The 61,236-nt window shown below is 41.3% G+C and overlaps 1 pseudogene; it reads left to right on the forward strand.

Annotated features, from left to right (window-relative positions):
• The first annotated feature begins 34,280 nt into the window (after positions 1-34,280).
• On the forward strand, positions 34,281-60,494 carry LOC122122120 (annotated as a pseudogene).
• Positions 60,495-61,236: the final 742 nt, after the last annotated feature.

Raw genomic sequence — 61,236 nt, forward strand, 5'->3', positions numbered from 1 at the left:
ACACATACTGGCATTTGACTAATATAGTTGTCTTCAAAGGATCCGGTTTTTTAGTGATATATATTCACCCAAGTGCTTCTCAAACTTTTAATAAGGCCCGTTTCATTTCCAACAAGTTCCCAAATGATGGTGATGATGGTGATAATGATGATAGCAGCAATCAAAGGACCACATTCTGAGAACTAGGGCTCTAGAACAAGATTTGTCAAACCTGTATTCACAATGGAATTATCTGGCAAATCTCAAAGAGTTAGATTTAGATTTTATTGATCATGGGTGGAGTCCAAGCATCAAAATAAAAAAAAATCTTCAATTTTCTCTAACAATTCTTGTGTGTAACAAGAGCCTTTGACTATTCCTCTTTCTACCATTTCCTCCTTAAAAAGCCTTTTGAAACCGTCTTTCTGCTTAGTACTCCCATAAACTTCTTATTTTGTAGAGATGGAATTGGGGCTTAGGGTTTTGAGCTTGCCAGACAAGTACCATTTGAGTTGTGCCTTCATCCCTTTTATTTTTTTAATTTTATTTTAATTTTATTGTCAAGGTGATGTACAGAGGGGTTAAAGTTATATAACTAAGGTAGTGAGTACATTTCTTGTTGAACTTGTTACCTGTTCCATTTTTCTTCCTCTTTCCTTCCCCCATACTACTCTTTTATTTTTTTTTAATTTTATTATTAACTAGCTTACAAAGAGGTTCTTCATCCCTTTTTATCTTTGGTTGATTTTTGAGATTTGATCTTGTAGTTATGTCTGGAGTAGCCTGGACCCTGGTCCTCATATTTATACTTCCCAAGGTAACTGGGATACTGTGAAATTATTGGTTAAGAAGGGATCTCAAACTTTTTGTCCAGATTGACCTTGAACTAAGATCCTCCCTATATCCACTTCCTGAGTATAGCTAGGATTACAGGTGTGAGCCACTGGAATTCAACTTCCTTTATGATATTTTTAAATATAGTATATATACCATATAAATGAGTATTAAGCATAACTGTGGTTTATACATGAAAAGAGAAACTTTTGCTTGACCAAGAAACATATTCATGTTTAGGGAAATAGCTCCCATGAGGAAAAATGAATGATTTAAATATGCACGAAGACCTGATTTTGTCCAAATTCCCCCATGTCAATCTTTTAACACAAAACCCTTCCTGTGCAAGCAGCCTCAGAAAGCCCTGATGGAGAAACACCCCAGGAAGGCAGGCAGGTAACCTTTGCATGATTGGCTGCATGATCTGAAATTCCTTTGTGCTTTCCACAAGCTCATTATCTGCAGTCACAAAAATAAAGGTTGTTATAGGAGCTCACAATTAAAACAAGTAAGCACTGGTTTTGCTCGTGTATCCCTACCTGAATTCACAAGCAAAGATTTCCTTGGTATTTTCCAACAGCAACATCTGCCTGGAGACAAGTGGGTACTCCATCATCATATAAAGGCACACGTCTACAGAAGACATTGTAATGCATGTGCTAGTTCCTAACATCTGCTCCAATTTCACCCTAATGTGTGTAAACTGTGTAGGAGGTGTTGGTCACAGCTACAGTGCAGAAAAAGCAAGACACTCTGAAGAGAGGAAGCCGACTCTAATCCTGGCCATGGGAAAGGCAGATGAAAATGTGATAACAAAAGGGAAAGAACAAGAGTGAGAAGAAAGGAAAGGAGAAAAATAAAATCTAACCTTACTGGCTGTCTTCTTTGTGTCTACTTTTGTACAAACATTTTATTTATCTTCACCATGAATCCAGGAGATGAATGTTACTCTGAGATCCTGAAACTACCCAAGACCCACTTCTAGTAAAGAAGGGGAGGAATTGGATGGAGGCGTCACTCAGGTGATAAGAGTATATATGTGACAGTGCCACATACAGAGTTAGAGCCACAGTCTCAGGAAAAAGAAAAAAAAGTAAAGAAGAGAAGGAACATATAAACCTTTATCTGTTTGCTTCCAGCTCTGTGTTCTTTCCATCCTGTCAATCCTTACAACTGCAGGACAAACTTACAAAAATGAGCCATTAGAACCCTATACCTGTAATATTAACTACTTCTTATGTCCTATACGCAGTTATTTCTTTTTTTCTGTTTTAGTTTTCTGTACCCTTTGTCTTGTACATAAGTTTATCTGATCTATGGAAGGGAATAACAGAAACAGCAAGACAAAGGAAGAACTACTGCAACAATGATACTCACTAGACACTATTTTGGCAATGAACTATACAACTAGAGTTGGGAGGAGTAGGAAGGGTGAGTAGGCAGAGCTAATTGAGAGAAAATGAGGGAGGGGTAACAGTGTTTAAAAAGAAATGTACTCATTACCTTTCTTATATAACTGTAATCCCTCTTACAATAAAGATAAAAAAGAAAAAAGATCCTGAGATCTGGAGGACTGAATTTCTAAGCCAGCCCTGGAAGAAAAGTCCACAAGAATCTTTCTCCAGTTAATCAGCAAAATTCCAAGCTGGAGGTGTGGCTTAAGTGGTAGAGCACATCCAAGAGCAAGAGAATCAAGCAAAAGCACAAGACCCTGAGTTCATACCCCAATACCATCACACACACACACACACACACACACACACACACACACACATCAAAAATGAACCAAAAGGCACAAATGCTAACACTACAAACTGATTCCCTGATTTAAATCAGGGAGAGGGAAACTTGGTGCCTTTGACATGCAAGCAGTGTCTCTGGGTCCTGCAGCAGCCCCAGAATCTAAACAAAGACTGGAATGGGTATTGAAATGAGCAAAAGACCCTCTTGCAGACAAGATGTCTGCTAAGCACAGTAAAGTAGTAGATAAGGTATAAAGAGAGAGAAAAGAAGTGGTGGAAGGGGCTGGCCCACATCTGACTTTACACAGTACAAAACTGGGGTGCTGAGTAATGGAGGACACATAGACACCAGAAACATGGGGGGGGGGGGGGAGAGATAAACAGGTGTGGTGATACCAGTAAGCCCCTACAGGAAGTGAGGAGAATACCGGAAAATGCATTGGCCCAAGAGAAAACTAACTGTGCTACTAGCTCTACCTTGCTCTGACAAGGTGGGGAGCCCCTGAGCCCACAATCTTTTACATTGCCAGAGCCCTTCTGATCTCCAGACCGGGAGGTACAGGAAAGAGAACAAAGAGTTGAGCTGAGCACACTGTGAGGGGAAGGGGGGCAGATTTCCCCTCAGGAAAAGCAGAAGTCAGATCTTCCCTTCCCCTAGCCCAGACCCTACTGCCTGATCTCACCAGAAAAGCCCCTTTCTCCTTTCTGCCCCAAGTATTTTAGGGAGGCCTGAGAGCCTGAGAGTTCTCACAAACACACAGGGATCCTTGATAGAGTTAATCATTAACATCTGTCTTCATCAGAGAAGTAATCTGTGTCTGTCTTTTACTAAACTGCACAGCCTGAAGCCCCAGCCCCACCATGACAGATGACCCATCCCTGGTGAGTTACAGGGCTGGCCCACCTCCACCTAGGTTTGCAGAGGAAACCCTAGGAGTAAGCCATTTGTCTTAACATCTCCAACTGTGCTACTGGCTCTCCCTGCCTCTACTTGCCAGTCCAAAATGAGGGACTTCCTGTGGAGGCCAACACACCATTATTTTTCAAAACAGCATTATCTGTGGAAGGGGAAAATATTCTTGAATGATGCATTGAAAGCCAAAGGCCACCAAGCCTTCTACTTTTACACATGAGGTTGAAAAAAATCACCAAAGTGGGAAGCATCTGGCTTTAGAACATGACCTAACAGGCCTGAGAGCTAAATCATGCTTTTGAGGCCTACAGCTAAATCTGGCCTTAGGAGGAAAAGAACAGTCTCATGATATAAAAGTGGTCTCCAAAGAATTTGTTCAGATTCTTGCAAGGCATTTTTAAATTGCTGGATAAGTCAAATTAGTTCCAATGTCCTCTTCTCCCTGGGGTCAGGGACTTAGCACACTCTGATCAGATGGAACTGATCCTTAACACATAGAGAAGGAAATTGTCCTAGACTACAGCAACAAGGGACAAGGTTCCAGTTTCCTTCCTTTGCTTCATTGATCATATCTCTAAACCTGTTTAGTCGTTTACCTTAAGCAATTGATTTCCACAACCTGTTCAGTAAAATTCTGAGTAGGACTGGACAATGTCAGATAAAATGCTATCCTTGACCGAAGAACCCCATAGGGTATTTGGACAAGAGCAGGTCAAAGGGCTCCTTCCAACTGGTAGCACCAAGGCTTGCCTTCCCAGTAGTGGAGCAGAAATGACTTCTTAGTTGCTGAGTATTTACCAAGCATAATTCCACTTGTGGAATAGACTAATTCAAAACAGGCAAAGTTTACTTTGAATCTCTCACGAAAGCTGATGGAAACTTCACTTGCTCATTTTAATTGAAGACCATCTGCTGGCAGAAACCCACTTCTGTTCAGCATAAGATCTGTGGTACGGTAAGTCTCAATTTGGGGAAATTGTTCATGGGGTGCTTTATGTCTCAGCAACACAGATCAAGGTTAGCAATGTCTAAGTGGATCAGTAGATAGCAAATACCCAGAGAAATTTACCTACCCAAAAAGAAAGGAAAAAAGGGAGAGAAGGAGGGAAGGAAGGAAGGAAGGAAAGCAAAGAGGAAGGAAAGATGGGAATAAGAGAAGGGAGGAAAAAATAGGGAAATGGGAGGGGAGGAGAGAAAGGAGAGATAGAAAGGAGTCCATCACATTCTTACCAGTCTGAACCAGATAGTCCCCCAGTTCACCACTCTGTAAATTCACTGAGTAAATGTGCAAATTCCCTGGATAGCTAACAGATATTCTTTATTTCTCCTTTCTTGCCCCTCCTCCCATGGAAAAGTTCACTAAATTGAAAATTCAGGATGGTCGGTAGAGAGTGCTACCATAATCTGTAAGAATTTTCCACAGAAAGCCGGGTGCTGGTGGCTCATGCCTGTAATCCTAGCTACTCGGGAGGCTGAGATCTGAGGATCATGGTTCAAAGCTAGCCCGGGCAGGAAAGTCCGGGAGACTCTTATCTCCAATAAATTACTAGAAAACCGGAAGTTGCACTGTGGCTCAAGCGGAGAGCGCTCACCTTCAGCTGAAGAACACAGGGACAGTGCCCAAGCCCAGAGTTCAAGCCCCACAACCGACAAAAAAAAAAAAAAAAAAGAGTTGGCCACAGAAGCACATATTGCTTGCTTATATGTTCCTAGATACCCAGGCAGCCCAATTGGATGCACACATAGTAACTGCAACACTTATTGTCTGAGAGAAGATGAGGACAATGGGTGAAGATACAGGGTGGAAGACAGGGTCATCCTTGTGTACCTCTTTACATACTTCATTATTTTAACTTGCTGCTTACCCAAAAAAATTAAATGAATAAATGGAAAAATAAAATATTACCTTAACTGAGAACTGGGGCCTGGCCACTGTCCCTGAGCTTTTATGTTTATGTTTAAGGCTAGCACTCTACCGCTTGAGCCACAGCTCCACCTCTGGCTTTTTGTGGTTAATTGGAGATAAGAGTCTCATGGACTTTTCCTGCCTGGGTTGGCTTCCAACTTCAATCCTTAGAACTCCGGCTCCTGAGTAGATGATTACATGTATGAGCCACTGGTACCTGGCTGGTTTTCTTGTTTTAAAAGTCTCTACAAACATATCCACATATCCACACCACCTTACCCATCCACTGATCAAACTCCATAGTTCTCAGTTCCTAACCTTACTACATAAAAAGCAAAGCACCACTGACAAAGCGATTCCTACAGGTCTCAGGACATGAAGCCTTGGGACTGATTTCTATATGATCTGAGATGTCTTTTTTTTTTTAACCTTTGCAGTCCTGAATATTCTTTTTTATATTATTATTAAGTAGTTGCACAAAAAGTTTACAGTTTCCTAAGTTGGTTATAAGTACAATGCATCTTGATCAATATCGCCCCTTCCATCATTCTACCCCATTTTCCCTCTCCCATCCCTAATCTCAAGTTACATAGCTCAATTTTCACACAATGTACATTGAATATAATGATTGCAATTTGCCTACCTTCCTCCTTCCATTCCTGTGTCTCCCCTTATCCCCCCTCCCAACATGTTGTTTCCTGGTGTTCATTTTGTCTTTGTCCCAACATGGAACAAACCAAAGGAAAACAAGCTGGCTGGCAGCTGCCAGAAAAGGGTCTCATGAGTTGATCACAGTTCAAGTCCGTTCCCTAGCCTTATGGGTCTAGAAACTAGGCTTTTCCACAACTTTCTAAAGAAGTCAGTTTCTTTTCTAGGACAATGATTCCAACCAATGAACGTAGTCCATCTTAAGTGATAGATTCCAACGTAGTATGAGAAAGCATGATTTCCCAGATTCCTTGCTACTAATGTGAATGCATGGAACCTAGTAAGTCAGATTCACTTGAATGTAGACCTAGTCCACACATAGTCACATGGGATTTTAGGGGATTTGGTTGAATTTAAACTCAAGGCCTTGTGTTTACTAGCCAACTGCTTTACCACTTGAACCACAGCCCCAGCACATTCACTTTTGCCTTTACTTGTTTTTCAGATAGCATCTCAAGTTTCTGCCCAGGATAGTCATACACTGGATTCTCCTGCTCATCTTCCCACACAGCAAGGGTTACAGTTGTGAATCACCACCCAGTTTGTTTGTTGAGCTGGAAGTCTTACTAAGTTTTTCTCAGGGTGACCTCAATCCATGATTCTCCTAGGCTCTGCTTCCCAAGAAACTACAGTTACAGGTCTGCGTCACTGTGCCTGGTAATGTTGGGTGTTTGGTTTTGCTTTTTTTTTTTTTTTTTAACAGAATTGAATTGAAAGTGCTTTTAACACAGCAGGGGGCAATGACTGAATGTCTGCTTTCCAGCATTAATAGTAAGCTTTACCGTAGCTTTAGTCAAATGTGACAATGTGAGATTGTCCTGGAATTATCCCATGGTAAGATCTGCTCTAGGCTGCGGAGTACCCCAGAACCCCCTGAACCAAGATCCTATAATTAACTTTGTTTCTGCTTAATTTAGGCAGAGTGTTGAGGGGTTTGTTTGGTTGGTTGGCTGGTTTGTCTTTTATGTGTGTAGTATTAGGATTAAACTCAGGCCTTCATGCTTGCTAAGCATGCCTTAGTCCCCCACCCTTTTTTTTGCATTGACTAGTTTGGAGGTAATTTCTCACTTATGCTAGGCTTGGCCTGGACTTCAATCCTCTTACTTGTGTTTCCTCCATACCTAGAATGACAGGCATGCTGTACTATGCCCAGCCATTAGTTAAGATGGAGTCCTACAGACTTCATTTTACCCAAGCTATCTGAGAACTCTGACCCCGAAATCTTTTCATTCCCAGTAGCTAGGATTACAGGCTTGCACTACCACACCCAGCTCTAGAGTAGGTTATATTATTTCAAGTCTCACAGGAAGGCAAGTTAATAATTAAAATTAAATTTTAATTAATAATTAAATTAAATTTTAAATTAATAATTAAAATAAAAAATAAAGTAATTAAAAGACTATATAATGTAAGTAGCTGGTATTGAGAAATATTTTATACAAGCCAAGGTAAGAACTACCCATTTGTACACTGTCCCCTCAGTATTCCCTCCCCGGCAATGAGATTCAGGCATTGGCAGAGTTCACTCAACCTAACCCCAATTTTCATGTTGTAATAAATATGATCTTTGTTGCATTATATTAATATCACTGATTAAATGGCAAGTCAAGGAATTAAATCCATGGGCTGACACCTCCCATCTAATTTTATTTAAGTAGTCTAATTTATTTCTACTTAATTCTGAAACCTTATTTTTAGACTCCCATGGGCCAACTCCTCCCATTTAATTGTACTTAATTCATCCAATTTATTTCTATTCAGTTAATCTGCCTTAGTTCTAGGTTATTTGTGGGCATCTCACTGCTACCTTTATATATCATTCTGAGTTGATGTAAGTTTTAGAGTCTGGTGATCCAGAATTTTTAAAGATAGGTGGTACAGTATGAACTAAGACCTCTTCTCAAAGCAATCAAGATTGAACCCTTTGAAGGCTTCTTTTTTATTTTAAAATAGCACAAATCAGCTGCTAATTGTTCACACCTATAATCCTAGCTATTCAAGAGGCTGAGATCAGGAAGAGTGTTGTTAGAAGCCAGTCCAGGAAGAAAAATCCAGGAGACTCTGTGCCCAAAATAACCATGAAAAAAGCTGGGCTGGACAAAGGCCTAATATCCAGAATATACAAGGAACTCAAGAAATCAACTTCACCCAAAGGTAATAAACCAATCACTAAGTGGGAAAAGCAGACTTCTCAGAAGAGGAAAGAATGGTAAAGAAGGAAGTAAAGGAATGGTCATGAAGGAAATGTAAATTAAAACAACTCTGGGATTCCAACTTACCAGTTGGATAGATTGGACAACATCATAAATTTGAAAAACAAACATTCCCACTGTTTACATTCCCACCAACAGTCTGGAAGTCCTCAAAAAACGAAATATAGATATTCCCTACAGTTCAGTCATTCCCGCCCCTGGGCATCTACCCACGTGATACTATAAAGACATTACAAGATTCTTGAAAGACACTTATACATACATGTTCACTCCTACACTGTTCACAATAGCCAAACTATGAAAAAATCCCAGATGTCCTGCAACAGATGAGTGGATCCAAAAAAATATGGTTTCTATGCACAATGGAATTTTATACAGCCATTAAAAAGAATGATATTACATAATTTGAAGGAAAATGGGCGGACCTAGAACAAATCATGTTAAATGAAGCTCAGAAAGACAAACATGTTTTCTCTTATATGTAGAAGCTAGGTCTAAAACGCATGAGGACAGGATAACTTATACATTCACACTCAGTGAGATGAAAGAATACTCTCAGAAAAGGAACACAAAAATGCAATGTCTATGTGCATCTAATCATATAAAATAATCTTTATCATCCAGGAAATGGAACAAGATGGCTTTTTGGTTGCTGTTTTTCTTTTCTTTTCTTTTCGTCCTGTTTGTTCAGTTATCTGTCTTTAGGAGGGTAAGGCAAAGCGCAGAAATGGAGGAATAAAGGGTAAATAAATGCAGCAGTGGGACTCACTAGACACTATGTTGAAAATGTTGTAGGTGGAGATTAGAGGGAAGAACTGGGAGAGTGCAAGGGACAAAGTGACATTGTCCAAGAAGAAATGCACTCTGCCTGACTTATGTACCTGTAACCCCTTTAATAACAAAACAAATTAAATTAAAAAATGAAAAAAGCTAGAGTCAAGTAGTAGAACACTGACCAAGAAATCTCAAAGGCCCAAGTTCAAATCACAGCGTGGGGAAAAAAGAAAGAAAATAGAGCAAATCACAAATCAAACGGAAGGTTATATTACAACACCAGGTAAAAATGACTCCACAATCCCTACAGACATGACACACACTTAAATATTAATTGACAAGATCTGCTGGGAGAAATTGGCCACACCTGGCCACCCAATTCTTTAAGCCCCAGGTGATTTTCAGAGTCCTGACAAATCCAAAGGGATAAACAAGGTTCCCAAATTCTTGTATTTTACATGGACGGACTCTTAGCCTTTAGATGCTCAGATATATTTCGACTATTTTTTAATTTTTAACAAAAGTGATGTCCGACCAAGGCAACAGTTGGCAGTATAGACCGCTAATTGTCTAACACAGCTTTCTGCCAATACAGTTATGTGTTGTGCTGATCCACTTTGTTCTGCTTGAGCATCACAGGGTGAGATGAAATTAACTTAAAAAGATGGTTTTAAGTGAGTTCACTAGGCTCAAGATTTGCCAGGGGGAAAAGGAGGGGTGTTGTATGGACCTTAGGCTTTGACTTAAAACTCAGAGTCCTACACCACCTGATTTGGTGAATTTTGCTTCTTATGATTAAAATCCAAGACAGAAAAATAACATCACTACTGGGTGGCAAGAAGGATAGTAAGATGATATCAATAAGAGAAATGAACTCCAATGGGGGAGAATGCATGGGGGCAGAAATTATCTTTGGGGAACCATAGAACAAGAGCTGCAAACCCAGCCTCCAAGTAAACTAGATATTCCAGAATGGGAGCCTGGCCCTTCACTTAAAATTTTCATTTCATCTGAAAGTAACCTTTCCTTCTGAGGGTCAATTCAATTACTTGAGACAAATACCAGTGGCTCTGCGAGCCTCCATCAATCCTCAGAGGAGCTCTGGAACAGGGTCTGAAAAGAGAAACAGCCTCCCTTTGAAGGGAGGCCCAAGTGGCTACTCCAGGTTGGAGGTTAGAGTTACAGCTCATTGGACCCTGGATGCATTTGTTCATGAAGACTCCAGGGAGATGCTTTGTCTTCTTCATTCCCTGTGAATAGAGAAATCCTTCTTGGCAAAGAACTATTTGGATTCTGCTCTCAACTGGTCCTTAAAGCTGTTTTCATTATTTAAGCAACAACTGTTTCTAAAGCTGGGCAATGACAACATCAGGGTTTTGTTTTATTTTGTCTTGTTTGAGCCTTAGCCTGCTCCATTGGAGAATTCCCTGAGAGGGACAAATGTAGACATACTTGGTCCTCAGAGATCATAATGTGACAGGCCAACAATTCTTAACCAAAAGCTCTGAAAGTAATAATGATAATAATAATTTAGAAAATTATTTTGCAACCCCAAATGGTACTGTCTGGGTTTCTTTCATTTATTCCATTTAGTCTGATTATTATTATGTTTCACTGTTAAAATATTCATGGGTTTGACAACAGGGTGCCTCTCCAGTCCCACTGGGAGTATTCAATAATATCTGAAAGATACATCTATGCCATTCTATACCTTACTGAATTTCAAAACCCATCTGGCTCCAAACCCTTTGCTTATGGAACTGTGGGGCTTGTGTAATTAACAAAGCAAGACCTTTGGATCAGACCAATCAATGTGAATTTGAGTCCCTTCTCTAGTTGTAAGGCTAATTACCAACCTCCTCTGAACATGTGGCTCCTCCATGAGATGGAGCAAAAAACAGTATCTTCCTCATGGGGGGTATGGAAGAGGTATATGACATTAAATGGGCAAATTAGAGAGGATTTTAAGATTCCCTCCAAGAGCCTAGTATGTTTGCACAGTGAGTACAATTTCCTTCATTGCCTAACTATTCCTCCCATCCCACAGAATCCAGGCACAGTACGCCACAATCTAAACACAGAAAATATAGGCAAGGAAAAACTCCCTTCCAATAAAACAAAAGCACAAAAGTAGAGACTGGTAGGCTACTTTATCAGAAATACCATCTGTGAGGCACTCAAACATGGTAGCCAATGAAAACCAGTAATAACCAAGTTCTCCTCTCAGGCAGCATCTCTCGAAGCTTCTCTTGAATTGATTGTTTTTTTTAATGGTCTATTAATGTGTTCTAGAAATTGGTACAATTATGTAAGTGGGTGGGTAATTTCCTTTCTCCACTGGTCCTGTCCTCGCAGTAAGTGATTGGTGGTAAATGCGGTCATTATTGACCATATTGACTCCAGAACCACTCCTGGCTTTATTGCCTGTTGATTTTTAAATAGACTGTACTCACAGACTTCCCCACACTCTAGCCAACTGCAAGGTCCAGAAAGGATTAAGATATATATTTTAAATCTATGCACATGAAAAACACAGTAACATTGGGGGTGTGGGGGGGGGAGGATGGGAAAGGATGGGAAGGGGAAACAAAGGAGGAGGCTACAATGCTTGATAAGAAATGTACTCATTATCTTGCCCATGTAATTGTAACCCCTCTGTACAGTATGTTCACAATAAAAAAAAGAAAAAAGAAAAATACAATAGCACATATATAGGCTTAATGATCATGTCTGCACCTACAGGAAAAAGAATAAATTTGTGTTAGGCAAGTGGCTCAAGTATGGAACTCCTGCCTAGCACTGAGACAGAGGCAGAGGTGGCAGGAGGGAAGAATGAAGTGATTATAGACAGAATTTGAACTTTTTAAACTATTTTGATCAATTGAATTGGCCAAAAAGACTACTTTCAAATACAAAATATGACAGCTTGCTAGTTTCCATTTATACTTCTGCATAAAATAAAACATAAAACAAGTATAAGGCAGCTTCTGTCCCCAAAAAGAGTGCTGGAATCTGTTGACCATGATTTTCACAAGCATGAGCACAAATGTGAAATTCCACTTCACAAGGTTGGGGATTTAGCTCAGTGGAAGAGTACTTGCCTGGCAAGTTCAAGACCCTGAGTTCAGTCCTCGTCTCTGAAAAAAAAAAAGGAAAGAAAGAAAAAGGAAAAAGAGGAGAAAAAAAATCCCACTTCACATTTTCTAAACGTTTCTCTCCAGTCATTGTCTTGTTGATCTATCTAGTCATCCTTCCACCCAGCTCTCTAAAGCAAGTTAACTACTGAGGAAAAAAAAAAAAAAAAACCCTGAAACCAACCCTTAGAAACACCTTTGAGTTCCTTTGCTTCCCTGGAACTCCCCAAAGCCCCTGCTCCTTATGGTTTATTGGTGGTCAGGAGATACTTAGGACTTGTCCCCAAGGTAGAAAAACTTAGGGCCAGTTCTAACCAGAGAAAGGCACTTGTGCTGTGAAACATGTGTATCCTGACCTTTTCAGGAAAAAAGAACACCTAAGGTTTCAGGCATATGAATTTCATCATATATATATATATATATATATATTATATACTTCATCATATATATATATATAAAGTATATATATATTTAAAGTATATATGTATATATATATACTTTAAATATATATATACTTTAAATATACTTTAAATTTATGGGATTGCAACCTTACCCATGTGCAGATTCCATCCAAACAAAATCTGCCAAGATCCCCATTTCCCTAAGCTCAACCCACTATCATCACCATGAACTCCTGCAACACTCTCTGAAGAAAGCTGAAATTTTGTGACTACATGCTTGGCCATCAGCTGCTTAGCTCTGGATGCCACTATTTTTCCTTAAGGGTGTACTGTTGCTTTCTCTACTGAACTTCTTGCCTTCCTCAATGCTTTTGTATATGTCTCCTTTAAATGTTAAATTCCCTTTGGGAAGAATCTAGGTACTTCACCGCTGAGTCCACCCCTAGTAACACATCCATTGATAGCTGGTACTGTCAAGCACTTACCCAAACTAGGGGTGCAAAGTTGAATAAGACCTAGCTCCCCAGTGGGTGAGACAGATAAGTTTTTCACTTAACAGTTCATAATTAACTAGAAAAAAATATTTTCTTGTTCTATTATACTCATGATTGCCAGTAGAGCACAAACCCTACTCTTAAGATCTGATGCCAGAGCTTCTTACCTTGCTGAACAGAGATAGTGTGGGGCTGTAAGCTTAGAACTAGGGTGTGGAGCACAATGAATTCTGCATAATGAGAAAAATAGAAATTCAGCAGCAAGCCTGAGCTGTGGATGGAGGTAACTGCTCTCTGAGAAGGGGAATCCAAGGATTCCCCAGGGGTAGTGGGGAGAGGGAGTGGCTACTTGGGCAAAGGCTTGAAGGGTTCCAATTATTTTGGTGCCTAATGAGAACCCTAAAACTTAGGATCTTTCTTTTTTTCCAGTCCTGGGACTTGAACTTAGGGCCTAAGCACTGTCCCTGGGATTCTTTTGCTCAAGGCTAGCATTCTACCACTTGTGCCACAGCATCATTTCTGGCTTTTTCTGTTTATGTGGTACTGAGGAATCAAATCCAGGGCTTCATGCATGCTAGGCAAGCACTCTACCACTAAGCCATCTTCCCAGCCCCAACTTAGGATCTTTCTAAGAACAATTACATTTTGCTGCTCACAATTTGTACACCTGGGGAATTCAGCCAGAACTTTGGTGAAGTGATTTGGGCTCAGGATCAGTTGTGGTTGGAGCTAGGGCTAGGCTTGCCTTCAATGGCCTGCAATCTCTTTCCTCCTGTGGTCTTGGAGCTCCTCAAAGTAATATTTTTACAAGAGCTAGTTTGAGTTTCTTTACAACATGGCAGTCCCAGATAGTTGGGAACCTAAGAAAGTCTAAGTGAGTCTAATCCCCAGAGTACAAAATGTAAGCAGCAATGTTTTTCATTGTTTGACCTTGAAATCATCCAGCATCTTTTAGTTAGTTCCAAGGACAACATAAGCTATCAAGATTCAAGAAGAGGGGAATTAGATCTGACCACATGCTGAGGCAGTAGCAAACCTTTAAAGAACAACAAGGATGGGAGCTGTTTGCAAAGCTACCTTTGGATGCCTACCTAAGTACTAACTGTTCTTGGAACCAGCCAAAAGTCCCCCTCCTGATGCTACAGAATACGGAATCCTTCTTCTCTCTTCAGCATCTTCTGTGGTAGTACACTGGGCATCCCTGTCTGAAGACTGCTGGACCCCCTCTACCCCTCTTCCCTCACAATTTGTCACCCCAAGTTCTGCTCTCACCTTCCCCTACTGCCCTGCTGCCAATGCTCAATGGCCTTTTAATGCTGCTTTAGTTTCCTGAGATTGCTAAACCAAAACCTATGAACTGAATGGTGTAAGCATTTTGAAATGTATAATGTATTCAAGTGTGAACAAAAAGACATGGCCAAGGGCCCTGCTGCCTTTGAACTTTCCAAGCCTCTTTCTGCTTTCTGCTGGTGGATGGCAATGCATGCCACCCTCCCTGCCTTCCCTACCTTGGCTCAGAGCAACATCATTTCTGGTTATACTCCATCATCAGTGCTCTTCCTCCCTCTTCTTATGACAACACTGGTATTAAATCACAGCCTACCTGTCCTAGTCCATTTGGGCTGTTATTAAAAAAAACATATATAAACTGGTTTATATGGGCAGAAATTATCCCTCAGAGTTTTGGAAAACAGGAAGCCCAACATCATAGCTCTGACTGATGACAGTGAACCCTACATTCACCATATCAGCCTTTTGACTGAAACTTCCTATGGTAGAATGTCAGTGAATTGCCTCAGACCTCCATGAAGGCGCTGATGACCAAGTCCCTTCTTAATGGTCCTACTTCCTGACACCACCACCTGGGAAGCTAAGATTTTCAACATGTGGATTTTGGAGGGACACAAACACCCAGTCCATAATACTACCCTAATCTAGAATGATCTCATCATACTTGATTGTATCTGCAAATATTTTGTTTCCAGAAGGTCACAAGCACAAGTGCAGGGAATAGGACTAGAAGATATGTTTGGGGGAGACCCCATTTAATATATAACCCTTGCGAGTGGGCCATTGGAGTTCCGTTACTGCCTCCAGGCCTCTTTTCTACTTCCTTTCAGAGCAAAACCACCACCTCATTCTCCTTAAAGGGAGGTTAGCTACACACAGTTTGGCATGAACTGAGTCAGTCTCTCTCCACCATTTCTGTCTATTCCAATCTCATCCTGCCGGTGATAGAGAGTTTATTCAGATACACACACACACACACACACACACACACACACACATACACACATAAAGCCACCTGACTCCCCAGCACAGAGAGGAGTGGTGTTTAGAGACATATACACATATGGGATTATTGATTTCCTCTTCTCTTGCCTTTTCATTATTGCCCACATTGTTATCCTAATGGTTTCCTCTGCCCAGCTTCCTTCACAATGAGATTTGTTAGCAGGACAACCCCAACTTTCTCCTTTGATGCTCACAGAATGTGGGCAGAGGTCTCCAGAGCCCCACTTATCTTTAGGAAGATCCATCCACAAGGTCTTTCAATGAGTCAGGATAGAGATATTAATGGCAATAAAGAGGAAGGGGTCTGCAGAAGAAAAGCTAAGCTGTACTTTACAGGTTGTGATCTGGCAGAGAAATAATGCTATACACTGAGTCTGTGGGAGATACCATGTAAGTGAATACGTGCAAGTCCCCCTACAAAAGAGAAATGGGTTTTCCAAGGAACACATCCTGATCTTTATTGAGGTTCTCTGTACATCTCTTGTCCTGTTCTGTTCTGAAACATGGGTAGTTGTTTTTTTAAACCCACATTTAAATTTACTTACACATATGATCAAAGCTGACAGGCCCACATGAAAGAATTTTACAATTCCTAATTAGATCTCATTATGTAAAATGTGCACTGTATAAATATGTGTTTATATTTACATACACAAAGGGTAACATCCAGAAATAAATTTATTATAGCACATTTTTTCCTGTAAATATAAAGACTGAATTTGTCATTTTCTTCATGCTTGAAACATTGTTTGCCTAGATAGAGGAAACAGTAAGAAGCCCCAGTCCGCTAACTAGGAAGTTGGATTCAAATCACAACAGAAATACAGAAAACCATCATGAAAATCAAACCCAGGCTGGGGACTGATGGCTGACATCTGCAATCCCAGCTACTCAGGAGGATAAGATGTGACCATGGCAGTTTGAAGCCAGACTGAGCAGAAAAGTCTTGTGGACTCTTATCTACAATTAACCACCCAAAAGGCAGAAATGAAGCTGTGGCTCAGTGGTAGAGAGCTAACTTTCAGTGAAAACTCAAGCAAGATTGTAAGGCCCTGGGTTGAAGCCCTAGTACTGGCACACAAAAGAAAGAAGAAAAATGGAGCAGGAAGAGGAGGGGAAAGGGGATGAGAGAGGAAGTGGGAGGGAAGAAGAAAAGAGGGGAGGGAAGAGGTAGAGTGGGGAAGAGAGAGTAGGAGAGGGAAGGGAAGAGGAGAGGTGCATCATAGAAATAGGATACCCATCACAGACACCTAGAAAGGAGTACTACTCACATGTATGAAGTTCCACTGCCCTTTGCACTAATCCTTGCCCAAACATGACTTCTACTAAACTTGCATATACTATGGAGAGAATATGTCACACCTAAGAGAATAGGCTTATCAATTTGGCTTTCTTTTTTCTTTTTTTAATTCTATTGTAAAGATGCTATACAAAGGGTTACAGTTACATGAGTATGGTACTGAGTACATTTCTTGTCCAACATTGTTACCCACTCCTTGTTTTTCTCCCACTATCTCTTCCCTCTGCCACTCTTCTGCTCCCCCCACCCCCCACCAATGTTGTAAAGTTCATTTCCAACATACTGTCCTGTGAGTATTGTTGTTGCAATGGGTCATCCTTTGTCCTTGTTTCAGCATTTTGTTATTCCCCTTCCCTTCCTCAAATTAGATAAATGTATATACAGGTGCAGGGTACCAGAAAGACAGTGGATGCCAGGGATAAACCAATGGGAAAAAAGATGAAATAAAATAAGAAGAAAAAACTAGATACAGTACATTGGTGACAACAAGGTGAACAATCAAAAAAAGGGACCTATTGTTTCCATGTCTTGGAGTTCATTTCAATTAGCATCATTTTATATGGTCATATGTACATAGCTATTGAGTTATTGTGATTTTCTGCCAGGACTATCCTAGTCATATACTAATTATTACAAATGAGAGAAACCACAGAGGCTATGTTTCTTTGGGTCTGGCTTACTTCACTTAGTATGGTTTTTTTTCCCGTTTTTCCATTTCCTTAAAAAAGGGGCGATGTCATTCTTTGTGATAGAAGCATAGAATTCCATTGTGCATATATACCACATTTTCCTGGCCCATTCATCTATTGAGGGGCAAAGGACATAGCTAGCAAGATAAATAGAAAGCCTGCAGATTGGGAGAAGATCTTCACTAGCTATACAACATATCAAAATATACCTAAAGCTCAAAAAATTAAACCCCTAGTGACAAATTCCCAAAGAGATGGCCACTCCATTAATTAGTGGAGTAAAGACTTAAAAAGAGAATTCTCTGGAGAGGAAATAAGAACGGCCAATAGACACATGAAGAAATGCTCAACATCTCTAGCCATAAAAGAAGTGCAAATCAAAACCATATTGAGATTCCACCTCACCCTAGTTAGAATGGCCATTATCAAGAAAACAAATAATAACAGATGCTGGTGGGGATGTGACCAAAATGGAATGCTACTACACTGTTAGTGGGAATGTAAGCTGGTTCAACCACTCTGGAAAGCAGTATGGAGGTTCCTCAAAAGACTAAACATAGAACTCCCCATTGATCCAGCAATCCCACTCCTGGGTATTTATCCAAAGCATCACAAGCTAAAGCTACCAGCACAACTATGTTCATTGCAGCATTATTTACCATAGTTAAGATATATAATCAACCCAGTTGCCCATCAATTTGGTTTTAAGAGTATCTGTTTTGTTTTTAGGAAAAAGACACTGAGATTTTCAAAAGTCCTCTATGGAGACAAATGAAATAGCTAACATTGTACCCAAGAGGGAACTTTTTCAATCCCCTGTTGAAACTTCATCTAACTCAAATTACCCTCAATTGGGATTTATTATTTAATTCATTGCACATGCTGACCCATCAAAAAAATCTTGATACCTACAAGTGTGGGTTTCTTCCCTCTAGATTGCTGACTTGACTTTGAAAGGATTTAAATTGGCCTCCCTTTTGTAATAAGCTTGTTTGAGCCTTTTTGAGTGAGCATGTTTTTTACCCATATGGACCAAAATGTAGTCAATAATGTAGCAAGAAGTTGGCAGGCTTAGATTTAAGAGCTCAGGCCATCAAATAAGCCAGCATCAGGTTGGTATTTTGGGTTCTTAGTAGCTAGGCAACTTTTAGAAAATTGTGATTACTCTATGAGTTCAGTTTCCACAATGATAAACTAGAATCATGATGATTATAAAGATTACATGCAATGAAAAGAGTAGCTTATATAAAAAGAGAGATTTGGTTATATAACAAACAACCCTGAAATCTCAGTGGCTGTAAACCACAAAGATAACATTCTGCTGGCTACTATTCAATGCCCAGCTCAAGTTGGTGGGTGAATCCCAGCCTTAGCCATCCTCCTTCAAGCAAGGCTGGCAAAGTCAACATTATCATGGCATTAGAAAGGAGCCTGTGAAATTGTACAGCAGCTCTGAAGGGCTGCCACCTGTAAATGATGCATACCATCATTCTCATTCCTCAGTGGCCAAATCCAATCCTACAGCCACACTTATCCTCAAGAGAGAAGGAGGACTGGACATCTAGCTCAGCAATAGAGTGATGCCCTGGCACACACAAGGTTCCGGATTTAATCCCCAAGATAATGCAATTCTACCATGTGACCAGAGGAAAATAAATTAGAACTGTGACCAGCACTGACATTGGCCACATTTGCTGACCATGGGTTCTAAAGACACAACATGTTTGAATATTGTCTGTGTTCTCCTAAAATTTCACCTCACTAGATATCCTGTAAGTCTGACCCAGAGAAAGCATTGGCTGTGTTAATGAATGCAAACATTCTGCTACTGTTGGATCTTCAGTGTCTTCCACAGGCCATGTCACTGATCTTTGAATTCAGGAGGTAGGCCCTCTCTTTTAGGATTTTTGTTTTATTGTTCTTGTTTGTTGTTGTTGTTGTTGTTGTTTTGCACAAGGCAAGTGATCTACCATTTGAGCCATAGTACCATTTCTGCCTTTTTAGTGGTAAATTTTTTTTTTACCTGACCTCTACCTATGATCTTTTTTACATCTGCCCCTTGAGTAGCTAGAACTGCCAACATGAACCTACATACCCAAAGCCAAAAATGAGGTTTTGTTATATGACTGTTTACTTGTACATTGTTTTCATATACCACTAATATTCAGTATTAATCAGATTTTAAATCTGAGTTTAACTGGCTTCAGGGAGCAATTTATGAAGATCTGGATGAACTACATGTCAAAATAATGGTCAAACTTTCTGAGCTGGGAGCTGGTGGCTCCACTCAATAGTTGTAATTCTAGCTAATCAGGAGCCTAAAATATGGAGGAACGTAGTTAAGAGCCAGCCTAGTTAGAAACATCCATTAAACTCCATCTCTAAAATAACAAGCAAAAATCTAGGCTGGAGGTAGGAGGGAAACAAACAGTGAAATTTTCTTGGCATATAAGTGCTCAATAAATTGTAAACACAATTGTCCCATTGTTATAAGTGGGACAATCTTGAAATACAAGACTACACTCTTAAATAAAAACAGGAATTACTAGTGTAAGTAGGATTCTGTGCCCTAATTTCAGACAGCAGTACAGAAAGTATCTCTAATCTGAAAAGCAAAATGTGAAAAAGCAAATTTGCTTGTGAAGTTTTTTTTCCTTTTACTCACAGGTACAAATGATTTGGTGCTACTCAAAGTTGATACTGCGAAGACAGCCCTCTCACCCACAGCCTTGCTTAAATGTCTTGGCATTCTTCAGGTTCATAGCCAAGCCTGTCTTTACTTTGGGACTATGGCTCTGTCCTTTAAGGAGTTGAAGGACAACTTGCATCAACACAGCTAGAAACCACTTTCTCCTTTCTCTCCAAAAGTACAAGTGAGAACTATCTAAGCTATTCAGCTCTTACCCAGGTCCATATCAAACCCTCTAACCTTTACAACATCCTTAGGAGACAAGGATTTCCTTACCATTTTACAGATCCAAAAGCTGAGGTTCTACAAAGTTAAGTCACTTTTTGTAGACATGGGATATATACATCCGCGGGCTAGAGAACCCAGAAGAGAACCACTTGCGATTTTGTCCTACCTAACCCAATTTCACCCATTGGGCTTGCCTTCCACAGCACTGGAATTTTCAAACAGTGGATGATTCTTTTTCTTCCAAGATGCTACTAAGCAAGGGGGCTGGCCTCAACCCCAGCCCCTACTCTACCCTCACCCCTACCACTTTTTACCCTCATTCTACCAGCTTCAAATTATTTAAGAAAAATCTATCCTAATTTCACTGATGGTGATATATGTAAAGAATCAAGCAACCCGAGGTTGCCTCTATCACCGGGCCTATTATACATTGCAACTCAAGTTCACTCACTTTGTCAAAATAACTCATTCCTTTGAAATGAACTGCAATAACTCTTTTTTAAAAAAGCAGAGTACATTATTTTTCCTGTCTCCTTATCCAACCAGGGCTATCTTTTTTAAGCAGCCACTCACATTGTATTAATAATAAAGGCTTTCTCTGATTTTATGACCTGAAAAGCTCCCAGTTAATAGCAGTCACTGATTCTCAGCCTTCCTCCCTGGTGGACGGACCAGAGTAGACGGGCCTGTCTGATTTATTGTTCCCATTGTGCATTGTCAGTTACTCATAAGCACTGCAAAAGCCAAACCCTTACATAGGTGGAGCACTAACCTACATTATAGATGGCCAGTGTTGAGAAGCATAATATATGAGATGCCATCAGCGCAAGGTAGAGAGCAACCCTTCATATCAAAGTCTTCATTGTAATAAGTATCAAAGGCCTGTCTACTTTAAGATTATGAACTCCAGAAAAAAGTAAATTCATGGATCACAACTTACCAACCGAAATAGGGGTGCATCACATTGGGAAGGAGCTTCATCAGTGAGTTACAAAGGCAAAAGCAACTCAATGTGTTAATAGCACAGAGTGTGACGTAGTACAAATTTAAGTATCCTTGAGAAGGCTCTGCACCCATTGCCAAGCCCAAAACCAGGAGCAGCTAGGAATGAGTAAGCTGAAGAGCGGTGCCTGGTGAATTCCCTAAGGCACAAGACGCAATTATTTCTCTAGCTAGATATGGGATGGGGGAAGGGGGCAGGGGTAAGGAAACAATCAGGAGTGCAATTCTGGGACCTCTTGGCTCTGGGAATATAAATCATTAAACAGCAGGCATGATTTAACACTAATACAAAGGTTCCCTGAGAATAAAATTTCTCTTCCCACAAATGACTCAGAATACTAGTGAATTAGGACACACCATCACTTCTCCAAATACCAGGAAATATGATGTTCATGTTCCTCTTAGCAGTTGATGAGGCTGTGCTATCTGCAAGCCCCCCGCCATGACCACCACCATATGCACCACCAGGCCTCTATGAAGTGCCTCACCGTACACATTGGGTCTTAAATACACTGATGAAGTCAGTTCTTGTCAAATACACAGGGCTGAATCCACCACCACCACTTGGGCTCAGCATGAGACCATCTTAAACATTGTAGAGCAACAGCAGGTGTGGAAGATTACCCACTACATAGCTCAAGGGCTCTTCTCTATTCTGAAATCATGCTCTTCTCAAGGACTGGTGTAGAAATTCTTCTTTTAATTTAAATTTCTTTTCTTTAATGATAATGAATAGTTAGTACTTGGTAAAATTAGGAATTCTGGGGTTACACTATTGGACAAGAAACGTTCTCATTACCTGACTTATGTAACTGTAACCCCTCTGTTCATCACCTTTACAATAAAATTAAATTTAAAAAAGCTTTAAAAAATTAGGAATTCTATGTGGACCGCCCCCCAAGAGTGTCTTTCTTGGTCCCAGTGCTCTCACCTCCCTCTACCTCATCTCAATAATTTTGGTAACTTGCCCTCATCCCTCCCTTTAGTGACAATCTTTCTCTCTCTCCTCTCCCCTCCATGTAATCACTATGCTCGGTGTAACCACAACATTGTAACTGTATCTCTCTTTCAGTAGAGAAGTCAGTCCATGACTTTGAAGATACTTGGCACACCCATGCAGGTGCTGGTCCAGACACAAACCTCAGTATTGTTATTCATTCACTCATTCAATAAGCATGATCTGTGAGCTTCTAAAAAAGAGCTAAAAAATCCTGGTTCTGTTTTCAAGCAAGTGCTAGGGTAAAAATTATGACTTTTAAGAGAAGAAAAAAGTTCTGATTGTTAAATTTCTCTCTACTCCGGGGCTGGGAAGGTGGCTCAGTGGTAGAGCGCTTGCCTTGCATGCATGAGGCCCTGGGTTCGATTCCCCAGGACCACATAAGCAAAAAGAAAAAAAAGCCGGAAGTGGCGCTGTGGCTCAAGTGGTAGAGTGCTAGCCTTGAGCTGAAGAGCTGAGGGCCAGCGCCCAGGCCCAGAGTTCAGGCCTACTCCATATAGTGTAGCCAAGACTGGGTTATAATTTGCCTGGCATGTGTAAGTCTTTTTTTTTTTTTTAATTTTAATTTTTAGATATATGTAGATTTTAATTTTTTTTCTTTTTGCTTATGTGGTGCTGGGGAATCGAACCCAGGGCCTCATGCATGCAAGGCAAGCGCTCTACCACTGAGCCACCTTCCCAGCCCATGTGTAAGTCTTTGATTGATGCTCTGCTTCTACAGGAAGTGGAACTGAGGTAGAGTAAGGTTAACTTGGCTTAAGCCTCAATTGGCAAAGAAGAACAAAGAGCAAGGATTGCCAAGAGTTAAATCCAAAGCATTGTTTTCTATTTATATCATTCTAAATATATACCATATAAATATATACCATTATAAGTTATATTAATTTATTCATATATGTGTGTATACACACACACACATGTGTGTGTGTGTATATATATATATATATATATATATATATATATATATATATATATATATATGAAGCAAAGTTCCAGTTTCCTTCTAGCTAGAGCCCTTGGTGATGGAGAGATACTCCTCTCCACCTTCACACCACTCCCTCATTTTCTCAACAGAGTTCCTGAAGGCTGGTCTATGCAGAATCTCCAGACCAGAACATACAAATTCTCCGTTGCTCATTTGCCTTGAAATTCAACATACTAATAGTCTTTTGATCACATATTATATGCCAGGAAAATACTACTGAACAAAAGCATTTTCTGTTAGCAAAGAGCAAAATAAAAATCATCTAATTTACTTGTTTTGGTTTTGTGCTGGTTATTGAGGCTTGAACTCAGGAACTCTGGCTTTTGCTTAACTTTTTTACTTAAGGCTGGTGGTGCTAACCACTTGAGTCACAGTTCCATTTCTGACTTGCTGATTAATTGGAGATAAGCATCTCACTGACTTTTCTTCCCAGGCTGTCTTAGAACACTGATCCTTAAATCTGTTTCCTGAGTAGAGTGAGAGGCATAAGCCACCAGTGCCTGGCCAATTTACTTGTAATACTCTATTTTTCATTTGATCTGTAAGTGGACCATTTCCTGCTCTGTGTTTCTGGGTAAGAGGAAGCAGGTCTGTGGCTCTTGATCAATACTGCCCACCTTGCACTTGGCACAGTGACCAGCATGCAGCAGAAGCCAAATAAATATATGATAACTACTGATCTACTGATATACACAAATTTACACCAGTAAAGAAGCTGTTATATAACCACATACACAATACCTCTTTCTCATGGAAAGATGATGCAACTTCCAAGGTGACACTCGAGATTTAGGAGAGCAGGGGGGACAGATAGAAGTTTTCTGTATCTCCATTTTCCCACAATTCTAATCCCAATATAACCTGGATGTTGGAAAACACTTCTCCCAGGATGAACAGCCTGTGCTAATGTGCTAATGTGTGATTAGCACATTTGTATGCACCTGCCACCTGTAAGAGACATTTAGTAACAGAGCCAATAGGAGTAGTCATACACTACCTAGCTTGGGATCCTTGAACACTGAGTAACTTGCGGACATCTGCCATACACATCACCATCCAGGAAGAGAGGCAAATACTACTGCAATGTCACCAAGAAGCTTTGAAAGTGCAAATGGTTGAGTCATAGGCTAGTTGGCTTGAAAGGAACAAAGATGAGAGACAAGCTCACGGCTGTTTGAAGCCAAGGCCCATGACCTTTCCACCACTCCACTACATGAGCTGTAAAGTGTTCAGTACTCCATTTATAATTCTGGATTTGGAGGGCAGCACTTTCCTTGGGTCGAGTATATAGTGTTCTTGCTCTAATGACAGCTCATTAGTCAGTTGAGCATCTAGTAAAATAATCCTCATGGAAGATTCCAGAAATCCAGGTTGTGGCATTCCATTCAGTGCACATATTTGCCTCATCTCTCCACCATTACTTTTAATCTCTAATTCCCCTTTATCTTTCTTCTGATGTCCTGTCCCTTTCTGACTATATCTTGAGTAGCCCTTGCAATGACAACTCTGTGACCCTTAAAGCTAAAATGTGCCAAACTCAAGCGCTCGATACCTTAATTTAATTAGGTGTTGAGTGGCCAAGTCCACAGATGAAATCATGTCTCAGAATCTAGCAGGGCATAGTCCCTGTTGGCTGCAACGCAGCAGGACATGGCGTGAGCGCCTGGGATGGGGGACAGACCTTGCTCCCTAGGGGATAGGCTCCAGGAACAGGCTTGTCAGATGAGCTAGAAGTCCTCTCTGAAAAACTAGGAGTGTGATGCAGGATGAACAGCAGGAGAGGGAGGATAAATCAGGCAGCACAACATAGTGCTCATAGTATAAAAGATGGGCATCCTAAGGATGTAGGCAGAGGGTAGGAAACGGATATGGACAATCCTTGAAGATTAGTGAGGTGTTAGGCTCACAGATGCCTGTCATCAGGAAACAGGAACACAGCCTCTGGGCTGAAGCATAAAGCCAAGAACCTGGGTCCTGGAAGACTCAGAAGTCCAAGTATCAGGCACTGGCAACTGGACAAGTTAACAAAACCTGGACTTAGGGAAAAACACAAGTCCAAGAGTACAACTCAAGACAGAGATCACATCCAGGAACAGAAGCTGAAGGGACTTTTGCTCATGCCAACCAATTCTTCCATTCTCTCATCACCAATGAGGTGCCCCATAACTCAACCCCATTCTTTCCCTAAATACCTAGAGCCAATACAGATCCCACTTCTTGGGTCTATACTTCAGTCTGGCTGGGCTATATAAGAATTTCCACAAACCTTCAATCCTCAATGTCAACAATTTGCTTCAATGACACAGAACTCAAGGAAATGTGGTACTTGCTATTACAGTTTATTTTTAAAGGATACAAATGAGCAATCAGGTGAAGGACAGAAGCTCAGAGCTAATAAGGACCAGTGCAAATGTCTCTGTCTCTGTAGAAGCTGAGTATGTATGCCCCTCATCCAGGACCTGATAGTCACTGCTCAGAAGCCTCCCAATTCTCATCAGGTGGGAATTGTGCATGGGTGCATGCATGTGTGAGTGTGTGTATGTGTGTGGGTGCACATGTGCGTGCGCACATGTGCCCCTGCATGCATGTACCAGCCTGCACATGGATACACCAAATCTGGGACTTGAACACCAGGCCTGGGTGCTGATCCTGAGCTTTTGCACTCAAAGTTACTGCTCTACCACCTGAGCACAGCTCTACTTTCAGCTTTTTGGTCATTAATTGAAGATAAGAATCTCATGGACTTCAAACTGTGATCCTCAAATCTAAGCCCCCTGAGTAGCTAGGATTACAAGCAGGAGCTACTGGTGCCTGGGTCATACAGAAATTTTGATGGAGGTTTTATTATACACACAAGATCTAGGCTGTCAGTGACTGATCCCTTCCCCAATGTCTTTCCGCTCCTGGAAGCTGCAAGGTAGAGCTGGAAGTTCTAGTCTTCTAACCATGGCTTGACTCCTCTGGCCACCTGTCCTCAGCCAGCAGTTTACTAGGAGCTCCTCAGCCAAGAGTCATATATTAGTATACCAAAGGCACTCCTATCATTCATTAGAAGATTCCCAAAGGTTCCAGAAACTGTGATAGGAACCACAGAGGAAATCATAAAGGCAAATGTCCAGTTCTCAGAATCAAAATCAGAAACCACACTAGTAACCAGGAAGACTCCAGACAACAATGCTCCACAGTGGGCCAGCACCTCAGCAGTCCCCCACCCCTCCCAGAAAGGGTCAGAACCCAGCTGCAGAGAAAAGAAAAGCCTCACTGAGAAGAATCACTAAGCATGTGATGCTGGATGACACGGGAAAGACAGATGCAAGAGCTTCACTAGTAATGTCATTCCTTCTGAGGTTCATATTGCTTCTGAGCTCCCACAAAGCCATGATAGTCCATGGCTTCTCTGTTTTCTCTTGATGCAAAAGAAAAGAGGAAAAAAAAGAAGAAGAAAGCATGAATGTACTAGAGTCTAGAAGGATACATTCCATTCCATATTTCCACTTTCCAAGTTGTCCATTCTGTTTAGAAACATGAAACAAATACACATAAAGAACTAAGCCACATGCTAGCAGCTCACACCTGTAATCCTAGCTACTCAGGAGGCTGAGATTTGAGGATCAAGATTTGAAGCCATCTTGGGCAGGAAAGTCTATAAGACTCTTTTTTTTTTTTTTTTTTTTGGCCAGTCGTGGGGCTTGAACTTTGGGCCTGGGCACTATTCCTCAGCTCTTCAGCTCAATGCTAGTGCCCTACCACTTGAGCCACAGTGCCACTTGCGGTTTTTTGGTGGTTTATTGGAGATAAGAGCCTCTCAGATTTTCCTGCCTGGGCTGACTTTGAACTAAGATCCTCATATCTCAGCTTCCTGAGTAACTAGGATTAGAGGCGTGAGCCACAGGCACCCGGCTTATGAGTCTCTTATCTCCAATTAATCAGCAAAAAGCTGGACATGGAACTGTAACTCAAGTACTAGAGCTCTTGGTTTGAGTTCAGGCATAAATACCCAGGCCCTGAGTTCAAGCCCAAGGAGGAATTTTTTAAACAGAAAGTGCTGTTCCATTCACTTCTAGAAGGGAACTTAGGACTTTCATAGCTTCCCATTACTGCTGGGATAAATTATGACCCACTCAATATGTTAAGATCATATAAATTTGTTATTTTATGGTCCTAAAGTTAGAGGTCTGAAATGGTTCATGGGCACTAAGGTGTCAGCAGAGCTGCCTTTCTTCTGGAGGCTCCAGGACTGAATCTGTTGCCTTGCTTTCTTCCAACTCAGGAACCACCTGCATTCTTTGGCTCATGGCTTCATTCTTTCTCTTCAAATAACATCATTTTAACCTCTGTCATCACATCTCCTACGTCTGACTCTGACCTTGACTCCCTCTTGTAAAGTCTCCTCTCTTGTAAAGACTCCTATGATTTCTCAGACTAACTAGACGACCCAAAATAATCTCCCCTTCTCAAAATTCCAAAGCCAATTGCATCAACAAAGGCCCCTTTCCCATGTAAGGTGATAGAGTCACCGGTTCAAGGGATTACAACAAGGAGAAAGGGGCAGCATTCTGCCTTCCGTACGCACCTCAGTTTTTTAGATGAGGAACCTGTGAGTGCAGAGTGACTGAATGATTTGCCTAGAGTCATGAGTTGACACTGGAAGCCAAGATGGTACAGTGTTATCATAGCTGATAGACAACTTTGCTTTTGGCTACAGTATGATGTCACAAAAAGTGAGTAGGTACAACTCCTTATAATGAGAAGTGTAAATTGCATAGCATGGGACATATATTTACAAAGACACAGACTAAGATCAGAGTTAGAAATTGTCAGAGGACCACAGAAATTGAACTAAGATTCTCAGGCGCCTGAGACAGCAGGTGTGAGCCATCAGCTCCCAGCAGCTCTATTTTGCAGTGGTAGAAATTCTAGGGCTTACATGAAGGAAGTGGGTCACTGTGGGAAATCTTTGAAAGGTGTTATCTTATCCTTGTCCCTTCGTTATCCCTCTCTGCTACAAGTCTTCCATGAGATGCAGAAGCTTCTCCACCATAGACTCCCACCATCTGAAATTATGAGCCAAAATAAAGCTTTCCTTTTTTGTGTGAAAATACTGTACAGAGGGGTTACAATTACATGGGCAAGATAATGAGTACATTCTTATCAAGCATTGTAGCCTTCTCCTTTGTTTCCCCTTCCCATCCCACCCTCCCCCCACCCCCCCATCCCACCCTCCTCCCCCCCCCACCACCAAAGTTGTAAAGTTCACTTTCGACATAACGACTTGTATGTCTCATTGTTGCAATGGGTCCACCTGTATCCCTACTTAAACGATTTGTTTTTTCCCTTCCCCTCCACAAATTATAACAATGTCAAATACAGTGAAAGCAGAGGTTATACCATGGGGGAGGGACATACAAAGCAACAAAGAAATAATCTTATAAATGTGCTAGAAACAATCGCATGAAAGAAAAAAACATTTGAATACATATCTTAGGGTTCATTTCCCTAACATCAACTTATCTGACCTTTTCAGCTTGACTCAGACATATAGTAGTTTAAAGCTTTCCTTATTTAGATTGTTCCCTGTGAGGACTTGGGTCACAGCTATCCAAAAGTAACTAACATAGCCTCCAATAGAATGACCTAGTCCCAGGGCCCAACCATAAGCAGGCCACTGGGTAGCTGTTTTAAGTTACGCCTTTCTGCATCCAGATAGCTGACTGAATTAGGAGGTGGTTTTTTTTTTTTTTTTTAAATTTTATTTTATTTTATTTGAGAACATACTGTACAGAGGGGTTACAATTACATGGGCAGGATAATGCATACATTTCTTACCAAGCATTGCAGCCTCCTCCTTTGTTTACCCTTCACCTCCCTTCCCAGCCTCCCCCCTCCCTCCCACCCAATCATACCCTCCCCCCCCCCCCCACCGACATTGTAAAGCTGGTTTTGACATGACATTTTGTACTTCTCATTGTTGCAACAGGTCCACCTGAATCCTTAAACGACTTGTTTGTCCCCATCTCCTCCACATGTTATACTGACATCAAATATAGTGAAAGCGGGGGTTACACTGTGGGGGAGGGACATACAAAGCAACAAAGAAATAATCTTATAAATGCGTTAGAAATACATGCATGAAAGAGACAAAAACATTAAAATACATATTTGAGGTTTCGTTTTCCTAACATCACATTATCTGACTTTTTCCGCTTGACTCATACCTATACTAGATATTGCAAATAAGGGAAGCCATGGGACCTATGTTTCTTTGGGCCTGGCTTACTTCACTTAATATAATTTTTTCCAAGCCTTTCCATTTCCTAACAAATGGGGAAATGTCATTCTTTCTGATGGAGGCATAGAATTCCATTGTGTATATATACCACATCTTCTTGATCCATTCATCTACTGAGGGGCATCTGGGTTGGTTCCATGTCTTAGCTATGGTAAATAATGCTGCAATAAACATAGTTGTGCTGGTAGCTTTAGTGTGGCCTTGTTTGTGATCATTTGGGTAAATGCCCAAAAGTGGGATTGCTGGGTCGTTGGGGAGCTCTATGTGGAGTCTTTTGAGGAACCTCCATACTGCTTTCCAAAGTGGTTGAACAAGTTTACATTCCCACCAACAATGAAGTAAGGTTCCTTTCTGTCCACATCCCCTCCAGCATCTGTTGTTGTTAGAGTTCTTGATTTTCGCTGTTCTAACTGGAGTGAGGTGATATCTCAATGTTGTTTTGATTTGCATTTCTTTTATGGCTAGGGATGTTGAACATTTCTTCATGTGTCTATTGGCCATCCTTCTTTCTTCTTCAGAGAAGCTTCTCTTTAAGTCTTTCGCCCACTTACTTATTGGGCAGTTGTTTCTTTGAGGATTTGTTGTTGGGTGGTTTAATTTTTTGAGTTCCAAGTATATTTTAGATATGAGACCCTTGTCCGTTGTATGGCTAGTAAAGATCTTCTCCCAGTCCGTGGGCTTTCTATTGATCTTGCTAGCTATGTCATTTGCCCTGCAGAAGCTCTGCAGCCTTATACAATCCCATTTGTCCAGCCTTTCTTTGATTTGTTGTGTTTCCGGGTTTCTATTCAGAAAATTTCGGCCTGAGCCAAGGAGACCCAGGGTTTCTCCTATTCCATCCTATAATGTTTTCAGAGTGTCTGCTTTGAGTTCAAGGTCTTTGATCCATTTGGAGTTGATTCTGGTGCAGGGTGATATATAAGGATCTAGCTTTAGTTTTCTACATGTAGTTAACCAGTTTTGCCAGCACCATTTACTGAAGAGGCTGTCTGTCTTCCATTCTATTGTTTTAGCTCCCTTATCGAAGATTAGATGGCTATAGGTCTGTAGGTTCATTTCTGGGTTTTCAATTCTATTCCATTGGTCCTGAGGTCTGTTCTTATGCCAATACCAAGCTGTTTTGATTACTATGGCTTTATAGTAGAGTTTGAAATTTGGTATTGATATTCCTAGGAGGTGGTTTTTAAGCTGGGTGCTAGTGGCTCATGCTTATAAGTCTAGCCATTCAGAAGGCTGAGATCTGAGGATCCCAATAAAATACCAGCCCAGGAACACAAATTCAAGGGACTCTTCTCTCCGATTAACCCACAGAATTAGAAGCAGAAATCTGGCTCAGGTTGTAGAATGCCAATCTTGAGTGAAAAAAGTTAAGCAAGAACACTAAGCTCTGACTTCAGGACTCCATTCCAACTTTCCTAGAATTCACTTCCTTTATTTCTTGTCTTCATGGAATTGTATGAAAGAGAATTTTTTTCTCTCTTATGTACTCTTTTTAACAAGATACACACACTTTACCTATTTTTCTCAAATCCTGGAATTTATCTAATGTTATTAATGTACTTTGAGAAAGAGAAAAAATTAGATGGATGATAGATAGATAGATACAGAGAGTGAGAAAGAGAGAGAGAGAGAGAGAGAGAGAGAGAGAGAGAGAGAGCTGGGTTCCAGTTGCTCATATCATAGCTACTCAGAAGGCTGAGACCTGTAGATTGCAGTTCAAAGCTAGACCAGGCAGAAAAGTCCATGAGACTCTTATTTCCAATTATCCAGCAAGAAAGTCAGAAGTGGAGGTATGGCTCCAAGTGGTCCAGTGTCAGCCTTGAGAGAAAAAGCTAACAGCGCCCAGGCTCTGAGTTTAAACCCCAGTACAGGCACACACAAAAATAAACAAAAACAAAAACAAAAAATCCCGAGATGAGTTCTTGAGTTTTTTCTCTCACAAGAGCTCCTGGGACTTTTCATCAAACTACTATTAACATCTCAGTGGTGTCCCTAGTGATCAGCAGTTTACTTTCAATTAAAATAGTATAATTTCCCATGACCAACCATGGTTCTGAGTTTACTTAAAGACAGAAGAGTCCTTGATAAATCTTCTTGGCTGTATAATTGACCATGGTGACTTTTTCTATTGAATATAATTTTTAGAGAATGAAGTACTCATTAGAAGCAAAATTTAAATTTGCTATTTATTCAGTATAATCTTACCCATATCCAGAAAGATATCTTTTCTGACATAACAGTGTTTTCCTACCAAAAAATTCCAAAAAAAAGTTAGTGAAGTATCTATTTCCAAAAAAAAAAAAAAAAAAAAAAACTGAGAAGATAACATATTTAAAAACCAAAAAAGTGAAAACAGATTCTGAGTTACTCAAGTATTTTCCTTTTCTATCCTTTTTTTTTCTTTTTCTTATTTTTTTCCTAGTGTTTTGTTTTATTTTTGTTTTGTTTCTTGTGTATGTGAACACTGATTCTTGAACTTAGGGACTTGTACCCTTGCTTAGCTTTTATGCTCAAGTTTGACACTCTACCACCTAAGCCTCACCTCCACTTCCAGCTTTTGTCTGGTTAATTGGAAGTAATAGACTCAAAGACTTTAATTCTCCAGGATGGCTTCAAACCTCCATCCTCAGATCTCAGCCTCTTGAGTAGCTAGTATTACAGGCATGAGCCCCCAGCACGTGGCAAAGTATTTTCTTTAGTTTTGGGAAATCAGAGGAAGTTTGGGCATACTTTTATATTACACTATACGTAAAATAAGATAAAATAGTTATGTACAGAAAAAAAACAATGGAAGCAATTTTATATAACAAAAGCATCCTAATAGGGAGGCAGCAGGGAGTGGAGCTGGTGGGGGGCAGTCCAGGCCAGCACCGTACTGATCCACGAGGGCGGCCATGGATTGTGCCTAAGGCTTGACAGAAGGAGAGCCATATGCTGGTTATGACAGACACAATGCAGAGGTTTCAGCTTTTTATTTGGACAGGATTCTGGGCCTCCACTGAGCCCCTTGGTGGTTGGCAGAATCATCAACAGAAATCAAACCTGTGGCTACAGAGCAGCTGCTGCTGAGCACTTTCCTAACTGTAGGTGGGAGTATGATGAGAGTTATGGTGATGCTGTGAAGAACCCACCCCCATTTTTTCTGATGGAATTCCATTGTGTTCCTGTGTGTGTGTGTGTGTGTGTGTGTCACATTTTCTTGATCCATTCATCTACTGAGGGGCATCTGGGTTGGTTCTAGATCTTAGCTATGGTAAATAATGCTGCAATAAACATAGTTGTGCTGGTAGCTTTTGTATGGTTTTGTTTGTGGTCATTTGGGTAAATACCTAAAAGTGGGATTGCTGGGTCATAGGGGAGCTCTATGTGGAGTCCTTTGAGGAACCTCCATACTACTTTCCAAAGTGGTTGAACAAGTTTACACTCCCACCAACAATGCAGTAAGTTTCCCTTCTGTTCACATCCCCTCGAGCATCTGTTGTTATTAGAGTTCTTGATTATAGCCATTCTACCTGGTGCAAGGTGGTATCTCAATGTTGTTTTGATTTGCATTTCTTTTATGGCTTAGAGAGGTTGAGCATTTCTTCATATGTCTATTGGCCATTCTTATTTCCTCTTCAGAGAAGTTTCTCTGTAAGTCTTTAGCCCACTTATTTATTGGGCAGTTGTTTCTTTGAGGATTTGTTGTTGGGGGATTTAATTTTTTGAGTTCCAAGTATATTTTAGATATGAGACCCTTGTCCATTTTATGGCTAGTGAAGATCTTCTCCCAATCTGTGGGCTTTCTATTGATCTTGCTAGCTATGTGCTTTGCCATTCAGAAGCTCTGCAGCTTCATGCAATTCTATTTGTCCAACTTTTTTCTGATTAGTTGTGTTTCTGGGTCTTTATTAAGAAAATTTCAGCCTGTGCCAAAGAGACCTAGGGTTTCTCCTATTCCTTCCTATAATGTTTTCAGGGTGTCTGCTTTGACTTTGATGCCCCATTTGTTAGGAAATGGAAAGATTTGGAAAAAATTATATTAAGTGAAGTAAACCAGGCCCAAAGAAACAGAGGTCCCATGGTTTTCCCTTATTTGCAATAACTAGTACATGTATAGGACAAGCAGAAAAGGCCAAAAGCTATGTGAATATGACCATATAAGATGATGTTAAGTGAAATGAACCCCAAGATAGGAACACAAATATCTTTTTTCTCTCTTGCTATTGTTTCTAATATATTTACAATGTACCGTGTGATTTTTTTTTTGTTTCTTTGTATGTTCTCCCCACAGTATAACTCCTGTTTTCACTGTATTTGATGTCAGTGCCCTGCATCTTGTATATACACTTCTCTAATTTGGGGAGAGAAGGGAAAAAAATGCTTAAGTAAGGATACAGGTTAACCCATTGTATCAATGAGATGTACAAAACACTATGTTGAAAATGAACTTTACAACTTCGGCCAGGCCCGGGGGGAGGGGGGGGGTGGCAAGGGAGAGCAAGGTAGTTGTAGAGGTGGGAGGGAAGAGAGGGTAGGGGAAAAACAAAGGAGGAGGCAACAAGTCTCAATAGGAAATGTACTCATTACCTTGCTCACCTAACTGTAACCCCTCTGTACAGCATTTTTACAATAAAAAATGTACAAAAAAAGAAAATATCCCCACATGACTCAGGCCCGTGCCTCTTAGACATAATTGACCCTGCAGTCTTTGATTACCTGATTGGTAATGCGGACAGTCATCCCTATGAGAGCTTTCCAGATAATGAAGGCAATAGTATGCTAATCCTTCTTGATAATGCCAAAAGCTTTGGGAACCCCTTGCTGGATGAGAGAAGCATTCTTATCCCTCTCTCTCAGTGTTGAATCATTTGGGTTTCTACCTGGAACAGACTGAACTACCTTAAGAATGGACTGCTAAAGTCTGCCTTAAAATCTGTCCTGGCCCATGATCCTATCTCCCCTGTGCTGTCTGACTTTCACCCAGAAGCAGTGGCACCAGCTGCTCTTGAATGTCTTGACCACCATAAAGCAGTGCACTGACCAGTTTGGGACGGACACTATGCGGGTAGAAGATAGGATGCCTCTCTCCCACTTGCGATTTTCTACACAAAGTAAGTGAAACATTTTTACAAAGATAGAGAAACAGCACAATCAACTCCAGATGGCAGGAGATGGCTTGGAGGCAGCCAATGGCAAGTTCTGTTGGTGAAGGACAGGGTAGCTTTGGGTGTTTCTGGGGTTTTCTGTAGTAAGTAAGGCTGAAAGCAAAGACTATGGCCATCAGAGCATGAGCTGTTTCTGCAGAATTAGCTGAATTCCTTAACAGTTGCCCTTTCTAACAATGGTCAGTCTTTATAAATCCCATGCCAGAGGACAAACAGGTGTGACATTCGATAGGTAAATGCTGGCACTGGCTTCAGGGTGGGGTTTGTTTGTTTGTTTGTTTTTTGCTTATGAGGTGCTGAGGAATCAAACACAAGGCCTCATGCATGCCAGGCAAGCACTCTACCACTGAGCCAATTTCCCAGTCTCAGAGTGTGTGTTTTGAGGCAAACTTTGCAGACTTTCTCCACACCTGTGGATTTTGTGGAACTATTTTACAGACTCTTGTCTGTAAATTGGAAAGCTTATTGCCTCCTTCCGCATGGCAGCAAATTAAACCTTCATTATGTTGAGCCAAAATAGCACACTGTGTTGAAGAGATACATCTTTAAAATAGAGTTGGAGGGAAGGACAAGGAGGAAGATGTTCAGGCTTTTAAACAATTGGGTATTGTAGTTTTACTAACTCAGGGAAGGAAAGAAGAGAGATTCATCTAGTAGAATCAGAATCAGTGATTGAAAACAAGTTCCCTACTATTTATTTCAGTCCTATATACAAAGCCAATATGACTTTGTGGGTAAGTAAAAGCTGCAGAGCTACAGTCATGTCCAAATTAACCAAAATACTGTTTCTGTAGAAAATACTGTTACAACTCAAGCACAATTCCTTTTATGGAGCTTTTTTCTTTTCCAACTTTTTGCCTAAAGTAGGCAAATTCTAAAGTAACAAATTGTTGATAACACCTTGAATAAAAGTCAGGAATTATGGTAGTCTCTGCCATCCTCATTTCTCTTCCAAAGTAAATTTCCACCACTGCTTTTGGACATTTGGTCATGAAAGTTGCTGGGTTCAGTAGATCTGCAATCCTGTTTTTACCATGTGAAAAAAGGCAACTGTCCTACAGCAAACAATACACATCCTGCTGGATGGTAGCTCAGCTTGTGATTTAGGCTGTATGAAGATTAGAATAAAAGATTTCAGGCCTTCTGAGTCTTGAAATTAGAGAAGTTTTTTTAAGCTTCATAATAACCTAATTTTCATCAGTTAACATCTTCATACATCAAAATATTTTATAATAGTTAAAAAGATCAAGACTATCTCCACATGTTCAGCTATATAAAAATCTTGAAGATATCTTAAGTTAAAAATAAGTTAACAAGGCATAACATAGAGTTTGCTAGGCACCAGTGGCTGAAGGATATGATCCTTGCTATTCCTGAGAGTGAAATCTGAGGATGCAATACAAAGCCAGCCTCAGCAGGAAAGTCCAATTAACCATCAAAAAGCTGGAAGTGGATCTGTGGCTCACAGTGCTACCCTTGAGCCAAAAAGCTCAAGGACAGTTCCTAGGCCCTGAGTTCAAGCCCCAAGACTGGCACACACACACACAAAAAAAACCTGTATGGTGCTATTGTTATTTATTTAAAGGTAAGCACATATACACAGGAGTCTTTAATACAAGGATTACATTAAAAGGATAGGAGCCCTCCATTTGCTGAGCATTTGGCGATAAAGAGATCAGATTTGATCTACCTCCACTGTTGCCTTTTTGTACCTTTTGAATTTTGTGCATGTACAGGTATGTTTATTCCCAACAATACATTAAAAAAGCAACAACTGAAAATATCCAAAACAAGAATGAGAAATAAATTATTCATGCTCAAGCTTACCCATAAACTAAAGTGGTGTCTGCCTTTAAGTCCCCAAGCAGAGCCTGGCACAGTGCCCTACATTCAATATTTGTTAAACTGTTGAATAGAAAAGTAATAGCTCATGCAGAGTTTAACAACAGACTCACCCAAAAGAATTATTCAATATATTTATCATGTAAATGGTATTTTCAAAGAATGAAACTCATTTAAGCCAAAACAAATAAACTATGTTGAGAAAACAGATGAAAACTGTCAAAATGCTAACAAAAAAAAGTATACAATCAATATTAGAATCAAATGCTTGCTCGGATAGATTCAATCAGTGAATTTAGAAAGCTGCATGTTTGTAAGCACATTGTATTTGTATATAATGCCCATCCTGGGGCTTGAACTCAGGGCCTAGGCACTGTCCCTGAGGTTTTTTGCTCAAGGCTGGTACTCTACCACTTGAGCCACAGCTCCACTCTGGCTTTTTTTGGAAGTTCATTGGCGATAAGAGTCTCACAGGGTTTCCTTTCCAGGCTGGCAGGAAACCTGATGCTCAGATTGTAGCCTCCTGAGTAGTTAAGATTATGGCATGAGCCACTGGTGCCTTTTCTGCTTTTTATTATGAATAGGGAATGTAAGAGTTAAATCCCATTCACAGGCAACTTCAATTACCGGATTCTTCATTACCTGATAGAAATCCATAAATTCAAGAAAGATTGTCATAATTGGACACTGGTGGCTCACCATGACTGTAATCCTTTGATTTAAGGACCAAAGTCAGTCCTGGCAAGAGAGTCTGTGAGACTCTTACCTCCAGCTAACCACCAGAAAATCAAAAGTGGAGCTCAAATAGTAGAGCTCTGGCCTTGAGCAGAAAGAGCTCAGGGACAGCACCCAGGCCCTGAGTTCAAGCCCCACAACCAATGAAACAAAGGGAGTGGGAACCAGAGAAAGAACTTACAATGATAAGCTTTGTCAAGTCACAACTCTTAGGGTTCAGCTGTCTGCCTTTCTCAAGGCTTAAATTGGAACAATGATCAGTAAATTCTCCAGGCAGTACTGAGTTTTCTCAAACAGGTATCTAACAAGGATGTGGTGTCATCCTAGCAGGAAAGACTTGCACCTTTAGAAACTATGCTAGTGTTCATTCAGGTCTCTTATCCTGGAAGGGTAGGGGAAAGTCATTTGTACTAAGTGCCATTTTTAATGGGCCAGACAAAGGCCCAATGTGAGATGAGGTTTGGGAAGAGTCTAACTAGTTTGGTCAAGGAAAAAGTCATGGTTATCAGCCACTTTCACAGATTTGCAAGCCATCCTACTGTACACATGTATGCACACATACACACAGACACTCATACACATGCACATGCACAACTCTCACATGTGACCTTTCCCTAGGCAGCTCAGCTCTATGGAGTTCCTTTTGGGTTTACCTTCACAAGAATAGCTGATTCACCCCTCAGCACCAAGAAAATGAACATGGATTCAAAAACATTTAAGCTGGTGTTGATGGCTTTTACTGTAATCTTAGCTACTCAGGAGGCTGAGATCTGAGGATTGTAGGTCAAAGCCAGCTCAAGCAGAATGTCCATGAGACTCTTATCTCCAATTAATGATCAGAAAACTGGAAGTGAAGCTGTGGCTCAAGTAGTAGAGTGCCAGCCTTGAGTGATAAAGCTAAAAGACTTGGTTAGGCCCTGAAAGCTCTAATACCAGCACCAAACAAGATAATAATAACAACAACAACAAAGAAACCTGACTATAAATTGCCTTTGATATTCTCTTGTCTTCACTGCTGCTATTTGTTTTTCTCTGAGTACAAAGACTTGGAGCTTGGCCAGATTCATTACAATGATTAGCTCAGAACTCAGAAACCCACCCGGCTCTCATTCTTCCCCCATAGTTTTACCCTCACAAAAGTAGATACTGCCCCTTAAACTTCTGACTAGAATTGGCTTTGTGATCTTTGAACCAGGAAAGATCAGACACAGAACCATACTATTAGGGATTCATCACATCTCTGACAAGCACCTGACAGACTTGCTCTAAGTTTAGAGGAGGTGTTGTGGTATGTTATGAAGTATTTGTTTTCCTTTGTCTACTCAGTTGACTCCAAGTGAACTGAGCCTGAATAATCTGCCTCACCTGTCTACAAAGTCAAATTCAAGGTCATTGAGAAATGTAGTAGGAGCTTGGGTCTTGGGCCTTCCCAGTCAGTACCATGGACAGCAAAACCTCCCCTCCTCTGCCCAGTGGGGTTTTCCTATCAGCAAGGCCTCTTAGCACCAAGTCACAGAAGACAATTTCCATCAGGAGATTAAGAAGGGAGGTTGGGAACCCCAACTAGGGATATGGGAGCTGAGAAGGCTACCAGAAGAGATGTTATCACATGCGCTCAGGTCTATCCTTCCAAGTGGACCTTATGTCACTACCTCAGCCTCAGTGTTCTGCTTTGTAGTACTTCTCATAGCAGAGGGCAATTGTATACCTACACCTTGCTACAATCTGAAGGTTTATGTCTCAAAAACCTCATATGTTAGCCAGATACCAGTGGCTCACTTGTAATCCTAACTACTCAGGAGGCTGAGATCTGAGGATCTCAGTTTGAAGCCAACCTGGAGTGGAGCTGTGGCCCTATGTATTAGAATGCTAGCCTTGAGCAAAAGAGCTCAGGAGCAGTGCCCAAGCCCTGAGTTCAAGCCCCATGACTGACAAAAATAAAAAACCTCATATGTTGAAAGCCAGACCTGCAAGGTGATTAGGATCTGATTAGGTCACTAAAACCATCATCCTTTACAAAGGAGATGCTGGCTACAGACACAAGGCACAACAAAAAGGCACCATCTGAGAAATAGGGAGCAGCTCTCCCCTGCCACCACACACCAAATCTGCTGGCACTTTATCATGGACCTCCCAGTCTCGAATTATAAGAAAGGCATCTATCTCTATAGTCTCTAAGATACTCAGATTATGGCATTTTATTGTGGTGACCTGAACAAACTAAGAGCATCCTCAACTCCCACACACATCTTTTATAACCAGGCATGTCTTACTCACTTCGGCTTCTAGATGATGCCTGGCCAGCCAGAGGCACTGATTAAGTGGGCCAAAGTGAAGCAATGCCATGGAGCTCAAGAACATGAACCACGGAGTTTGCCTCCTAGACAAAAAAAAGTGAAAAACAATGGAAACTTCATCTCCATTTTAAGATCTAAAGTAGAAAATAAGAGTTTTAGAAAGCTTTTTAACTGTGCATGTCAATGCAGGGTTTTAAAATGCGGATTTCATATTCCTCATGAGATCACAAGGCCCTGAGTTCAAGCCCTAGTACTACTCCCCAGATGTTCTTTTACAAGGTCAAAAAAAATTAAAAACAGGTATGAATTTTTTCTTTGTGGTATGTGTGTGTGTACATGCTGGCTTTATGACCTGAAATCAGGGCCTCATGCCCTTGATTAGGTTTTTCACTCAGGACTGGCACTCTACATTTGAGTTATACTTCCACTTTTGGCTTTTTGCTGGTTAATTAGAGATAAGAATACCTCAGATTTGTCTGCCTCAACTCACTTTGACCCTCCATCCTCAGATCTCAGCCTACTGAGCAGCTAAGATTACAAGTGTGACACCAGCTCCTAGTCACCTGCCATTCTCTTGAGTAATAGTAGTCATACTTCTACTTCCAACAAGTATGAATTATTTAAAGTCCTAGCAATGTCATTGTCAGCATCAAGCTTACCTAGAAATGAAAAATGTGCTCTGACAATCGCTGAAACCAAGGTTTCTGGATTCAATATAACCTGTTGGTGTTTTGCTAGGGCCACAATGGTCCATCATACAATTGAAGACATTTTTACATTCTGAGCACACAAATTAAATTCATATATAAGTGCAAATAACACCATTCCATGTCAAGCTTAAAATTTAAGACAGAAAAATATTTTCAGATAAAGACAGGCACAGATTTTTAAAAAGAAAAAAAATGCTTTCCCAAATCAAAAAGTAGGTTTAGCCTGCGATTGACCATGTGCTCCAAGCACTTCCCCAGGCATTGTGATAAACATTCCTGCAGTGAAGAAACAAAGAAGAAACCTGGAAGCTCCACTATCTCAGGACCCATCCCAACCTCTCTTCAAGAAGCAATAAAACAGCCCAGCATTGGTGGCTCATGCCTGTAGCCCTAGCAACTCCAAAGACTGAGATATGAGGACTGCAGTTGGAAGCCAGATCAGACAGACAAATCTGAAAGACTCTGATCTATAACCAACAAAAAGCTGGAAGTGGAGGTTTGGCTCAAGTGGTAGAGCATCAGTCTGATACCTGCTGTGGAAAGGGAGTGTGAATTGCTGGCATGAGCAAACACTTGAGTGTTAACGTGCATAACTTTGGAAGTGCTTCACCACCCTTGCCTGTCTCTGCTCTTTCAACAACTCTCTCACATGGAAACCACACAACTATGCTAGGACCACATGACTCTGCCTCCCAGCCACAGTCACGAGGCTCAGGGCATGGAAACCTGGCCCAAGCTGGATCAGGCAACTTTCCCTCCTTGGAATCTGGAGCTGGAATCCACAATTCTAGGATCCTTTCCAGTAACTCATTCTTATTGTAGGTCTGTTACTCTTAACCAAGGGGAAGTTGACCAAGTCAGGAATTCATCAACAAATCCAGAAGTATGTAGGGAAGCAAAAATCGAATAGGGAGCTGGGCATTATTGGCTCATGTCTATAATCCTAGATACTCAGAGGCTGCAATCTGAGGATCATGGTTAAAAACCAACCTGTGCAGAAAACTCCATAAGACTCTTTTCTCCAACAAAATGTTGAAAGTAAAGGTACAGCTCCAGTGGTAGAGTACCAGCCTTGAGCAAAAAAGGCTAAGTATAAAAGCATGAAGCCCTGAGTTCAAGTCCTAGCACCCAGAAAAATAAATCAGTAAGGTCTTAGTAAGAATGAGTTCTGATTGTTTTGCTGGAGAAGCAAGCACTCCTTATAGTCCATCATTCTAAGGGGGTTGAACTAACAACACTAGAAGAGAATTTTATCCAAAAACCCCATGAGTATGCTCAAAAGCAATACCTGAAGTACTCAAAATAGGAAACAAATTTCTTCTTTCCATTTTTGGTTTGCATTTCATTACAATAAATTAATTTGCAGGGGGCTGGGAAGGTGGCTCAGTGGTAAAGCGCTTGCCTTGCATGCCTGAGGCCCTGGGTTTGATTCCCCAGCACCACATAAGCAAAAAGAAAAAAGCCGGAAGTGGAGCTATGGCTCAAGTGGTAGAGTGCTAGCCTTGAGCTAAAGAGCTGAGGGACAGCACCCAGGCCCAGAGTTCAGGCCCCACGACCGGACCCAAAAAAAAAAAAAAAAAAAGAATAAATTAATTTGCAAAGGCACCTCATTATAGTATTTAAATAAATGCATAGAATGTACTTTGATCTAATTATCACCTGCATACCCTTTCTTAGCTCCTCCCCTTTTTCTCCTCCTCCTTTTAAAAAGTTTTAGTGCATTACCCTCTCTGCGTGCATCTCTGTAATGTGCTTTGCTGATATTTGTCCTACTATCTATAGTCCTCTTCCTCTCCTTACCAGCCCCCTTTTACAAGCATGTCATATTATTACTTTTGTCAGGTTGCAGTTCCACAAGGCTCTTTATTCTTAACTGAAAGAAATAATGATATGAGCAGAGATTCATTCAATTTAGCACATCTCTAACATTTTTGGCAAAGTGCTGGTGGCTCTTGCCTGAAATCTTAAATAGTCAGGAGGTGGAGATCTGAGTATTGCAGTTCAAAGCCAGCCTGGGCAAACAAATATGGGAAACTTTTATCTCCAATTAACAAGCAAAAAGTTGAAAGTGGAGATGTGGCTCAGCCTTGAGCGAAAAAACCAAGCAAGTTTGTGAGGACATGAGTTCAAGCCTCAGTGCGAGCACACACACACACACACACACACACACACACACACACACACACACACACGCTTTGTGAACATACTGTTTTATTATAATTGAGAAGAGTTCTATAATACCTATAATTTCAGATTGCCTCCCAGAAAATGGGAGCAGGCCAGGACAAATGGATCTTACATCTAGTGTATATGAATATTTCATTCCAGTTTAGCTTTAATTTTACAGATCTGGGAAGAGGTTCATCTTGATGAACTTTCTTTATCCAGATGATAATGTAACCTGAAATTTCAATCTATAAATTAAGATTCTTTTAGATCTCAATCTGCTTTTTGGGGTTTTGCTGTCTCTTTCTTTCCTGAACATTGGCGTTTTCTCTAGGATAGATCCAATTAGACACTTTCTCCTACATTGCACTCATGTTCTCTGAGCACTAGCTGCCCTGACCTCTTTAAAAGTCAGATGAATTCAACTTACCTAGGGGCCCCAGCTAAAAATGTAGGTCTCTTAGGTCAGCAAGAATCACTCTTTCCCAAACTCCAAATGGCTTTGCCCCATTAAGCAATTAACAAGCCAACTATAGGCTGTATTCTTAATGTCCGTAAGTATAATGTACACATGAAAAGTGAAGAGAGGAAATTAATATCGATTCTGTTGATAATATTTTATTTTAAAAATTCCTTAGAGTGCAAAGACCCAGGCAGACACTGGTTTCTATTTCAAAGACCACCAAATACACTCCAGCCCTAAAAATGAGTATTATTAGAAATTAGTACAAATTAGAAAATGTAAATTTGGCTGGGTAGGGTAGCTTAAGCCTATTAGTCTTAGCTATTTAGGAGGTAGAAATCAGAGGATTGAGTTTCCAGGCCACCAAGACAAAAAAGAACTTCTTGAGACTCCATCTCAACCAGTGGCTGGGCATGGTAGGGCACAACTGTCATCCCCAAAAGACATAGAGGAACACAAGTAGGAAGATCACATTCCATGTCAATTCTGGCATAAAGCAAGATACTACCTCTAAAATAACCAGTGACACTGGAGGCATAGCTTAAAGTAATAATTAATAATAATAAATAAAACCTGCCCAGCAAGCGGGAGTCCCTAGATTCAATTACCAGAACCTCCTAAGGAAGTGAAGAAGCATCTTGTGACTTCAATGCCAGGTGGCCCATTCACTTACATAATGCCTGTGACTCTTTTGTGCCTTGGCAGCATGGTCTTCTGGCTAAAATAAAGACTATGATCCACTAGTTGCTGCTAGGCCCACAATATCCAAAACATTTACCACCAAACCTTTTGGCTGAACAAGTAATAGGGAAGAATTCTGGGTATTAGACTCATCTTTGTAAAATCTCTGCACTTTAGTACATAAGGAACCTCTGACTTCTCACCAACAGAACACAGAAAGAGTAAAAGCCTTTTGCAGGCATAACAGACCTAAATCAGTAATTTTTCTTTTCTTTTAACCAGAAGTTGGGCATCATGATACAAACCTGTAATCCTAACACTTAGGCAGTAATGTGTGATTGTGTTTGAAGACAGCCTGGGATAGACATCAAAACCCTGTCAAAAAAAAAAAAAAGAAAAAAGAAAAGAAAAAAGGAAAAGGAAAGAGTGACAATCTTGCATGGGCCTGAGTTAGGCAGGTGAAGTTACTTAATATGTTGGAAATGATCTGCACAACTTTGGCGGGGGAGGTGTGGGGGGAAGGAAAGAAGGAGAAAAATGAGGGAAAGGGTTACAAGTTAGACAAGAAATATAATCACTACCTTACTTATGTAACTGTAACCCTTCTGTACCTTACCTTGACAATAATTTTTTTTAAGAGAGAAGGAGACCTCCTTCATATCAGAGACATCTTTTCCTCCGTAGTTGGCTTAAAGTAGCAAGGTGCAAGATGTGAGAGGAACTTACGGAACAGGCTACATGTCAGGAATCTGTGGGTGTCTTAGTCCAACAACCAAAGGAACTGAACTCTGACAGCAACCAGGATTGCTTCAAAGAGACCCCCAAGCCTCCAAGGAGTATGCAACCCCAGTCATCATCCTGACTATAGCTTTCTGAGAATCCTTCCAGCCATCTGGACTCTTGGCCCACAAAAAACTTACGGTATGCTCACAATAAAAAAAAATAAAAATAAATAAATAAAAAATGAAACTTTGGTACAATAAGTGTGTATTCTTTTAATCCAGTCACTAAACACAGTCAAGCACCAACTAACAATGTTTCAGTCAACATCATCTTGTCTGTATGACGATGGTTCTCTAAGATTCTATTGCATGGTGAATGGAAGCAGCAAGATCAAGACTTTGAAGCTTTCTGCATGCCAGTGGATCCTGCCTATAATCTTAGTTACTCAGGAGGCTGAGAGCTGAGGGTCATGGTTCAAAATCAGCCAAGGCAAAAAGAGTCTATGAGGGTATTATCTCCAAGGAACAGACAAAAAATAGAAGTGAAGCTGTGGCTCAAGTGATAGAGCCCTAGCCTTGGGCAGAAACTTCAGGGACAATGCCCAGGCCCTGAGTTCAAGCCCTAGGACCATCACAAAAAGGGGGTTGAGATAGGGGCTGGGGTTGTAGCTCAAGTAATAGAGCATTTAGCTAGCATGTATAAAGCCCTAGGTTCAATCCCCAGTAACAAAGGGAATAAGAAAATTACATTGCTTAGTGATATCAAAGTCATCTGAGACAACAAAATCATGTAAACTCCTCAGTAAGTATCCCATCATCAGACAACATGTGATCATAACTTATTATGCAGCCACAAAATGATTACATTCAATAACATGTCTTCCCATTCTTTTCTGCAATTCACATGTAATTGACACATGAGAAATTACACAGACTTTGCTAATTTGGTTGCCGTTTGTTGTTTTTATATTTTGTTCAAGACCAGGATTCAAATTCTTTTTTTATTGTCAAGGTGCTGTACAGAGAGGTTACAGTTACATAAGTAAGGTAACAAGTACATTTCTTGTCAAACTTGTTACCACTTCCCTTATTTTCCTCCTACTTTCCCTTTCCTCCACCCCCACCCCCAATATGTACAGATCATTTCCAACATCTTGTCTTGAGAATATCACTGTTGCACTGGTTCCCACTTTGTCCTTTGTCTCACCATTCTGTTGTTCCCCTTCCCTTCCCTAATTCAGATAAATGTATATTCAATACCAGGGTACCAAATTCAAATACAGTGACAACAGGAGATATACCATAGGGGGAAGACCATTCAAAAGAAACAATAAATCATATAATACATTTAAAACAACAGCAACAAAGAAAAACCCCTTGTGTCCATGTCTTAGAGTTCATTTCGCTTAGCATCATCTTATATGGTCATATGTACATAGCTATTGAGCTATTCTGCTCATCTGCTAAGATTTTCCTAGACTTATAATGCTCCAGGGTTGAGCCAGTAAGCCTGCTTTGTTTGTGAGTTTATCACACATCATTTTGACTGAGCACAGTCCAAGAAGAAGAAAGAAGAAGGAAAAGAAGAGGAGGAGGAGGAGGAGGAGGAGGAGGAGGAGGAGAAGAAGAAGAAGAAGAAGAAGAAGAAATTTCAAAGTTGCCACACCTACATCACACAGCTCAGTTGATAGGAGTTGATAGCCAGTCCCAAGTTACAATTAGTTGTGTTTAGATCCTTCTGTAATCTGCCAAATGTGTCCCTGGCCTTAATTTTGTAGAAGTGTGCCTCCCAAAAAGCTAATGGTGCCCAAAACAGAGCAACATAAAAGTGAGTATATTTAAATTTTAATAAAGTAAAATATTAAGATTTGTTAGAAAGTGGCCTGTCTTTAGCAGAAGCTGAACAGCAAGATGGGAAAAAATGAATCGAGCACTGGCATTAGAGTGCTAAACTGTGCCTCATGAACATGTGCTGTTTCCTTAGTGGCCATGGCTTGAAACCATATACCCACAGAAACCAAGGACCACACAGACGCTATTATGAGTCCCATTTTATAAAAGTAGGAGGTAACACACAATTTAGGTAATTTGTCTTCAGTTGTAAAGCTGCTAAATAACAAGATCTAGGTTCAAATAGGGGATTATTTTTGCTCCATAAACCTAGATGTATTTCTCTACATTTCATATAACCTCTTACATGGCCTGGACTATTGATGTCTTTGACTTTTACCAATAAAACAACCTCATAAAACTTGCACCCTCACCATAAACATCTCATATAAACTAAAGAGCCCACGGTGATGTCTTAGGTATATTATTGCATTATGCTCAATTGCCATTTATAGCCCAGAAAATGTCCCAAGGACTTTACTCCTAACTTTTAAAAAAAAGGGAGGGTCCAAATTTCCTTGTTCCCAAATAATATTTAACTGACCATCACAGCCAGAATCTAGACAGCCCACCCCTGAGAAGGCTTTCTGCAAAGGGAGTCCACCAAGTCTATTCACATACTTTTAATAGCATATCCATGATTGTTTTATAGAACTACTACAACTTAAGTTTGTGCTAAAGACATCACTAGTGGCTCTCTTAAATTTTTAACCAGAGTTAAAGTTTACAAAAAGTACTCAGACTTTTGAAACAATAAACCCTTGTACCCAAACAGAAACCCAGACATTTTACAAAGTGGCTTGCAGATTTTATTAGACCCCACCTGTGCCTAAAGCCTACCCATTCCAACTACAAAAACTAAAGTCTTGGTAATAAACTTCAGCCAATATGTGACACTTCTAATGTAACCGCCATTTTCAAAATAAAAGCTCAAGGAAATTATTCTGCTGAGTGCCTTGTAATCCTGGCTACCCAGGAGGCTGAGATCTAAGCCAGCCTAGGCAGAAGAGTCCTTGTGTGGCCTAAGTGGTAGAACCAAAAATATTAAAGACAGTGCCCAGGTCCTGAGTTTAAGCTCTAGTACTGGCACAAAAGAAAAATATTCTGTTTTTCCTCTTTTTATTCGACTAGAAAACCAAACAAAAACCATTCGGGAGAGGAGAAACTAATGGGAGATACTGTGAGAATCAACATTGTATGACTACTGAAGAAATCTACTTAAACTCCTAAAGTTGATGTGTTTCGTTTAGAAAAGGCTAGTGCCTTTTACTGAAAGGAAATGAGTTTTGTTAAATGTATCTATAACGCTAACACATTAATAATTGAACCATAAATCTTTTCCCATGTCCCATTAGACATGCTGTAGCACATACACAATGATGGACTGAATGCTCTGCTGGTACACACAGTGGAATCCTGCCCAAATCTAGACGACAGGGGTTCCAAAAATTCTTCCTGGTAGAATTCCCAGCTCTACATTCATAAGACATTCTGAGAAATACAAGTTGAGAGAATAAGGTCTGCATGGATCTTTAATATGTTTTTTTTTTAATTTGGAAATAGATAACAGCAAGCCAAATAGCAATACTGCAGTCAATAAAAAATGTTTTTACCCATCTTGAATTAATAATGATGGTCTCTGTATCATTAATTTCCATTCCCCCCACACACATATACACCTCTCTTCTGGTATTGGAGCTTGAACTCGGGGCCTAGGTATTGTCCTTTAGCTTTTCTGCTCAAAGGTGTATTAGCACATAGACAGAAAGACAGATAGATTGATAGATCACAGAGAAACAGAAAGAAAGGCAGGAGCAAATGTCCTACAACCAACCTTTCAGTGACCCGCAGAAAGGAGTGTCCGCACCTCCGATGGCCCTCCGTTGCTTTGTGGAAATCCTTCCCTAGGGGAGTTCTTTGACCTTTTCAGGCCTGCCCTCACTGGATGAATAAGAGAGATTCTTCTGCACTGATGGTAGACACTACTCACAAAAAGAATCTCAATGCCCAACAAGCACAGTAGTGACTGCCATGCAGCATTCACCTCACCTTGTTTATCACTGATGGCAAGATTCTCAACTAGGAACAACTCAAGAATCAAATCAATGCTGTGTGTGGTAACATACCCCTCTAATCCAAGCACTCAGGTGGCTGAGTCAGGAGGATCCCAATGTTGAGACCAGGCTGCCTACATAGTGAATTCCATGACAGCTTACACTATTTGGTGAGAACCTGACTCAAAGGATAAATAAACAAACAAACAAACAGAAGTCAATCTAACTTCCTTGGGGCTGAAAAGACACCATGCAGAGATGAAATGCAATCCAACATTTGCAAAGCCCTGAGCTTACAGCAATCCACAGAGAATGATTTCTTTGAGTCATTACTATGAATGAAACATTGCACTTTGTTATATAAACATGAATGTACCATGCTCCTCAATCTCAGGGGGCTCAAACCTGGTGGAGATGGGCAACTCTACAGACTGGAAGCAGCAGGCAAAATTTGCTTAATTGAGGAAAACAATCCTGTGGAAATCCACAGGGAGAAAAAAAATTAATTTCCAAAAGGAAAACTGAAATTTAATTTGGCTCATTTCCCCTAGACACTCAAACGGAGGGGGAGGGAAGTAGTTTAAGTATAATCACAACTCACCGAAGAAAAGGAATGAGGAGTTATTACATTAAAATTTGACACTGTGGAACACATCTCTAATCCCCAGCTACTCAAGAGGTGGAAGTGAAAGCTTCCAAAGTTTAAGGCCAGTTTGGACTACACAGTGAGCCTTTCCCATCCAGAGAAGGGGAAGGAGGAGGAGAGGAAGGAAGGAAAAAGGAAAAGGAGAGTGTAGAAGGGAGGGGAAAGAAGGGAAGGGAAGGGCAGAGAAGAGAAGAGAAGGGAAGGGAAGGGAAGGGAAGGGAAGGGAAGGGAAAGGAAAGGAAGGGAAGGGAAGGGAAGGGAAGGCGGGGGAGGGAAGGGGAGGGGAGGGGAGGGGAGAGGAGAGAAGGGGAGAGGAGGGGAGAGGAGGGGAAGGGAGAGGAGAGGAGAGGAGAGGAGGGGAGAGAAGGGGAGGGAAGGGGAGGGTAAGGGAGGGGAGGGGAGAGGAGGGGAGAGGAGAGGAGAGGAGAGAAGGGGAGGGAAGGGGAGGGGAGGGGAGGGAAGAGGGAAAAGGGGAACCAAGAAAAAAGGGAGAAGGTAAAGGGGAGGGGAATGAAGAGGGGGGAGGGGAAGGGGAAAGGAGAGGAAGAAAGAAGAGAGAAGGGGAAGGGGAAAAGAGGGAAAGGAGGGAGGAAGGGAAGGGAAGAGAGAAAGGAAAGAAGAGAGAAAGAGAGATTAAGAAGGTCTGCAGAAGACTGAGCTCCAGAAACATGGCAGCAGGCAAAGACCTCAGAAAAGAGAGTTTTTCTGGATATATAGACGAAGCTGTGTCCCTTGCTTTCCTTGAACCTGCATGCAAGTACTCTAGCGAGTACTTACACTCAGGAAAAGGAAAATCCTGGATCAGTGTTTGGAGCAGGCAAGACAGGCAGGGTCACTTTCCTCTGGGATATGTAAATCTTAGAAATTGCATTTGGGAGGGTTGTGTTTGGATCTTAAAATCCTGAGACAGGAGGATTTGGCAACATGTAGATTTCACACATTTAAAATGGTGAAATAATTTTAAAGTGGCAGCGGGATTGCAAAGGAAGAAAATGGCTTTGGCCTCCAGCATAGAGCCGTTCAAATGAATCTGGATGCCTGCTTCCTCTCCCACCCGGTCCATAACTCCTGCAGGCTCCGCTGACTCTAACACCACCTTCTTAGGGGGTCACACAAAGGCTGTCTTCCTCCAAGGTCTTTCTGACTCTTCCAGGCAGATTTAAGCACTTGTCTGAGATACCTCTTAGATGGCCACACTAATTATCATAGAGACTCAGCACAGTCTAAGGAGGCCTCTCTTCCTGGTTCACAGCTGGAATTTTGTCCTACCCTAGTAGAAAGGACAAACTGGCTCTCTTGGCTTTTCCTCCCTCTCTCTTCTTTCTTTTGTCTCTCTCTCTCTGTGTCTCTGCCTGTCTCTCTGTCTCTGTCTGGTCTCTGTGTGTGTCTCTGTCTCTCTGTGTCTCTCTGTCTCTGTGTGTATGTGTCTGCCAGGGCCCCGTCTCCCTGTGTGTGTGTGTGTGTGTGTGTGTGTGTGTGTGTGTGTGTGTGTGTGTGTGTGTGTGTGTGTGTGTATTTGTGTGTGTCCTGGTACTGGGTTTTAAATTCCCCTAGGTTTTTGCTCCAGGTTGGCACTCTACCACTTGAGCCACACCTTCACTTCCCACTTTTTTTTATGGTTAATTGAAGATCAAAGTCTCACAGACTTTCTTGCTCCAGCTGGCTTCAAACCACAATCCTCAGATCTCAGCCTCTTAAGTAGCTAGGATTATAGGTGTGAGTTACCAGCACCCAGCTAGGGATCTCTTTTAAAAGAATGAGAATCCATTTGTAAGGGGCCCTGCACTTAGGACCTAATCACCTCCCTCCCCACTGCCTCCTAATTGTATCATATTAGAATATTGGAGGATCAAGTTTCAACATGAGCATTTGGAAAGGCACATACATTCAGAGCTAAGCAGCACTCTGTAATGGCTAGACCGCAAATGTCCCCCTCAAAAGCTTATTTACTGAAGTGTTCTCCTCAGTGCAGCTGCCCAAGTGTGGAAAGCTTGGGCCAATGTAAAGATTCCCTCCCTTACCTTGATTTTTCTCAGGCATTTTGTTGACACACTATCCTATGCGGTCAGGTATTTAGCCTCAGAGACTGAGCCCTGAGAATCACTGTTCAAAGCCAGCCTGGGCAGAAAAGTCTTGAGACTCCTATCTCCAGTTAACAAGTAAGAAACTGGAATTGGAGCTATGGCTCAAGTGATGCAATGGCAGTCTTCAGTGAAAAAACCAAGCCAGAGTACGAGGCCCTGAGACCAAGCCCGAGTTCTGGCACAAAAGTTGCACTGTACTCATAAATTGACATGTTGAATTAAAATACTTTATACAAGTACTAAGGATATTTTTTAAGTAAAATAAATTAAATGAAAGGAAATTCATGTCAGAGAAAGAGCATGAACATCCAACTCTCAGAGTACTATGGACCTAAAATGGGAAAGCTGTTTGAGTCTCAAGATGGAGTTACTAGAGCCTAGAACCTTCCTTCATCCAATTACTTCAGGGTACCAATGTCTCCCACCTTCGGGAGGAGTTCTTCATACATGAAGAAATGGCATGGCAGCTAAGTCAATGCTACAGCAACAGGGGAGGGGAGGGTGGATGGATAGAGGAAGAAAGAGGGTAAGGGAAAAGGAAAGAAGAGAGAAGGAAAAGAAAAGAGTTGAGAAGAAACTATCATCTAAGGAATAGAAGAATAATTTTTTGAGTACTTCTTGTTACAAAAGAATTTAAGAAAAGCCTGAGGCATGGTTCAGGTGGTAGTCTCAGCCAGTGAACAAAAGCACTGGATATTGAGTTCCAGTCCTGATCTCAGACAAGAAAGAGAGTGGAGGGAGAGGAAGAAAGGAAGGAACGAAGGGAGGGAGGGAGGGAGGGGAAAGAAGGAAAGAAAGGAAGAAAGAAAGAAAGAAAGAAAGAAAGAAAGAAAGAAAGAAAGAAAGAAAGAAAGAAAGAAAGAAAGAAAGAAAGAAAGAAAGAAAGAAAGAAAGAAAGAAAGAAAGAGAAAGAAAGAAAGAAAGAAGAAAGAAAGGAGGGAGGGAGGGAACAAGGAAAGAGAGAGGGAGGGAGGAAGGAAGGAAGAAAGAGAAAAAAGAAAGAAGGAGGGAGGGAGGGAGGAAGGAAGGAAGGAAGGAGAGCAAGAGAGAGAAAGATATGAATTTAATGTAAACTCTACTCCTAAGTCAAAATGAATATAAAATGGAGTAGAAAATCTGGAAAGATCACAGAAACAAAACTGGAATGAAAACACGATCATTACAGAAATAATGAGGACTGGTGAGATGAAGGAGCAAAAAACTAAAACCAAAATACTAACAACAAAAAAAGGTAAAATAGAATACAGTATTCAGTTTGTCATAGCAAAGTTAAGGAAAACTATAACGAAAACAACTGAAAGAATTCTACAGGAACGAAGGGAAAATAATTTTTTTCTTTATAAAAAAATATGTGGAATAGTAAAACTTGAAATAGAAGAAAAAAGATGTGTGTGTGTGTGTGTGTGTGTGTGTGTGTGTGTGTGTGTGTGTGTGTGTGTATTAGTCCTAGGGCTTCAATTCAGGACCCTGAGCAGTGTCCCTGAGCTTTTTGTACTCAAGGCTAACACTCTTACCACTTGAGCCACAGTTACACTTGGGGTTTTGGGTGGTTACTTGGAGTTAAGAGTCTCATAGACTTTCCTGGCCACCATGATCCTCAGATCTCAGCCTCCTGATAGGTGGGATTGATTATATACACATAAAACAAAGTCCCACCTCTTAAAGGTCATATCAGCTCTTAACAGGGCCACTAGTTAGTAACAAAGCAGCTGAGACTTGGGAAACATTTAAGATCCAAACAACAGCAGGTGCAAACTAACATACATAATCCATATGATGACACAATCTCAAGAATTTCCAGTGAGTCCTCTGTATCTGTAGAGCATGCATCCTGGGATTCCACAACAAACTATAGGTTCTATGCTGAGTAGTTACCACAGTTGCATAATTTTTTTTAAGGTAAGGAGTAGGTTTATTCATCATTCTGGCTGGCACCAGGCCATCTTGGCCCTCCACGCAGTGGGGAAAGGCCTGGGAAAGAGAGCTGGGAAAGAGAGAGAGCTGGGAAAGAGTGAGCTGGGAAAGAGAAGAGAGCTGGGAAAGAGAAGGAAAGCGCTGAGAAAGAGCTAGAAAAGAGCAGAGAGCTAGAAAAGAGAAGGGAGCTAGGAAAGAGAAGAGAAGGAAAAAGCTGAGAAAGAGCTAGAAAATAAGTTGCATAATTCTTTTTTTTTTCATTTTATTTTATTTATTTTTTGTGAACATACTGTACAGAGGGGTTACAATTACATGGGCAGGATAATGCGTACATTTCTTATCAAGCATTGCAGCCTCCTCCTTTGTTTACCCTTCACATCCCTTCCCAGCCTCCCCTCCCCCCCCCACCCAATCCTTCCCCCTCTCCCCCCCCCCACCAACATTGTAAAGCTCGTTTTTTCGACATGACAACTTGTAACAACTTGTAAAGTTGCATAATTCTTAATTGCCATTGCTCCTTTTTTTTTTTTTTTTTGTCATTCATGGGACTTGAACTCTGGGCCTGGGCACTGTTCCTCAGCTCTTCAGCTCAAGGCTAGCACTCTACCACTTGAGCCACAATACCACTTCCAGCCTTTTCTATTTATGCAGTGCTGAGGAATCGAACCCAGGGCCTCATACATGCAAGTCAAGCACTCTACCACTGAGCTACCTTCCCAGCCCTGTTCCTTAAACAAAACAGTATACTATACTATTCAGAGTACATTTGTACTATATTTGGTATTGGGGGGAAAAAAGCAACTAGTAATAATTTAGAAGATGTGAGGAGGTACTATGGAACTATTGTACCATTTTTCATGAAGGAGTTAAAGGTCATAGTTTTTGGTATCCTCATAGGTCCTGAAACAAAGCTCCCATAGATACCAAGAAACCTGTGTATTGAATTCCATCAAGGAGAAAGAAGTTGGGAGGTGTCTAGAGAGACATAATACTGTTTATTTTGTATGTGTGCTAGTATTGGGCCTGGGCACTGTCCCTTAGCTTTTTTGCTCAAAGCTGGCCCTTTAGCACCTGAGCCACAGCTCCATTTCCAGCTTTTTTAGTTAGATATAAGAATCTCATAGTCTTTCCTGTCTGGGCTGGCTTCAAATCATGATCCTCAGATCTCAGCCTCCTGAGCAGCTAGGATTGCATTCATGAGCCACTAATGCCTGATGGGAAATGATGGAAATGAAGCTGTGCTCAGACATCTCAAAAACACTGCCCAAAGACCGCCAACAACAGGGTGCAATCAGAGAATGCCTCCACACGAGAGCCACCTCCAGTTCAGAGGCACACAGCCAAGTAAGATCTCTAACATGAATATAACGAAAAGACAGAAGAATGGAGCAGCCCAAACATCATGGAGGGATGGGAAGAGTGAGTCTTTGACACAAAGTAAAATGAATCAACAAATCCACAGAGAAGCTGTGGTTTTAAAATGACACACCTGTCAGGAATTTTTTTACTAGAGAGCTATGTCATGAATGAAGTTAAGAGGAAACTCAAGGAATTAAAACACCCATTGGCAAAAAGTCACTGAATATGTAGCTCAGTAATTGTGTGCTTGTCATAGGTTCGATCCCCTTCACCCAGGAGTGGACAGAGGGGGCTAGGCACTAAAATAGAGCTGAATTCCAAAAATATAGAGTGGAGAAGCCTTAATAAAAAAAAAGAATTCAAGGTGGACATCAGTTCATGTATTTAAGCAGCCAAGACCAAAAGAGAGATCAGGTAATTGTGGCTAGGGGAGAGGATATAAACACGTAGCAAGGCACCAGTGGCTCAGGCTGGCAATCTTAGCTACTGAAGAGACTGAGATCCAGAAGATCACAGTTCAAAGCCAGTCTGTAAGACTCCCTCTCCAATTATCCAGCAAAAAGCTGGGCTGGAGGCATGATTCAAGTGGTAGAGCACTTGAGTTAAGTGTTGAGTAAGTTCTGAGGCTCTGAGTTCAAATGCCAGTACTGGCAAATACATGCATACATATATATAATGTATATATTATATGTGTGTCTATATGTGTGTATATATGTATGTGTTTACATATATGTATTCTACGCACATGAATACATTCAGCCTTGACAATTTAAATATAATTACATGAGTAATAAGAATTTAGAGGAAGGAGAAATGGAATGGAAGAATGCATATTCCCTCATTTGTCACAGTAGGAAGTCAACTGCCCCATCCAGAATTGAAAACTGGAATCTACAAAAGCAAATGAGATCCCAGTCTTTCTATCATCTTTATTCCCTTCATCTCCAAGAATTTGAGGAGCTGTGCTCGTGAGAGCAAGAAATCCAGTCTAAGTTTCAGCATTTCCCCCTTCTCCTTTCTGCTCGTTTTCTTCTGTTCAATTCAAGTGAAACTGAATTTAAAGTATTTCTAAATATAGTTTTCATTTTAGAGAAGTGCCTTAATTTATATAAAATTATTTTCCCCCTCCTATGAAGAGGAAAGTGTCTTAAATTTTGGAAATGTGCACCTCACATACTGAAGGTTACTTCAGCTCAAGGGCTGGCAAACTGCAGCCTATGGACCATATAAAGTTTTATTAAAACATAGATGTGCCTGTTTTGTTTAAATGCTGTTCATCACTGCTTTCATGCTGCAGAGTTCAGTTGCTGTGACACAGAGCATCTATCTGGTTTGCAGAGGCTAAAATAGTAGTGTGTACCTTTCCAGCAAAAGCTTGCTGACCACTGTGTGTAGATGGGGAGATTTAGGATACAAACTGTTTAGTATTTTGGGGGTTTTTTTGTTTTTTTGGTCGATCATGGGGCTTGAACTCAGGGTCCACAGTGCCACTTCCAGTTTTCTGCTGGTTGTATTGGAGATAAGAGTCTCATAGGGCTGGGAATGTGGCTCAGTAGTAAAATGCTCGCCTAGCACACATGAAGTCCTGGGTTCGATTCCTCAGTACCACACACACAGAAAAAGCCGGAAGTGGTGCTGTGGCTCAAATGGTAGAGTGCTATCCTTAAGCCAAAGAAGCTCAGGGACAGTGCCCAGGTCCTGAGTTTAAGCCTCAAGACTGACACCAAAACACACACACACACACACACACACACATACACACACACACACACACACACACACACACACACGAATCTCATGGACTTTCCTGCTGGGACTGGCTTTGAACCACAATCCTCAGATCCAGCCCCCTAAGTAGCTAAGATTACAGGCATGAGCCACTGGCGCCTGGCTAGTTTTTTCTTTTACTTTCTTGTTACTTATACTTGCATAACATTTCTAGTGAGCATTATTATTTTTTTGGCTCTACCAGCATTTGAATTCAGGGCCTCAAACTCACGTTGCCTGCACACGGCTGGTGCTCTACTACTTGAGCCATTCCTGCAGCACTGATTTTTGCTGGGTTACTTGAACATGGGATATATCAGGCTTTTCAACCTGGGCTGGCTTTGAACTGTGATCCTCTGAACCTCAGCCTCCTTAGTAACTAGGATTACAGGAGCTCCCTACACCCCACTGAGGAGTAGAATGTTTAATAGTGTAATATAGCCATTTCTGTATTGAGAAACGCTTGCCTTCCACTGTATAAAGTAGTAGCTTGTTAGAGACAGGAAAGCTCACCTGGAATCCAGTTCTCTTAGAGGGCATTCTGCCCTCTGAGAAGCTACTGTCTCTGTGGAGAGACGCAAAGAGCTAGTGGTGCTTCTGGCAATCTTTTATCTGAAGAAGCTCATGGTGCCACTGTCTTTGGCAAACAATTTGAGAATTCTGTCCAAATAAAAAAATAATGGGTAAGAGAAGGCAGGAAAGATGGAAAAAAAAAAAAAACCCACAAGAATACTGTTTCTATTTAGCATCTGCCAAAATTACAACCTTCAGCAAATATCACATAACTCATGTAAAAAAAAAAATCCTCATTTACTGAAACTGAAGTGAATGTGTCCCAAGTATCCAAAGAAAAAAATCTAATGAATCCTGCTTGTGTTGAAAATCTATTTCTCAGTTGCATGCTAATTTTTCTGGGCCCAAATAAAGCCTCCTCTGTGTGTGTGTGTGTGTGTGTGTGTGTGTGTGTGTGTGTGTGTGTGTGTGTGTGTGTGTTTCTCTCTGTGTGTCTCTGTCTCTCTGTCTCTCTGTCTCTGTCTGTCTATCTCTCTCTCTCTCTTTCTCTTTCTCTCTCTCTCTCTCTCTGGTTTAAGTAATAAAATGCTTCAGTACAAAGAAGGATGGCTAGAATGTATGAAATCTCCTCAGATCTATATGCAAGAGACCCTATGATAAAGAAGTCAGTCTCAGTCAGGTGCTGGTGGCTCAAGCCTCTAATCCTAACTTCTTAGAAGGCTGGTTCATAGCCAGCCGGGGCAGGAAAGTCCCTGAGACTCTTATCTCCAATTAACCACCAGAAAACTGGAAGTGGAGCTGTGGCTCAAAGTGGTAGACAGATAGACTTGAGAAACAGAGCTCAGGGACATCACCCAGACCCTGAGTTCAAGACCTACAACAGACAAAAATTTTTTTAAAAAATAGAAATCAGTCACATGGGCCTACCATGCTGAGCCTCTGCCCCCCAACTCTAGGCCCTCATTATTAAGCCTTCTGGTTATATGAGCGGCCTCAGGGAGCCCAGTACGGGATGAACTCCTGCCTCTCCTCTGCGCTTCTCTTCACCCGACATCAATTATTCATTAATTACAGACATTCCAAGGGCACAGAAGCCTAATGCTCCAGAACAAGCTATTTCGCCATCAGAAACAAAAAGAGGAAGATTAAGACCCGGGAATTAAAGATTTTTCATGGTTCAAATGTTTTCTGCCTTAAAATAATTAATAATGTTGATTTTTTTTCCCTTCACTGAATCAATGTGCTTTTTCCAAGAACAGTAAATCTTCCCAAATCCAATAGTGATCAGAAGAACAAAGATTTCCAGCCAAACCCTTCTTCTTCTTTTTTGATTAGAAAGCAATGATAATTTTTACAGAAAGGAAACAAAAATCCATAATGAGGTCTGCTTTTCCTAAAAATGCTAACCGATCCACTTGCTGTGTTGAAAAACAGAACAATTTGGCTATACCCCCACATCTGGCTTCTTACACAATCAGAAGGCTTGAAAATCAATTTTCTGTTTTATTTTACAGTCCTGGGACTTGAAATCAGGATCTTGCATTCTCACTTAACCTTTTCTGCTCAAGGCTGGAGCTCTACCTCTTGAGCAATACTGCCACTTCTGGCTTTTTGGATAGTTAATTGGAAATGAGTCTCATAGGCTTTTCTACCTGGGCTGGTAGAATCCTCAGATCTCAGCCTCTTAAGTAGCTAGGATTGCAGATATAAGCCACCAGCACCCATCGAACACACACCAGTCTTAAAAATCGATTTAAACACGTGCACCTCCATGTTTATTGCAGCACTGTTCGCAATAGCTAGGATATGGAAACAACCTAGATGCCCACCACAGATGAATGGATCCAAAAATTGTGGTATCTATACACAATGGAATATTATGCAGCCATTAGAAATGACAAAATAATGGCATTTGCAGGGAAATGGATGGAGCTAGAAGGAATCATGTTGAGCGAGGTAAGCCAAGAACGAAGAGACAAACGGTACATGGTCTCCCTGATAAGTGGATGCTAAATCCAAAAGGTTAAGTGATACGACAAAACTAACAGGACTTAAGAAACAAAGAACTCCCGCTCATCTGGTTGAACCACTACTAAATATCCCCATGCTGCTGATCACAAATATGGTATATAACATGTGAACACTGTTATATATTACAGACTGTGATAGACAATTTGCTCCAGGAAAGTTAGAATGAACTTGTGACTTTGAAATTATGTAATCACTTAATCACAATAAAAAAAAAAAAAAGAACCTCGGGGAAGGGAGGGAGGGAGGGGATGGTAGGGGGAAAACAATGGAGGGGGGTAACAATGTTCAAGAGGAAGTGTACTCATTACCTTACTCATGTAACTGTAACCCTCTGTATAGTATCTTTACAATAAAAAAAAATCGATTTAAAAAGGTACTTGTGAGTCAGGCCTGACACTGGTGGCTCATGCCTATAATCCTCATTATTCAGGGACTGAGATCAGTGAGTGTTCAACCCTGGGCAGAAAAGTCTGAAAGACTCTATCTCCAAAATAATCAGTAAAAACCTGGTCTGGAAGTATGGTTTGAGTGGTAGAGTACCACTCACTTGCACCACAAACCAAGTAAGACTAGAAACCATGAGTTCAAGTCCTGGAACTGGCTGACACACATACAATAAAAGGTATGTGCTCGTCAGATTTTCTGCTCCTGGGACAAACAATTTAAACAAAGAAAGGATTTATTCTGGCTCACTTTCAGAAGCTTTAGTCAAGGTTGGCTGGACCATGGCTTTGGATACAAGGCTAAGTAGAACATCATGGTATTGGTAGGGAGTGCCAGAAACTGCTCACCTCGTGGCAGCCAGGAAGTGGAGGGGGAAAGGCAAAGGCAATCTATCACCACTAAGGATATGACCTTCATGACTGCTTCCAACTAGCCCCATCTCTGAAAGTGTCTACCTCTAAACAAAAGTCATCACCAACCAGCTTAAAATCACTCCTGGGCTAGGAAGGGGAGCAGGTCATGCCAGCATCCCACTATGCAGTTGTCATATGAGCTCCCCAGCCTCTGTTTGTAAATCAACAAGCAAAGCCACAGGACCTCCGATGTCTCTTTTAGCTCTGGCATGTCAGCACGTGTCTGCTCCCATGATGCAATTGGATTAATGAGATGAGCCACTTCAAGAATCAAAGCGACGTTTCCTGGGGAAGAGCAAAGTCATTTTGGAAGCCCTCATCCGTTCATCAGAGACTGCCTCTGCCCCTAAGTGCTCCACAGTCCCCTCTAAAAGCTGGTGCGTGGTGTAGGATAGTCCATGCCAAGACAGAGGGGAAACCCAGGAGCAAGAGAGGTGAAGTAGACTCCGTGAGGCCGTGGCCTCTCCCAGCTGCCTCCTCATCTGCAGAATGGCTGGAGGCTGTAGGTTGATGGTGTGTATATTGGGGGGAGGGGAGCACGGGGGAGGGGGGTGGACAGCGGGGCCCCGGGTTTGCTTGCTCCTGGGCTGCCACTCTGGCCCTGTCCCCACACAGTCCTCAACCCGGCGGCCTGCCGAGCTGGAGTGCTGCTGCTTTTCTGCCCTGGCTGCAGGGACGGGCTGATAGTGGAGGAGGAACAGCTTCGCCTGCAAGCTTGTCCCTGCATGCGCACTGTTACCTGCAGGGTAACACCCGGAAGTTTCCAAAGCTGAAAGAAGTGGATGGTGTCCTCCAAGGAGCAGCTGCTTAGGAGGACGCTGACTCCTCCGCAAAGCCGTGTCCCAAACGCGAACATCCCGGTGCTTACTTCACGCAGCCTCAGACCCGCTCTGCAGACAAGCCAAGGATCACCTTCTACAAGTGCTGAACGCTCAGCGTGGACACCGCTGGAGGGATAAGGGCAGTGTGGCCAAGCTGCATCCGTATCTCCTGGCCTTGTTCCCAGCTTCAAGAAAGTTTAGCGGGAAGCTAAAAACCTTCTAAACTAGGGGGCCAGTGAGCCGGGGAACATGGTCCATCTGCCAGTCAGTAAAGGAAGTCATTAATGTCCAGAGAGGTTGATGTGTGTGCGCATGTGTGCATGTGTGCGAGCCGGTGTGCCAGAACTGGGGCTTGAACTCAGGGCCTGAGTGCTGTCCCTTAGCTTCTTTTTTTCTCTGAATGAGCATTCTACCACTTGAGCCGCAGTTCCACTTCTGACTTTTTGGTAGTGAATTGGAGACTAGGGGCTGGCTTCAAACAGAGATCCTCATATCTCAGTCTCCTGAGTAGCTTGGATTGCAGGTGTAATCCACCAGCACCTGTTGGGATTTTTAATTTGGGGAGAGGAGACCTACAAGGAAGTGTACCTAGTTTAAAGTCCTGAGTATTCTAATCAGTTGACATTTCCTATCACTCAACACTCTGATGTCTGTACAACTTAGTACATTAGAAGATTAAAGTTAATTTAACCATTAGTTGTAAAGTTATATAATCAAAATTTATTCGTTCGTTGTGTTTCTCCCATTTGTCATGGGGCTTGAACTCTGGGCCTGGGTGCTGTCTTTCAGCTCTTCAGCTCAAGGCTAGTGCTAGCCCACTTGAGCCATAGCGCCACTTCCAATGTAATCAAAATTTATTTTGTGAACTTTTCTGCTAGGGCTGATCTCAAATCACAAACCTCCCAACCTTAGCCTCCATGACTCACTGGTACCTGGCTATTCTGAGTTTTGGTTAGGACACAGTG

This window comes from Dipodomys spectabilis, unplaced genomic scaffold (genome assembly GCF_019054845.1).
Source record: "Dipodomys spectabilis isolate Male_0828 unplaced genomic scaffold, ASM1905484v1 ptg000204l, whole genome shotgun sequence".
NCBI lineage: Eukaryota > Metazoa > Chordata > Mammalia > Rodentia > Heteromyidae > Dipodomys > Dipodomys spectabilis.